Source organism: Oncorhynchus keta, chromosome 36 (assembly GCF_023373465.1).
Source record: "Oncorhynchus keta strain PuntledgeMale-10-30-2019 chromosome 36, Oket_V2, whole genome shotgun sequence".
In the NCBI taxonomy this organism is placed as follows: Eukaryota; Metazoa; Chordata; class Actinopteri; order Salmoniformes; family Salmonidae; genus Oncorhynchus; species Oncorhynchus keta.
The window spans coordinates 9,155,798-9,227,886 of record NC_068456.1 but is presented as its reverse complement, the minus strand read 5'-3'; the positions used below and the strand labels follow the sequence as shown (position 1 = coordinate 9,227,886).

The 72,089-nt window shown below is 42.8% G+C and overlaps 2 protein-coding genes and 1 non-coding gene across 3 annotated transcripts; 2 read left to right on the top strand and 1 right to left on the bottom strand.

The window, feature by feature from the left end:
* Positions 1–18,055: 18,055 nt before the first annotated feature.
* hcar1-3 (hydroxycarboxylic acid receptor 1-3) lies at positions 18,056–20,855 on the bottom strand. Its single transcript, XM_035754062.2, has 2 exons — positions 20,506–20,855; positions 18,056–19,750 (listed from the first exon to the last, which is right to left on the bottom strand). Exon 2 carries the CDS (start codon positions 19,644–19,646, stop codon positions 18,639–18,641), a length of 1,008 nt encoding a protein of 335 aa, XP_035609955.1. The 5' UTR covers positions 19,647–19,750; positions 20,506–20,855; the 3' UTR covers positions 18,056–18,638.
* A 4,333-nt stretch (positions 20,856–25,188) lies between these two features.
* On the top strand, positions 25,189–35,219 carry LOC118369574 (transmembrane protein 229B-like). The gene is made up of 2 exons (XM_035754061.2): positions 25,189–25,431; positions 33,749–35,219. The coding sequence occupies exons 1-2, from the start codon at positions 25,380–25,382 to the stop codon at positions 34,231–34,233; spliced, it is 537 nt and encodes a 178-aa protein (XP_035609954.1). The 5' UTR covers positions 25,189–25,379; the 3' UTR covers positions 34,234–35,219.
* Positions 35,220–45,438: 10,219 nt separating this feature from the next.
* trnai-uau (transfer RNA isoleucine (anticodon UAU)) lies at positions 45,439–45,532 on the top strand. Its single transcript has 2 exons — positions 45,439–45,476; positions 45,497–45,532. It is a non-coding gene; the product is annotated as a tRNA-Ile (tRNA).
* The last annotated feature ends 26,557 nt before the right edge of the window (positions 45,533–72,089 follow it).

Below are 72,089 nucleotides of genomic sequence, written 5' to 3'. Positions count from 1 at the left end.
TCAATGTGCGTTGAGATGAGTGAAGTGGTGTAGATGTAGCTTGAGGATTTCTTGAGATATACAGTATTTGATTGTCATTTCTGGTTACGGTTAAGTTCCTGAGTTCTCTATCGAAAAATCAACCATGTGAGAGGTGATCTCAGAACATGGATAGTTCTAAAGTACAGGGGAAATGTTGTGTGACTGACAAACAGCTGTTCGGGGGGACATAACCTTGAAATGTGCCATAGTGCAGGTAATGAAATCAAAATTGTGTTTTGGATCATTAACACCAGGGCCTACAGTATGTTTCCTTACACTCTTAAAGAAATTCATTTAAACAAAATAGAGCTGTCCCCATAGGATGACCCTTTTTGGTTCCAGGTAGAACCCGTTTGGGTTCCATGTAGCAACCTCTGTATAAACACTCCAGGTAGTCAGTTAGTATCCCTGGTCAGTCCTGTCTTCCTCTCTGTAGCGGAGGTGGTGTAGTGAACTGTGCTCAGTTGATGATGAGTAACTTTGCTGACTTGCAGACTCTTGTTAACTCCCAGAGCTGACATGGAGGCTTAAGCTCAGTGGGCTAGAATGGTCTTTGAGCTCATATTTTACTTGAGTTCAATACCAGGTCAGTTACAAATCCATACTCAAACCTTTACCGAGTGAGACAGCCTCTGATTGTTTTGGTTGTACTCTCAAAGTTATAGTACTCCAACCTTTATATATCATACTACCATAAGAAAAAGTTTGGTTGACAAAACACTCTTTAGATGTGGCACAAATCACAGTCCTGGCATACTTTTCCAAGTCCATGCGGGCACTCTGACATCCAAGTCCCCAGGCAGACAGGCAGTGAGTCAGGCTAAATTTAGCGCTGGGCCCTGATGAACGAGGCTGAAGCTGGGGTGAAAAGGGGGAGACAAACGAGTTATGGTCAGGGGAGTGGAGAGCAGAGCAGGCCTATGTTTGATGAGGCTGTACCTGGTCAAGCATTACTCACTGATTAGACACAGTGTGAGAGCGATCTCGGCCTGTCTGTAGTCTGCTGTAGCTCTGCCTGAAGGAGAGAGAGGCCAAGGCAAAGCTATATGTGAGTGGGTGAGAAGATGGGTAGTTGGCGTGCATGTGTGTGTGTGCGTGAGCGTGTTGGTGTGTCTGTGTACATGTGTGCGTTGATCTGTCTGCCCAGCATGGGAGGCATAAAAAAAAATGGCCTTATTTGCTGGCGTGTCGAGATGAGAATCCTACATGTCTCTGGTTCCAAGATCTTCTTGAGTTCAATCATTTATTCAAGTCTTTGATCTTGTTTTATCTTGTGTAACTATCTATCTGTTAATGTTGACCAGGAGCACATTGCATCAAGTCCTTCCAAGCCCGGGATTTTGAATGTGAAATACATGACGGAATAACCCTCTTTGTGAACTCATATGCATGAAAAATCCACCCAACCACACACACACACACACACACACACACACACACACACACACACACACACACACACACACACACACACACACACACACACACACACACACACACACACACACACACACACACACACACACACACACACACACACACACACACTCGCTCAAACACACATATGCATGTAGTAATCACACGCAGACACTTCTGGGTGTACAGTATGCAGACCTCTAAGCATGTTATTCTTCTTATCTCTTTTTTTGTCTCCCACAAACAATAACCATGTCTGTGCTTAGGTCATGTGACTTACATGAAGGTTGCGACAGCAGGTTTGGAACACTGCTGTTCTAGCGTACGCGCAGTGATGTCAGGGGGGACAACTGTGTTCGTTGCTTTGCAGTAACGTCTTTGTTGTTGTAACATTACAAACAGACGTGGCGGTTTCACCAATTAAGGATTCCAGCTTTGACTTCACTTCCTGTACTAAGAAAGACTTCCGTGAATAACATCCAAGCCTTTTATTAAAGAGGATCAAAGTTACAAGGTCATAACATTATACATTAGAAAATATAGTTTTTTTTAAAACTCTAACTTGACGTTAGAATGATATTACACAGTGGGTCAGGTCCATTGAGCTTTTCACAAACAGCAAATATGGCATCACTCTGAGACAATGGAATGAACTTTCTCTGATTTCAGGTGGCTGAGATCTGGTTTTAAAAGAAACCATACGGACTGAAAACAAAAAGCAGCTTTGTATGTTGCCCCTAAAATGGCACACTAAACACCTATAGACATCTCATGTTTAGCGCCAGTACCCATTTTCTGGTCACTACAAAGGCTAGCTGAAAGATGCTCCCTAGTTATTCGTATGCCATCATATGATTTTCTATATGATTTCTATAGTTGACAATCAACAACAGATGTTAACATGGCACACCATGTTAAGTAATACGTACTATGTGGTACGAGGAATGTATTTAGTGTTATTTGACTCCCTGTCAATCATACATGTATGTTTCCACAAACATGTGGAAACTATCTGATTTGATAAATGGTATCTCACTGTGAGATAGTAGAGAAGGAACATTTTTCACAGAGCATTTGTTATTTTTGACATTGTTATGGAATAGAAATGAAACCACAAAACTATTGAAATATTCCAAATGTAAAAATGTTATGAAATCATAAGTAAGTGACAGTGACATTTTGGTAAGGCAAAGCCACTAACGTAACGCCATTTCTCTGGACCTCCGTAAGGTCAGAGTTATTTTTTTGGGGGGGGGTGGGGGGGATTGCGAGATGCCTATGCGGCTGCTTGCTTATCGATTCGATTATAGGCTTTCTGTGGTGCCAGGGTATGTATAGCGTTGCTTTCGCTAAGGGATAAATGTTTATTTTCTCATGTTAAGTCTTACATTTCATGATGCTATACACAGTGTCACAATGCTGCCATTTTCCCACTGCTTCTCTCCCAGCTTGTATAGAAAGTTGTTCTGCGTAAAACCCAACTATCTCTCACAGTCTCACTTCAGAATTAGATGTTGATCAATGTTTCACATTTCGAAGTGTTTAAGGTTAAGTTTAGCATTTATGTTGAATGGTTAAGATTAGGGTTAAGTTTAGGCATTAAGTCCAAATGGTTAAGGTAGAGGTCAAGGTTAGGGATAGGCTTAAAACAAAAAACGCAAAAACAACTTTCTATTTCTGGATTCAAACTTGCAACCTTTGGAATCAGAGGCAGATGCTTATGCCCATCTGCCAACCCCATCCACAATGCCCTACCAAAACTGAAACCTACTTGAAGGTAACAGCACTCACTGTTGCCCCTAGTGGCCGGTTTCCACGTCATCTCCCGACATCCTCAGATAATGATGGACGTCAAATACTGACTTGTAATCATGGGTGGCCTGGCTGGTAAAACCAGTCTATTAGTGCTAAATAAGTCAACCCTAAAAAAAACTAGCTTACTAGGAATTGTTTCATTATGCAGTGTACTGCTATAGCTATATACCGTATTTAGCTGCTTTTTATAAACTTTTTATAAAAATGATAAATCAAATAGCCTAACAATGAGGAAGAAAGTAGTTCGCTTGAGGATACATTTAGCCACTACTCAGCAGGTTTTGTCTGGCTAATAGCCTATACAAATGGGCTGCAAATACTCATGGCAAATTGTATTAAATCAAATTAAATCCAACTTGAGAGACGCCCCTGGTCTCCTGAAGTCCTCCTTTTTTATGTCCAAATGTTTACACCACGGCCTGTAGGTCTAGGTTGCGGGCCTGACTGTTTTCTGTACTAAGCATTACCAACCCAGACAGTCTTTTCTGAGGCATTGTGTGTTATCTGTCTATTGCGCTGCACACAATTTATACGTAGTCTTGAATGATGCATGCCAAGATATACCAGAGATAAGAGACTTGATATTGCAGCCACACAACTCAAATGCCAGTTCACCAGCAGCCTATGAACGAAAAATGAAAACTATTTTGTTGTTGTTGTTCAAGCCCTCAAGAACTGTTGTCAGCGAAAGATGATAATCTGTTAGCGTCTGCTGTCCAGTATCCAGACAACCTGTCCCCAGAGTTTCCTATACAGTTAATATATTCTTTAATATGTTGAGGCCAGCAATTAAGGAGAATGTGAGGCTCAATTAAAGATGTTGTATAACTGCTTTATTTGATCCCTGATGTTCTTACGCAATCAAGCTGTTTACCATCTTTGTAACTGTCGCTTTTGCGGAGAGATCATTTCCTAAACTCATAAAGAACACCCTAAGAAGCATTAGGCTCTCAGGGCTGATGTGCACTTTTTAACACCTGAGTGTTAGAGCCACACATTACACTGGCTTCGTCGCAGCCTTGATCACAACATTTGTTCACCGATATCCCCTGGTGCTTTCAATCAGTTAAAAAGGCCCGAGGCACTTTTTCAGTCACATTCCTGCATCCCAAAAAGCAAACACTTAGCTTCCTAGTATGTATGGAAATGAAAAAAGTTTAGGAATGACTTTTGGAAAGGTAACTGTCAAAATTATTTATAATTTTTGTTTATTTTAAATTACATCGATATCAGGCGCATGGACCCCCAGAGCTCTTGGGCCCCACCACCTTGTGGGAGCTGCAGGAGAGTCCAGTATACCAGTGGCAAAAGCAAAAGTGGAAAATGTACCATTAACCTCATCACAATCTGTCAGAATAATTGAATTTGAAACTTTTCTACACCAACGTGTGCTATAAAGAGTAAACTATTTATGTATTGCTCAGTTTGCAAAATTCTAGATAAATAATTGCCTCCTTATAAAGCATATTGTTAAAGAAAAGTTTCAAATTAAATCACACTGCCAGGTTCTAATGAGGTTTAAGGTATTTTTTGCACTTTGGACTGCTGAAATATTGCTATGACATATGAATGAATCTCTTCTTGGATACCTACACTACATGACCAAAATGATGTGGACACCTGCTCATCGAACGTCTCATTACAAAATCATGGCCATTATTTTGGAGTTGGTCCTCCCCACTCTACTGGGAAGGCTTTCCCCTATATGTGGGAACATTGCTGAGGGAACTTGCTTCCATTCAGCCACAAGACCATTAATGTGGTTGGGCACTGATGTCAGGCGATTAGGCCTGGCATGCAATCGGCATTCCAATTCATCCCAAGGGTGTTCGATGGGGTTGAGGTCAGGGATCTGTGCAGGCCAGTCAAGTTCTTCCACACCGATCTTGACAAACCATTTCTGTATGGACCTCGCTTTGTGCACAGGTGCATTGTCATGCTGAAACAGGAAAGGGCCTTCCTCAAACTGTTGGCACAAACACAAACGTCTAGAATGTCATTGTATGCTGTAGTATTAAGATTTCCCTTCATTGGAAATAAAAGGCCTGGCCCAAACCATGAAAAACAGCCCCAGACCATTATTGCTCCTTCACCAAACTTTACAGTTGGCACTATGCATTGGGGCAGGTGGGGTTCTCCTGGCATCGGCCAAATCCAGATTGGTCCGTCGGATTGCCAGATGATGAAGTGTGATTCATCACTCCAGTGAACGCATTTCCACTGCTCCAGAGTCCAATGGCGGCGAGCTTTACAACACTCCAGCCGACGCTTGGCATTTCGCATGGTGACCTTAGGCTTTTGTGCGGCTGCTTGGCCACGGAAACCAATTTTATGAAGCTCCTGACGAACAGTTCTTGTGCTGACTTTGCTTCCAGAGGCGGTTTGAACTCGGCAGTGAGTGTTACAACCAAATACAGACTCACGCTGAGCCAATGTCGCTCCTAGACGTTTACACTTCACAATAACAGCCCTTATAGTTGACCAGGGAAGCTGTAGCAGGGCAGACATTTGGCAAATTGTTGGAAAGAAAGCATTCTATGACGGTGCCACATTGATAGTCACTGAGCTCTTCAATAAGGCCATTCTACTGGCAATGTTTGTCTATGGAGATTGCATGGCTGTGTCCTCGATTTTATACACCTGTCAGCAACAGGTGTGGCTGAAATAGCCGAATCCACTCATTTGAAAGGGTGTCCACATACTTCGTATATCTGGTATCTAGATCTTTGGAACAGTCAACCTCAAAATTCCACAAAATTTGTTACCTTCCCAAGTTGTTCATTCATTCCCAAAGCCTGTGCATAGACAGGGGTGAAGAGAATCAACGTAAATTAAATTAAATTACAATGTTTAAATCCCGCTATAGATCATAAGGAAATACGTAGGAGTGAAATGATATCAAAATAACTTGTCTTTCATATGTCACACGTTGTCACGCCCTGACCTTAGTTATCTTTGTTTTCTTTATTATTTGTGTTAGGTCAGGGTGTGACAAGGGTGGTTTGTTTAGTTTTGTATTGTCTAGGGTTTTTTGTATGTCTAGGGTTTTATATGTCTATGGTTGCAAAGATTGGTTCTCAATCAGAGGCAACTGTTTTTCATTGTCTCTCATTGGGGACCATATTTAGGTAGCCATATTCCTTGGTTATTATGTGGATTATTGTCTATGGAGAGTTGCCTGTGTCAGCACTTGTTGTTCATAGCTTCATGTTCGTTTTGTTGTTTTGTATATATTTTTATTTTTTAAAATTTTATCCGTTATTTTACCAGGTAAGTTGACTGAGAACACGTTCTCATTTGCAGCAACGAACGGAAGAGTTACAGGGGAGAGGAGGGGGATGAATGAGCCAATTGTAAACTGGGGATTATTAGGTGACCGTGATGGTTTGAGGGCCAGATTGGGAATTTACCCAGGACACCAAGGTTAACACCCCTACTCTTACGATAAGTGCCATGGGATCTTTAATGACCTCAGAGAGCCAGGACACCCGTTTAAAGTCCCATCCGAAAGACGGCACTGGGATTTTTTTTAGACCAGAGGAAAGAGTGCCTCCTACTGGCCCTCCAACACCACTTCCAGCAGCATCTAGTCCCATCCAGGAACTGACTAGGACCAACCCTGCTTAGCTTCAGAAGCAAGCCAGCAGTGGTATGCAGGGTGGTATGCTGCTGCAAAAGTTTGTTTAGTGTTCTGCGTTTATCAAAAGAAGAATGTATTCTCATCACGCTGCGCCTTGGCCTCCTCCTTACGACGAACGTGACAGAATAACCCACCAAACCAGGACCAAGCAGCGTGAAAAGGAGGAACAGCGATTAATGAGGAAATGGACCTGGGAGGAGGTATTAGATGGAGCAGGACCCTGGACATAGCCGGGAGAGTATCGCCGTCCTAAAGAGGAGTTAGAGGCAGCAAAAGCGGAACGGCGATACTACGAGGAGAAATACAGGAGAATAGAGGAACAGCGACGATATGAAGGTACACGGCGAGCACGGAAGCCCGAGAGGCAGCCCCAGGGGTGCACACGAGGAGATTGGCTGAGTCAGGTAGGAGACCTGAGCCAAATCCTTGTGCTTACCGTGGGGAGCGTGTAACTGGTCAGGCACCATTTTATGCAGAGATGGGCAAGGTGTCTCCAGTGCGCTATTCTAGTCCGGTGCGCTCTATTCCAGCTCCTCGCATTTGCTGGGCTAGAATGGGCATCCAGCCAGGACGCATTGTGCAAGCTCTATGTTCTGGATCTCCAATGCGTCTCCACAGTCCAGTTTATCCTGTGCCTCCACCCCGCACTCTCCCTCAGGTGCGTGTCCCCAGCCCGGTACTACCAGTTCCGGCACCACGCACCAGGCCTCCAGTGCGCCTCCAGGGTCCAGTACGCCCTGTTCCTGCTCCTCGCTCTCTCTGGCCCTGGGGTGCGTGTCCCCAGCCCGGTACCACCAGTGCCGACACAACACACCGGGCCTATTGTGCGCCTTGGCAGTCCAGTACGCCGTGTTCCTGCTCCTCACACTCGCCCTGAGGTGCGTGTCCCCAGCCCGCTACCACCAATGCCGGCACCACACACCGGGCCTCCAGTGCGCCTCCAGGGTCCAGTACGCCCTGTTCCTGCTCCTCGCACTCGCCCGGAACCACCAGTGTTGGCATCACACACCAGGCCTACAGTGCGCCTCGGCAGTCCAGAGCGTCCGGCGACAGTATCCAGTCCAGAGTGTCCGGCGACAGTACCCAGTCCAGAGGGTCCGGCGACAGTACCCAGTCCAGAGGGTCTGGCGACAGTACCGCGTCCAGAGCGTCCGGCGACAGTACCCAGTCCAGAGCGTCCGGCGACAGTACCCAGTCCAGAGCGTCCGGCGACAGTATCCAACGATGGGCCACAGTCCGGAACCTCCCACGACAGGCCACAGTCCGGAACCTCCCTTGACGGTCCCCAGCGACGATCCCCAGCCCGTGCCTCCGGTGATGATCCATGCAGTGATGGTCCCCAGCCCGGGGTCTCCAGCGACGGTCCCCCGCCTGGGGTCTCCAGTGATGGTCACCAGCCCGGGGTCACCAGCCCGGGGTCTCCAGTGATGGTCACCAGCCCGGGGTCTCCAGCGACGGTCCCCGGCCCGGGGTCTCCAGCGACGGTCCCCAGTCCGGGGTCCCCAGTGATGGTCACCAGCCCGGGGTCACCAGCGACGGTCGCCAGCCCGGGATCTCCAGTGACGGTCACCAGCCCGGGGTCTCCAGTGATGGTCACCAGCTCGGGGTCACCAGCTCGGGGTCTCCAGCGACGGTCCCCAGTCCGGGGTCGCAGTAATGAGTCTCCGGAAATGATCCACGGGTCAGTGCTACAAGGGCAGAGGGCTCAATGTAAAGAAGGGGGGCGGCGTCCAGCGCCAGAGCCGCCACCAAAGTTAGATGCCCACCCAGACCCTCCCATATATGTTTAGGTTTTTGGCCAGGAGTCTGCACCTTTGGGGGGGTACTGTCATGCCCTGACCTTAGTTATCTTTGTTTTCTTTATTATTTCGGTTAGGTCAGGGTGTGACAAGGGTGGTTTGGTTAGTTTTTGTATTGTCTAGGTGTTTTGTATGTCTAGGGGTTTATATGTCTATGGTTGCCTAGATCGGTTCTCAATCAGAGGCTGACCAAGCGAGTGAAGCGAGACGGTGGGTGGTGGTTGGAAGAGCTGGAAAAGTGTTGCGGTAGCTTTTGATAAAGAAGAACATCAAGACGAAGCAGCTGCTTTATAAGTGGGATGCACTGTTGAGTGCTACATCCTGATGGGTCCGTGCTGACCGTATGGAGATTGTCACAGCCGGTTAAATGGCATCCCTTGAGAAGGCAAGAACAAGATGTATGTCAGGAGAAGTGCAGTATTATCATAAGGGGACATATATTTGGAGTACAGAGGAGGAATGGAGGGGGAAAAGAGAGGCAGAGGAGGTCTAAGAGAGAGGGAGGAAGAGGGTGAGCTTGAGTCGGTTAAAAATCGCGGGAAAAGGGGAGCTGGTTTGTTAAAGAGGAATGGTAGAAAGTGTAAGCTGAGTGAGATGAAGACAGGAGGAGAAATGGAGGTGTATGAGGGCAAAGTATCGCTATGAAGTGTGATGAAGTTCTCGAGCCAGAGGCTTGCACCGAGGGTCAGGATAAAGATGCGTCTGCCTTTTGGCTGATCCATTTGTGGTTTCAGGGTGGGTGAAAACAGAGTTGGGTGCTGTGGAATCGGGGAGGGTAACCAGAAGTGGTCTTGTAATAATTGTTTGTGTTTCTGCTGGTCAGAGGGAAAAGGCACTCTGCGTTTAACAAATTGGGGCAAGAAATGTGAATTGTCTTGCTCTCAAGAAAACGGCGCCATTGAAAGGAGTGATTACTGGGGTCGTGATAAATGTAGAAGTTGAGCAACTGGAGGGGAAGATTCCTGGGGTGTGTGATGCTCATTGTTCAGTGCGACGCAGATAGGGTTGCGTGAGTGGCTCTTTTGAGTTCTGATGTTTGGGTGTAAAAGAACCAGTGAAGAAACAAACACAGATGAGAAGTAGACTAATGGAAACAGATGGAAAGAAGCAGATTGCACCACGTTTACTCCACAAGTCGCAACACCATACTCACTGAGAGTTTGACAGGGCCCATCGATTCCCTGGGCCTCTGGTGAGCTTGTCCAGATCTCGAGTGTTTTGCTGAAGTGTGGACGAGATACGTAATTAATGAAAAAGCCAAGAATTGCTGTGGTAGCCTACTTGTAGCAGGTGGTAGAATTTGTGTGTGCGTGTTCATTGACTAGCGGAGTGAGTGAGCACTGGATTAAGTGTGGGTTTTAGACATAGTTATTAGTTTATTTGTTGCGCCTTTTGTGGCACCCTTACTGTTTTTGATTTAGTTTAGTCCTTGGGGATATTGTAAAAAATATATTATTTTTTCTGGCGATTTAATAGACTGATTTATTCAGGATTCAGACACTATACTGTTACCAGTTTTCTGTCTTTAATTTCTTATAAGAATGTTGTGAGTGGCCTTGAAGCGAGCCCTGGAACTCTGAACGATCGCCACGCCCATTCCTCAAATGCGCTACTGCTAATCTGTTTTTTGGTTGAAATCTGATTAAATTACTGACCAGTTATCTAAATGCTACTTAATTAATAGAAACATGTGCATAGTGTTTGTGGGCTGTGCACCCATTGCATATAAAACACATGAACCATTACAACTATTAATATTGGAGTAATGTTATTTTTCAGCAGGGTTTGCATGATTGAGTTGAGCACACTTGGCAAACAGCTGGCAGAGCTCACCAAAGCAGGGTCAGGGTCTTGTGGCATTTTGTACCCAGTCAACACACTGGGCTCAGGCCTATTCCGTTTGAGACCCTGGGGATTTGGCCTGGACTGTGACTCAGGGTGGGCTTCATGCAGTCCGAGCTCTTCCCAAATCCGTCAGAATCATAATCCTATGGGCTCCGGCTAATGGTACTCGGGCCGTGTCCACTTCATCTTATCCGGGCCGATTAACTTTTTCAGGAGTAGGGACATTTTGAGGTTTTCATTCGGCAGGTGATAAAATGGCAATTTCTTTTAAACAAAGAAATATGATATATTTCACCTTCAAGTGAATTTGCTAGTTCATTAAAAGCTCACATTTGTGATAGTCTCTGTGGTCCTATAGCTTTCAGATATGGTCCCTAATTTAGAGAATCTTCAATGCTATAAATGCTTGTGTTTTCACTACAGGCTATGGCAGTGTGTTTTTCGTAGTTGCAGTCCACCCATTTGAAAAGTGCACATTCACTTTCATAACGTTCATTCTAGGCTACCAGCATGTGAGATAAACATGCACAATAATACAGGATACCCTTACAAAATGCAGTAAAACTACAGTATAATGGTTTAATTAATGATATCTGGATTGCTTGCACTGTTGGCTTCTAATGGCAATCCTTTGTCTGTTAGCGAATTGCAATGTTAATTGTGCTGCCATTTCCTTCTGTTCCACTAAATACTGTTTTGATGTTCTATTATCACTAAATGTATCAAGTAACATATGCCTGTCATTTATTTCAATATCCGACTACAATCCACCAATTTTATCGCATTTATTTACATAAATAAATAGTACAATTATTGCACCTCAATTTGACCCTGAAAATATGACACTTGTTCCTTAAAGCCTTTAAGCAATTAACATAATGCATGCAGAAATTATATTTACATTTCAGTAGCTAAATAATTAGGTAGAGTTGTTGCTCTCATTTGTGACTTCTGTAACCGTAAAAGCATTGGTTTCATGCATGTTAACATTAGAAGCCTAATCCCTAAGTTTGCTTTATTCACTGCTTTAGCACATTCTGCCAACCCGGATGTCTTAGCTGTGTGTGAATCCTGGCTTAGGAAAACCACTAAAAACCCTGAAATTTCCATCCCTAACTATAACATTTTCCACCTAGATAGAACTGCCAAAGTGGGTGGTTTTGAAATCTACTGCAGAGATAGCCTGCAGAGTTCTGTCTTACTATCCAGCTCTGTACAAAAACAATTCAAACTTCTACTTCTAAAAATGCACCTTTCCAGAAACAAGTCTCTCACCGTTGCTGCTTGCTATAGACCAGCCTCTGCCCCCAACTGTGCTCTGGACACCATATGTGAATTGATAGCCCCCATCTATCTTCTGAGCTCGTGCTGCTAGGTGACCTAAACTGGGACATGCTTAACATCCCGGCCATCCTACAATCAAAGCTTGATGCCCTCAATCTCACACAAATTATCAATGAACCTACCAGGTACAACCCCAAAGCCGTAAACACGGGCACCGCTAAATTGATATCATTCTAACTAACACGCCCTCCAAATACACCTCTGCTGTTTTCAACCAAGATCTCAGCGATCACTGCCTCATTGCCTGCATCTGTAATGGGTCTGTGGTCAAACGACCACCCCTCATCACTGTCAAACGCTCCCTAAAACACTTCAGCGAACAGGCCTTTCTAATTGACCTGGCCGGTGTATCCTGGAATGACATTGACATCATCCCGTTAACAGAGGATGCCTGGTTATTCTTTAAAAGTGCCTTCCTCACCATCTTAAATAAGCATGCTCCATTAAAAAAATGGAACCAGGAATAAATATAGCCCTTGGTTCACTCCAGACCTGTCTGCCCTTGACCAGCACAAAAACATCCTGTGGCATTCTGCATTAGCATCGAATAGCCCCCGTGATATGCAACTTTTCAGGGAAGTTAGGAACCAATATACACAGGCAGTTAGGAAAGCTAAGGCTAGCTTTTTCAAACAGAAATTTGCATTCTGTAGTACAGACTCCAAAATGTTCTGGGACACTGTAAAGTCCATGCAGAATAAGAGCACCTCCTCCCAGCTGCCCACTGCACTGAGGCTAGGAAACACTGTCACCACCGATAAATCCACTATAAATGAGAATTTCAAAAAGCATTTTTCTACAGCTGGCCATGCTTTCCACCTGGCTTCCCTTACCCCGGTCAACAGGCCCCCACAGCAACTCGCCCAAACCTCCCCCACTTCTCCTTCACCCAAATCCAGATAGCTGAAAGAGCTGCAAAATCTGGACCCCTACAAGTCAGCTGGGCTAGACAATCTGGACCCTGTCTTTCTAAAATTATCTGCCGAAATTGTTGCAACCCCTATTACTAGCCTGTTCAACCTCTCTTTCGTATCATCTGAGATTCCCATAGATTGGAAAGCTGCCGCGGTCATCCCCCTCTTCAAAGCGGGAGACACTCTAGACCCTAACTGCTACAGACCAATATCTATTCTACCCTGCCTTTCTAAGGTCTTGAAAGCCAAGTTAACAAACAGATTACCGACCATTTCAAATCTCACCATACCTTCTCCGCTGTGCAATCTGGTTTCAGAGCTGGTCATGGGTGTACCTCAGCCACGCTCAAGGTCCTAAACGATATCATAACCGACATCGATAAGAGACATTACTGTGCAGCCGTTTTTATCGACCTGGCTAAGGCTTTCGACTCTGTCAATCACAACATTCTCAATGGCAGACTCAACAGCCTTGGTTTCTCAAATGATTGCCACGCTTGGTTCACCAACTACTTCTCCGATAGAGTTCAGTATGTCAAATCGTAGGGCCTGTTGTCCGGACCTCTGGCAGTCTCTATGGAGGTGCCACAGGGTTCAATTCACGGGCCGAATCTCTTCTCTGTATACATCAATGATGTCGCTCTCGCTGCTGGTGATTCTTTGATCCACCTCTACGCAGTTCACACCATTCTGTATATCTCTGGCCCTTCCTTGGACACTATGTTAAATAACCTCCAGATGAGTTTCAATGCCATACAACTCTCCTTCCGTGGCCTCCAACTGCTCTTAAATGCAAGTAAAACTAAATGCATGCTCTTCAACCGTTCGCTGCCTGCACCGCTATAGCATCACTACTCTGGACGGTTCTGACTTAGAATATGTGGACAACTACAAATACCTAGGTGTCTGGTTAGACCGTAACCTCTCCTTCCAGACTGACATTAAACATCTCAAATCCAAAATTAAATCTAGAATCGGCTTCTTATTTCGCAACAAAGCATCTTTCACTCATGCTGCCAAACATACCCTCGTAAAACTGACCATCCTACCGATCCTCGACTTTGGCGATGTCATTTATAAACTAGCCTCCAACACTTTACTCAACAAATTGGATGCAGTCTATCACAGTGCCATCCATTTTGTCACCAAAGCCCCATATACTACACACCACTGCGACCTGTATGCTCTCGTTGGCTGGCCCTCGATTCATACTAGTCGCCAAACCCACTGGCTCCAGGTCATCTACAAGTCTCTGCTAGGTAAAACCCCGCCTTTTCTCAGCTCACTGGTCACCATAGCAGCACCCACCCGTAGCACGCGCTCCAGCAAGTATATCTCACTGGTTACCCCCAAAGCTTCCTTTGGCCACCTCTCCTTCCAGTTCTCTGCTGCTAATGACTGGAACTAACTGCAAAAATCTCTGAAACTGGAGACTCTTACCCCCCTCACTAGCTTTAAGCACCAGCTGTCAGAGCAGCTCACAGATCACTGCACCTGTACATAACTCATCTGTAAATAGCCCATCCAACCTACCTCATCCCCATACTGTATGTATTTTTTCAAATCTTTCTCCTTTGCACCCCAGTGTCTCTACTTGCACACTCATCTTCTGCACACCCTACCATTCCAGTGTTTAAATTGCTATATTGCAATTACTTTGCCACCATTGCCTATTTATTGCCTTAACTCTCTTATCCTACCTCATTTGCACATGATGTTTATAGATTTTTCTACTGTATTGTTGATTGTATGTTTGTTTATTTCGTGTGTAACTATGTGTTGTTGTTTGTGGCGAACTGCTTTGCTTTATCTTGGCCAGGTCGCAGTTGCAAATGAAGGTGAAATAAAAAAAAGGTAGGAATATCAGTTCCAGCTATAGCGATTAAATATGTTTTGTTTCACTACCCCGTACAGTAGGTGGCGACAGTAAACCAATAGATGTAGTCTGCCATAAAACCTTACAGAAGCAGAAGTTCCTGCTAAAACTTTCATTGGAATCTGTGCCTCATGCACAGCTATAGATCTATGCACTCAGGCAGCCTGCTCAAGAGCATCTGGCAACATTCCATATGAAAGTTGTATGGGATTATAATGATACCCAGCAGTTTCAATTTAGCTAGCTATTTAGCTAATGTTAATGGCAATCATATAAACTATGAATCAGATTGTTAACTAGCAAATATATTGTCCCCTCCTATCTAAAGCTGGTTGATAAAGCTAGCCAATTGATGGTAAAGCTAGGATCAACGTCAGAGGCCAGATGGCTAACACAACAGCGGCTGTCAATGCAATGGCTGGTCTGGAGTTGATCTGAAATGTACGATTATATTTTACATGATAAGCAAACTACTGTCATGCCTTTTGTATGTGACAAATAACATTTGATTTGAAAAGATTAGGGCCTAATTCATTTAATTCAATTGATTGATTTTGAAATTGTTGCATGTTGCGTTTATATTTTTGTTCAGTATAGAACCCTTTTCACAGAAGGTCCTACCTGGATCCAAAAAGGGTTCTCCTATTGGGACAGCCGCAGAACCTATTTTGCAACCCTTTTTTTTCTAAGAGTGTAATGTAAGTAGATCCAATTGAAGTAGCACCGCTTCTAATAATATAAGATTGTAAAGCAAATCCAATTTTAACTCGCCTTTTTTTAAGTGCAAAAGCTGATTCAACAGACACTTCACTTGGTGAGCCATGTAAAGTTTCTCTCTTGCTCATTGTCTTTGTCGCTCACTCAAACTCAAACGTGTGGAGTTACAGAGAAGAGGAAGAGATTTACCAATTACACCCATTTCTAACACTGTTTGTTGCAGAAATGTGTAAGTAGATTTGTAGAATGGCGCCGGAGAGAATGGCTGATGTTTTATGTGCTCCTAACCAACTGTGTAATTTTGTTCGTTTTTTTTGCATTCTTTCTAACTTGTTTTTTAAAACTTATTTTGTACATAATGTCGCTGCTACTGTCTCTTATGACTGAAAATAACTTCTGGACATCAGAACAGAGATTACTCACCACGAACTGGAAGAAGTTTTTTCCTTTAACGAGTCCAACGAGAAGGACATACTGCTTTCCCTGGAACAGGCCCAAATCCCTGTAATTTGCATTAAGAGAAGATGGAGAAAAAGGGGGGCGGAGTTCGGGCTGCCTTTGAGATTTCGTAGGCGATCAAGAAAAACAAAACACTGCCATCTGTTCTATTGGCCAACGTGCAATCATTGGGAAATAAAATCGATGACCTACGAGTACCAGCATGTTAAATGTGCAACCAGAGGGAAAACAAATCTAGACCACCTTTACTCCACACACAGAGATGCATACAAAGCTCTCCCTCGCCCTCCATTGCCTATGGGCACAAATCCACCGTTGGTGGACCAGACAGGACTGGCAAAAAGTGGTATTCACTGATGAGTCGCGGTTTTGTCTCACCAGGTGTGATGGTCGGATTTGCGTTTATCGTCAAAGGAATGAGCGTTACACCGAGGCCTGTACTCTGGAGCGGGATCGATTTGGAGGTGGAGGGTCCGTCATGGTCTGGGGCGGTGTGTCTCGGCATCATTGGACTGAGCTTGTTGTCATTGCAGGCAATCTCAATGCTGTGCGTTACAGAGAAGACATCCTCCTCCCTCATGTGGTACCCTTCCTGCAGGTTCATCCTGACATGACCCTCCAGCATGACAATACCACCAGCCATACTGCTCGTTCTGTGCGTGATTTCCTGCAAGACAGGAATGTCAGTGTTGTGCTATGGTCAGCGAAGAGCCGGATCTCAATCCCATTGAGCACGTCTGGGACCTGTTCGATCGGAGGGTGAGGGCTAGGGCAATTCCTACCAGAAATGTCCGGGAACTTGCAGGTGCCTTGGTGGAAGAGTGGGGTAACATCTCACAGCAAGAACTGAAAAATCTGGTGAGTCCATGAGGAGGAGATGCACTGCAGTACTTAATGCAGCTGGTGGCCACACCAGATACTGACTGTTGCTTTTGATTTTTATCACCCCCCTCCCCCTTTTGCTCAGGGACACATTATTCAATTTCTGTTAGTGACATGTCTTTGGAAATTCTTCAGTGTATGTCTCAGTTGTTAAATATTATGTTCAAACAAATATTTATATGTTAAGTTTGCTGAAAATAAACGCAGTTGACAGTGAGAGGACATTTCTTTTTTTGCTGAGTTTATATACATAAATATATAGCAATCAAAGAAAATATTTCAAAAATGTCTCAAATGAATACTAAACAACCATTCAAACTGCGTTAGCTCGGATTTACAATATAAAATATAAATATAAAGACTGGTATTTCACTTACCAGTCTAAAGTAGCTTCCCCTCCTTTAGCTGTTGTCTAAACTATATTCACTGAGTCCGTGACACTTTCTCGGTAGATTTCTGTTAGAATATCATCCAAAATCTGTATACCTGGACTTTGATTGAACTTTTCCAGAATTAGTAGCCATTTATGTTCAAAACGGGTTTCACACAACGGGTTCCCACCTACTCACGTAAAGCACAGGTCATTGCCTATCTAGCTAGCTTGGTTTCAAAACAATCGTTTGGACAAAGATACAGTCAATCAAGTGAACACCGCCCATGTCATCGGCGCGCAATGATGCGTCATATCTTCCTGGCTAAAATAGACTTTCCAGTGGATATACTGAATGCAGAATGATAGCAAAGGATATACTGAATGCAGAATGATAGCAACGGCTGGTTACTTTTTAGAGTGTCTGAGGAATAAATACAACATTTGTGCATACTAAATGGACGTTTTTAGGATATGAAAAAGGATTTTTATCAAACCACACTACATTTTTATCTCTGGGTCCCTTAGGATGACAAATCAGAGCAAGATTTCAGAATGTAATGAAATGATTTACCTTCAGACGTGAATGTATCAAACCTGTGTTTTGTTGTGCACTCAAACAATAGCATGTTATTTTTGCGATGTACTAGCTACTGTAAATTGGACAATGCAATTACATTAACCAGAATTGAAGCATTATGCCCATATAAGACACTTCTATGTACCAAGTTGTTGTTTTTGTTTAAAACAATATTTTAGTCACATTATGCATATTGAGCAACAACTGTGCAGTTGACGGGACACCGATCCATAGCAACATTATTATACATCTGAACTTATTTAGGCTTGCCACAACAAAGGGGTTGAATACTTATTGACTCAAGACATTTCAGCTTTGCGTTTTTTATTCATTTGTAAATATATATATATATATATATATATATATATATATATATATATATATATATATATATATATATATATATATATATATTAAATCCCATTGACATAAAAAATGTAAATTGCTTTAACATAAAATGTGGAAAAAGTCAAGTGGTGGGAATACTTTCTGAAGGCATTGTATAGCATAATAAGCAACTAATTCTAAAACACTGATAAATATTAAAATGTAATCAATTACAAATTGCATGTCCCTCCCCTGGACTTGATTTAGAAAATACTAAATCCTCCTCGACTGAAATGGAAAGCATGTCCCTCCCCCATTCTCCTCCTGGTCCCCGTTCTGTACATTTTGAAACATCCCTTAACACTGCATCTGGTAAAAATAGTGTATTTGATAGACATGACTAAATCAAGACAAAAACATGTCACTCTACATCATTCGGTTCTAAAAAATAACCATTCAGTAGAATGAAGGCTTTCTTTTTCCTGTCTTTGTTTCACATACATATACACGCATACACACGTACTCAGTCCTTTCAAGTATGTATCCCACATAGCTACAGAATCGGATCGGATCCTCGAGCTGACAAGGTAAAAATCTGCCGTTCTGCCCCTGAACAAGGGCAGGCCTCGCTATTCACCCATCGCTGGTCATGCTTCCCCGTCGACTCAGCCTCATCTCCACCAGGCCCAGCTTATTGATGGAGCTCTTGAGGGAGTTTCGGAACATGGAACTGGAAAAACAGTAGATGACTGGGTCCAGAGCACTGTTAAGGTAGGTAAATCCAATGGACATGCTGAAGAGCTGTGCAGCCAATTTGTAAGACTCACAGTCCCTGGGTCTGAACTGCTTGATATAGACCGTACTCAGGCCTGTGGCGATTCCGGGAAAGAAACACAGCACAAACACAGCCACGATCAGCCCAACCACCCGGATGGCCCGCCGAACCTTCTGCTCCTTGTCCAGTTGCCGTTGGCGTAAGATGCAGGCAATCCTGGCTGAGCAGAAGAGCAAGAGCAGCAGGGGCAGGAAGAACTCTCCGACGAACACCATGTTGTGAATCTCGATTGCCAGGGGAGTCACAGTGTAGGAGCTGAAGCTGCGACACAGGGACATGTTGCCATCCTGCCTGAGGAGGTTGGTGGTCAGCAGGGGGAGCCGCAGGGAGATCACCACTGCCCAGATGCCCCCCGCCACCCATCCTGCCTGGGTAGATGTCATGTGGTTGACACGGTGGTGTGGGTGGACCACCTTGAAGTAGCGGTCGAAGGCCACGGTAGTCATGAAGGCGATGCTGGCCGAGCGGTTGACAGCGAGCATGAAGAGGTTGATCCGGCACCAGGCTTCGCCAAACACCCAGTGTTCCCCACGGAACAGGTTGTCAATGCGGAAGGGCAGGCAGATGAGCAGTAGGAAGTCAGCCAGGACCAGGTTAAAGAGGAGCAGGGTGTTGGCCCTCCAAGTCTTCAGACGGCAAGTGAAGATCCACAGAGCCATTACGTTGCCTGGCAAGCCCACTAGGAGCTCTATAATCAGGACAGGAGGCAGTATGTCGGCCACCAGATTCTGAGTGGCCAGGCAGTGGAAGGGCTGGTCCAGTCTTCCGGTAGAGTTACTGTGCAATACTGTTGCTTCATCAACCATCGTTAGATTGAGTATGTTTTTGGTTCCAGGAAACCTCAGATGTTGGTGTTTTTCACACAATCTGCCTCTTCTTGTTCCTCTTTTCAGAGCATCTCAGAGGATATCTGCACAAACAAGGCAAATGTGAGAAAATAACATCAAATTTGCCAGGGTAATTTATTCAAGACAGACGAAGAGCTGTTTTCTACAAATAGTCTGTTCATATGCCTACCTCTTTGTAAATAAACAGGAAGCTTATTGGAGGTTCGTCTATTACAGGGCTTGGGAAAGAGCTCAGCAAAACCGCTTTCAGTCAAGCTGTGTGTTCCTTCGTCCTCATTGCTTGGTTTTTGCTCTGACATGCACTGTCAACAGTGAGACCTTATATAGACAGGCGTGTGCCTTTCTAAATAATGTCCAATCAATTTACCACAGGTGGACTACAATCAAGTTGCAAAAATAAAATGAAACTGGATGCACCAGAGGTCAATTTCAAGTCTCATAGCAGTACTTATGAATACTTCTGTAAAATTTGGGAATAAACTGTAATAAAACAATATATTTTCTATGCTCAAAATTGACTCCTCCCTCAGTGCATGTTCAATGAAAATGCTTGCCACCATAATTTGCAAATAAATTCATTAAAAATCCTACAATGTGATTTTCTGGATTTAATTTTTAATTTTGTCTGTCATAGTTGAAGTGTACCTATGCTGAAAATTACAGGCCTCTCTCATATTTTTAAGTGGGAGAACTTGCACAATTGGTGGCTGACTAAATACTTTTTTGCCCCACTGTATATATATATATATATATATATATATATATATATATATATATATATATATATAAGATAACTTTTCGCATATTCACTACTCACCAGTTGAGCGTTTGGGGTCAATGACTGCATTTGGGGTTGAAGAGCAGTTTAGAATCCTGTAGGTGACTTTGAATGTCCTCAACAGATCTCCTCTCTTGTGTGTTTCCACTGTTCAGGATTTTCTGTTGTTTTTTTCGAGAGGCGTCTTGACATACACTTTAAGACTGACTTCCTCCGAGGGCTGGCCAGAGCCAACATGACATCACAAGTGTGATCTCTGAGCTAATTCAGGGAGTTTGCAATCACAACCAAACCCTCATTTGAGTGTCATCTGGTTCCGCCATGTCTGCATATACAGTGCCTTCAGAAAGTATTCACACCCCTTGACTTATTCCACATTTTGTTGTTTTACAGTCTGAATTCAAAATGGATTCAATCAATTTGTTTTCTCACCCATCTACACACAATACCCCATAATGGAAAAGGGAAAACAGCTTTGTCAAAATGTTTGCTAATTTATTCAAATTAAACAGAAATACCTTATTTACATCATTATTAACACCCCTTTGCTATGGCACTCCAAATTGAGCTCAGGTGCATCCATTTCCTTTGATCATCCTTGAGATGTTACTCCACTTGATTGGAGTCCACCTGTGGCCAACTAAATTGTTTGGACATGATTTAAAAAGAAACACACCTGTCTATATAAGTTCCACAGTTGACATCACATGTCAGAGCAGGAGCTATACCATGAAGTCCAAGGAATTGTCCGTAGATCTCAGAGAACGAATTGTGATGAGGCGTATATCTGGGGAAGGGTATAAAACCATTTCTAGAGTGTTGAAAGATTCAAAAAGCACAGAGGTCTCCATCATTGGGAAATTGAAAAGATATGGACCTACCCAGACTCTGCCTAGAGCTTACCATCCTATCAAATTGAACAACCGAGCAAGAAGGACCTTGGTCAAGGAAGTGACCAAGAACCCAATTACCACTCTGACAGAACTACAGAGTTCCTTGGCTGAGATGGGAGAACCTGCCACAAGGACAGCAGTCTCAACAGCACCTCACCAATCTGGGCTTTATGGGAGTGTGGCCAGGCGGAAGCCACTCCTGAGAAAAAGGCACATGACAGCATACCTGGAATTTGCAAAAAGGCACGTGAAAGACTGAGAGCATAAGTTAAATGAGTCTGTGGTCTGAGACAACAATCGAACTCTTTGGCCTGAAAGCAAAGCATTATGTCTGAAGAAAACCAGGCATCACCTGTCTAATACCATCCCTACCGTAAAGCATGGTGTTTGCTTTTCAGCGGCAGGGACTGGGAGACTGGTAAGGATAGTGGGAACAATGAATACAGACAAATAAAGGCAAATCATTGATGAGAACCTGTATCAGCGTGCAAATGACCTCAGACTAGGGTGAAGATTTACGTTCCAACAGGACCATGACCCCAAGCATACAGCCAAATCAATGCTGGAATTTGAACATCTTGGTCATGTTCTGTTATAATCTCTACCCGGCACAGCCAGAAGAGGACTGGCCACCCCACATAGCCTGGTTCCTCTCTAGGTTTCTTCCTAGGTTTTGGCCTTTCTAGGGAGTTTTTCCTAGCCACCGTGCTTTTACACCTGCATTGTTTGCTGTTTGGGGTTTTAGGCTGGGTTTCTGTACAGCACTTTGAGATATCAGCTGATGTACGAAGGGCTATATAAATAAATTTGATTTGATTTGATTTGGAATGGCTTCAGTCCAAGAATGTGAAAGTCCTTGAGTGGCCCAGCCAAAGCCCAGACTTGAATCCCATTGAAAGTCTGTGGAAACACTTGAAGATTGCTGTTCACCACCACTCCCCATCTAACTTAACAGCGCTTGAGAAAATCTGCAAGGACGAATGGGAGAAAATCCCCAAATCCAGATGTGCAAAAGCTGATACTGACACACCCAAGACAACTCAACGCTGTAATCGGCACCAAAGGTGCTTCTACAAAGTATTGCCTCAGCACCTATTTTTCTAAGTGTGTATCTAGAACAATCCTTTATTTAGATGTCACCATAGGAGAACCGTTTTTGGTTCCAAGTAGAACCTTTTAGGTTCTAGGTAGAACCGTTTTGAGTTCCATGTACAACCCTTTACACAGAGGGTTTTACATGAAAGCCAAAATAGTTTACCTGGAACCAAAAAGGGTTCTACATGAAACCAAAAATGTTTCTCCTATGGGTACAGTACAATAACACTTTGGAACCCTTTTTTCTACAAGGGCGGTGGTGTGAATACTTTTTTAAATTAGATTTCTGTATTTACTTTTCAATACATTTGCAAGCATTTCTAAAAACATGTTTTCACTTTGTCATTATTGCGTGTAGATGGGAGAGGAGAAAATATTTAATCAATTTTTGAATTCAGGCTGTAACACAAAATGTGTAATAAGTCAAGGGGTATGAATACTTTCCAAAGGCTCTGTACTGCTGTATGACTGGAGGTCTTTGCTCAATCTGAGGTATCATTGTGGTTATTTTAACATGCAACTGCTTGTCCACAGCGATAGGGGATGTTGGTCAAAATACCAGTGAGTCAAGATATAGACGTATTATGAGGAATAAGAGAAGGTTAATTGTGCTGTCCTCATAAGAACAAAAACCAGGCATACAAATGGGGGAAGACTTTTTCCTGAAGCATACAGTTCCACTATTACCCATGAGTCATGACATATGAGCAACATATACTGGATCAACCCAGAAGCTCCTTTTCGACCTAATTCCCCCTGGATCCCGCTATACTGTAGTCTATGAACCAGTCCATGGATTGCACCTGGCTGAGAACAGTGATTAAGCTCGTAGCAGCGATAGAGGACTACTTCAATTTTTCAAGAATGAGTTTGGGAGTCTTAAAGGAGCATTCTGGGATTGCTACATCCGTTTTAAGACTTTTAAATGAATGATATATAGCCATTGATTCTTGAAGAAAAAAAAATAAAATAAGAAAAATGGTCTGATCTATGAATAATGTTTATAGCATTAATGTCATAATATAACCATATACATCTCAAGGTAAAAAAAATTGCCTAGTATGTGACAACAGACGGTGTTACTCTGAACAAAGTCCAGTACTCTGATCAAAGTCCATAGGAAATGATTTAGAAATGTTCAGATGACAGCACTATCTGTCAGCGATGTCTTAAGTCCTCTGTCGTCAGTCATTTTGAGGTTTCCAGTCTCACTCTATTTCACAGAGCACAGAACAGAAGTAGCACATATTGCAAAAAAATAAATAGGGGCACACAACCGCACCCACTGACTTTCACACTTTCAAAACAACACTTCTCCATGCACAAATACTCTGCAATACATTAGTGTATCTGTGTTGATAGGCAGATGTTAACCCCATGGTGGTGCCACTTTTACAGCCTCTGTTTGTTTTGTGTGCGGTGTAATAAAGTAGGAAAATAAGAGACCAGAGTCCAGCTTGCACACACACACACACACGCACGCACGCGCGCACGCACGCACACACACACACGCACGCACGCGCGCACGCACACACGCACACAAACACACACACACACACACACACACACGCACGCACGCACGCACACACACACACACACACACACACACACACACACACACACACACACACACACACACACACACACACACACACACACACACACACACACACACACACACACACACACACACACACACACACACACACGCAGCAGCAGGCAGCAAACACTGTGGGAGGCCTAGGAGGTGGACCACACTCACAGTGTGGGAGTCAATTACCACTAAGTCATTCCCCTCTGTCTGTGAATGACTGTAAAAGTAGTTGAATCGTAATGTTTTGAGAGCCTTTCGAGGGGAAGATATGTGGTTTGTGAAAAGGACCTGTGCTAGATAACCTATGACATTTCTGGCACAGAACTCAAAGATATTATGCAAACTGTCTCGAAAGTGTACTTCCATTAGCTTTTTAAAACTCACAAATGTAAATGGTTAGACATTGGACAGATCAGCTTTGTATCAATATCTTGGTCACTGTGTAAACAGGGTTCCAAAAGGGTTCTTCAGCTGTCCCCATAGGAGAACCCTTTTGGGTTCCAGGTGGAACCCTCTGTAGAAAAGGGTTCTACATGGAACCCAACAGGGTTCTTCAAAGGCTTATCCTATGGGGACAGCCAACAAACACTTTTAGGTTCTAGAAGATAGCACCTTTTTTTGCAGAGTGTCGGCCCTACTTGCATGTTAGACATCCCACATTAACACATACCCACAATTCTCCCATCCCATGTAAATGTACACATCACACATTAAACCAGCCTGGGAGGCAGACAATGGTGATCCTCTCTGTAATTCCAGAGGACCTACATGTAATGTCAGGGCTAGCCCATCCTTATCAGTGTCCCATAAGGTCATGTCCCTCACTCCCTTCGCCTGTCCTCAACTGATAAGCCTCACGCAGCCTGCTCTGAGACAGTAGAGAAAGGACCCCCAAAGCCTTAGTAAAGTTTACTTTGGCGACAGTGACACGCAGGCACACACACACACACACACACACACACACACACACACACACACACACACACACACACACACACACACACACACACACACACACACACACACACACACACACACACACACACACACACACACACACACACACACACACACACACACACACACACACACACACTGTTTGTCACTGATGGCCCAGGTGAGTGGTAAACCTGGTTGGCTCTCCTCCCCACCGCCTCCGCACTCCACCTTGACCTTAGACTGGAGAAGAGATGTCGCTCTGTACCTCTGATAGCATGGACTGGCTTAATGTTTAGCCTAGGGTCTAAACACACACACACATAGACACAAAGAGGCAGCCCGGGAAGCAGTATAAAAGGCAACGTAACCACAGAGACATACACGGCTCAGGGATGGAATCAGGAACACGACACGTAAGGAGGGTACTAGGCGGTAAAACTTTGGGTGAGTCATTGAGTCACTTTTTGGGGAGTTGGTTTTATAGGATTGCATTTTTATCACAAAGTCATTGTTTCAGATAACAATCATGACTATCAGCTAATCAATTTGTTACAGCCATAAATGTTTCTATGCTGAAATAAAACTTGTTCAGTTCTTTCCTAAGCTGAGTCTTTTACAGTAACAGCCTGATCCATAACAGTCGCAGATAAAGTCAATTGTTTGTCTGTTAAATTGAGAACAATAGACTCTATAGGCCATAACAATGCTGACATAGTATAAGCACATTTCTTAAACTTTGCATGGAATATCATAGAGACTTTTTAATAGGAAAGCATGTAGTGAAATCGTCTGTGTTTCCCCCGTGAGTCAATAGAAGACAAAGGTTATTGACTTGCACCCCCCCTCCCCAACGTCAAAAATATTTTCACATGACACTCCCCTTTGTACGGTAAAAAAGAAAAGAAAAATGCAACCAAGGTAAAAACAGTTTCAAGTTGGATATTCAACGGATATTTGCTCTTTCAAACCTCAATAGCTTTCAAACTATTTGAGCCACAGACTCCAAATAATTGTCATGATGTTGGAAAAATTGCGCACAACATTGCACAGGTCTTATTTTCACAATTTGGACATTCATTTGCTTTCCAAAGCTAATAAACATGTGGAAATGTGAGCAGCATTTTGAATTCCTAATTGAATTAGGAAGTACAAACTTTGTTTACATTTGAATTTCAATAGCTCCTTGGTCATGTGACCTACTGACTTCAAACAAGGTGCAGAATGTACACCGACTACCCTTCTATATTGCACACTTCTTGGTTGTATACTGTAAAATCATGCGGTGTAACGTACATTTTTCATAGTTTTAAATTTGCAATAGCTACTTGGTCATGTCAATTACACACCTAAGAAGCATACAGTGGATATACACCCATATTGCATAACCTCTAGTCATGTATCTTCTATATTGCTGTACATTATTATTAGTTTGACAATTAGGGGGTTCAGTTCAGTGTTGTGTATACCATTTTCTTTCATATTTATCTATAATAATTGGTAGTTCTAAGTACTTATTTTCCCTGTTTTTTTATTTTGCCACAGTATTTAACAGAGGTACACAATAGGAGAGAGACAGATAATATCTCCTTTCGTCGTTAATATCAACCATACAGGAAAAGGTCAAAGTACGAGAGTCATGCTATTAATTGTCCAAAGCAGGGATGGAGAGTGAGCTTGTGAGGTATGCTGCAGTGGGTTTACTGGTCAATACATATACTGAACATGTAACCACAGTAATGGTGGCCAGTAAATCAATGAATAAAAAATGTATATTGACAAATTAAACAGAAATTGTAGACCTTTAATATATTCCAACATGTCAACAGAGACTTTACTTCAATTAAGTACGAAACATGTCACCCTGTTAACTTTCTCTTTATCCCTGGTTGATGTACATTTCAGAGCCTCTTCAGTGTGGATGGGGTATAGCTTACATTTTCAACAACAAAGACAGCACTTCCAGTTTGTGTTCTTCACTCTGTTGAACTCGTTTGTCTTCATTCCAAGGCACAGCACATGGAACCACCGTTGGCAGGCATAACATTCAATCTAAAAACAAAACAAAGCTTAACACGTTATAAATAATATCAAATATCAATGCAGTATGACGAATTAGCCATCCATTGTGTTATATCATGAATTGTCTTACATGTTACTAACCCAGTCAGTCTTTGGGCCACATCCAGGTTCTTTATCAGTGGCACACATGAAGCTGTTGTTGAACTCTGAAATCATCAGGCATTGACCTGAACATATGGCTGTCCCACACAACAACATAAAAATAAACATAACATAAAACAAATATTTACATTTACTTTGAATTAAATGTCATTACATACCAGACATTTTTAGTATAACCTCAAGCCATTTTATTCGCAGTTGCTCCATGTGTTTTTGAAGGTTCTATATCAATTTGGGAAGGGATGTTGGGGAAGTTCTGTGCAACTTCCTTGGTCATCTACACCAAAAATAAAATGGAGTTTTTGACCTAATTGTCGCATAGCAGCTAACCATCCATTATTGAAAATATAACTCTCAACCCTGCATTATAAAGACCCCACAGCTGAAGGTGTCCTGCTGCATGGTGGGAGTTATTTACCCTCCTTTCCACTTTGTCCAACCAGTCGTCTTTTCCATGGCAGGATCTTCTCATTTTGAGGTATTCTCTTTTTTATTTAAACATAACGGGATTCTGATTAATATAGGCATATTAATACACAGGCCAAAAATGTATGCTGTTTTCATTATCTCTGTAATTTAGTAGAGGTATATATTCCTTTATGCCCCATTCTACACACAGCCTAAATTATAGGCACTGAACCATTTACAGGACAATAATAAAAGTAGCATATAGGATCCAACCCTATCACACAGTGAATAAATGTAGAGCGTTTGTAGACTTTAAGGAAAAAAATATTACGTGACAGTTTCATCAGTACGTGCTTAAAGAAAGTCATATCACAAAGACCACAGATGACAGTGCTCACCAAATCTATGACAACGGAGAATGAATTGTAAGCACCAAAGTGTGTTAAAGTGTGTTTGTCAAAATACTATCTGAAAATGTCAGTTTTTGAACATAATACCTCTATTTGCAATAACAATTTATGATATATACAGATGAGGAATATTCCATGTACCAACATGAAATGTAGGCCGGACATAAGACATTCCCACATACAGTATACACATAGAGGTATTTTTCAGCTATGATTTTACCACTCAGAATCCAGAATGGATATGACAATGGGCCAGTACAGGACGTAATACACCCTGACAACAATCTACTTTTTGATCTTCTTGACTTGTTACCTGGTAAACTGCTACTGTGTGTCAAAACAAGAGCCCCAATTAGGGGTTAGTGTCCTCCAGTTAAATAGGTCTGGTTTAGATGAAAAACTATTGCCCTGTGTTCACGTTCATAGGGGCATGAGAGACTAGTCAGTGGTAGAATTGAGTTGGCACTTTATTGGCCCAAACATCCACAGACCTACAAGGTTGAGGTTACTCATTGCCAGTAATTAGTAATATATCTTTTTTTTGCATTAATGCATGGTGTCTTCTAACTGTCCAAGAATAGGATCCAAAGCGATAGAAAATATTTGTTCCCATAAATACAATGGAGGATGTCTCTCCTCATACCTCTGGCACTTGAGTCAGACTGCCAGACTGTAAAAACTTAATGATGGGGCCAGCAACGGAGATCCCATTGACTAAGCACCACGGAGACCAATCAGGAGAGAATACACAGGTCAATGGTGCCAATTGAAAGTCAAGGGGTGTGTCTGTGCCTTTTGATTACTCTCTCTTTACAGAGAACCCCTGTGGTTCAAGTCAAGAGCTTCCCATCCCCTTTCAGTCTGCTCTGCGCATGTCTGAAAGTGACAGAGCTTGCAGCCAAGACAGTTTTTCACAGTATGTCATAAAAAATGAGGGACATAAATATTAAAGTGTACGTCATCAGAAACATTCAGCTCCATTTCCAGTGAACTACATATGATATTACATGTCCTTATACTTGGTTAGGTGCACATCTAATGTTCTTCTATGTTCATCCTTCATACTGTATGAATGATTTTTTACACAATATGTTTAGAATTACTGTGAATATAAAGAGCATATGTTTTTCATGAGGCCTACCTGTGTGCCTTCCTTTAAGCACCTCTGTTCGAACACCTCTCCTGTCCTTGATCCATTCCACATACAGCCATTTGTGGATCTTTTCAGTGGTTAGAGTGTTGGACTAGTAACCGAAAGGTTGCAAGTTCGAATCCCCGAGCTGACAAGGTACAAATCTGTCGTTCTGCCCCTGAACAGGCAGTTAACCCACTGTTCCTAGGCCGTCGTTGAAAATAAGAATTTTTTCTTAACTGACTTGCCAAGTAAAATAAAGGTAAAAAAATGTTTTTTTAAATGAAAAATAAAATGTGAACGATAGTTATTGCGAGGCTGGAACATTTGTTAACTTCCCCCAAAAATGTTGAACACGCATGTAAAATGAAGGCCTGCAAAGCTTACAGATTTAAGTCTAATAGCATGAGATTAAAGTAGACAAACTAAAGGGTGTGCAATGTGTAGGCCCACCGAGTGGACATTCTGAACCTTGTTGGAAGTCAGTAGGTCACATAACCAAGGAGCTATTGAAATTATAATGTTGAAAATTCATGTAAAATCATGTGAGATGAAAATGGGCAAACTAAAGGGTGTGCAATATAGAAGGGTAGTCAGTGGACATTCTGAACCTTGTTTGAAGTCAGTAGGTCACATGACCAAGGAGCTATTGAAATTCCAAAATGTAAATAAATAGTTTAAAATAGTGCGAGATGTAAATACACTTTTTTTTTTTAAAGTGTGTGCAATGTGTGTCTATGCCATCGGGTTAGCTACAACCAGTTTTGAAAGCTTTAGGTGTAATGGTTAAAGAGCAATTGACATTTGAACATTTTTATTTGTTACTATGTTGACGGTCCCTAACTGCTGTTGGTGGTCGTAAGGAAAACTACAAGCAAATATCTGTTGAATATCCAACCTGAAACTGTCTTTACCTCGGTAAAAATGCTCACCCTCCCCCTTATACTTATAGAATTAACCCAAAACAATGTTTACGACCACAAATAACAATAACTGTAGCGACCCTGTGTTTTTAAACGTGGATATCGTCTTCGCCACCTCACCATGCTTTTGTGGCACAGTCGATACCATGCAGGGCTACGGGCCAGAAGGTTGAGGGTTCGCACAAGTTAACGGACAAGTTAACTCTCCCTACCTGTTTCAGTACGATCAGAGCCGGCTGCAGACAATGATCCGCTAGGTAGGAATCCGATTTACAAAATGTTGATGCAATATTTATAATTATATAAAACATATGCAATTAATTTTCCACCAACAGGTTTCTGTGCCAAATGTACCACAGAACCAATAAGCCAAAAGCATATCAACACTTTGGACGCTTCAACATCATGGTTTGCGTTTTCAACACCACAATCAAATAGACTTGTCAATCTCGATAAACAGAATATATAGGTCTACATCCCTCCCTACCTTGTAGGCCTACCCAGTATCGAAGGCTTGGCTTGACAATCTCTGAATGTCATTACACTTTTTGGTGTTTTGTAACAGATGTCTCTTTCCATTGAATTAGCCTAATCAGATTAGAACATTGTGACTGTTTGTGTTTGTGTCACACATGAAAGGTAATACATTTAAAAAGTGAAATACAGACTTTTGCTGGGTCATTGTCCTGTTGAAAAACAAATGACAGTCCCACTGAGCGCAAACCAGATGGGATGGCGTATTGCTGCAGAATGCTGTGGTAGCCATGCTGGTTAAGCGTGCCTTGAATTCTAAATAAATCACAGACAATGTCACCAGCAAAGCACCATAACACCTCCTCCTCCATGCTTCACGTGTGAACCACACGTGTGGAGATCATCCGTTCACCTACTCTCCGTCTCACAATGACATGGTGGTTGGAACCAAAAATTGAACATTTGGACTGATCAGACCAAAGGACAGATTTCCACCGATTTCCACCATTTCTCGTGTTTCTTGGCCCAATCAAGTCTCTTCTTCTTATTGGTGTCCTTTAGTAGTGGTTTCTTTGCAACAATTCGACCATCAAGGCCTGATTCACACATACTCCTCTGAACAGTTGATTTTAAGATGTGTCTGTTACTTGAACTCTGTGAAGCATTTATTTGGGCTGCAATTTCTGGTAACTTTAATGAACTTATCCTCTGCAGCAGAGGTAACTGGGTCTTCCTTTCCAGTGGAGGTCCTCATGAGAGCCAGTTTCATCAAAGCGCATGATGGTTTTTGCGACTGCACTTGAAGAAACTTTCCAAGTTCTTGAAATTTTCCGGATTGAGTGACCTTCATGTCTTAAAGTAATGATGGACTGTCATTTCTCTTTGCTTATTTGAGCTGTTCTTGTTTTTTTTAACCAAATATATACCACCCCTACCTTGTCACAACACAACTGATTGGCTCAAACGCACTTAAGAAGGAAAGAAATTCCACAAATTAACTTTTAACAAGGCACACCTGTTTATTGAAATGCATTCCAGGTGACTACCACATGAAGCTGGTTGAGAGAATGCCAAAAAGTGTTCAAAGCTGTCATCGAGGCAAAGGGTGGCTACATTGAAGAATCTGAGATATAAAATATATTTTAATTTGTTTTACGCTTTTTTTCTACTACATGTTTCCACGTGTTATTTCATAGTTTTTCGCTATTCATAGTCGTCGCTATTATTATACAATGTAGAAAATAGTTCAAATAAAGAATGAGTAGGTGTGTCCAACCTTTTGACTGGTACTGTATGTGGCCACATTATTATAGGACGACTTGGGAGAATGATGATCCACAAAATACAGCAGACTGGCCTGCTACTGTGCCTTTCTAGACCTTATAAACCATTCGAGAACAGACCCACAACTGATCCAAATGGAAGGCAATATTCAAATCACAGGGCTTTTGCGCCGTTGTTCAAATGACATTATCACTGCAGTTTACAGCCTTGGTGCAGCTTTGAATGATTTTACAGCTAAGCCTATTGCAGATGTGGACAAACGGTCCACCAACACTATTGTCACTATGCATGGTGGATAGAGGGCAGGATAGACAGACTTGTAGTCTATATTGACCTGTGGTGAAGTTAGCTCCAGGAAAAGCATAGTGCATAAGGGAAGTAACAAAACATGTTTACATAGGGGAGGAGCATGAAAGCAGGAAAGTTGTGATGAGGAAATGTGTCTAAGATGGACTCAATGATATAGTAAAACCTGCAAACCAGGGAAGAAACATTCTCTTCAACATTTACACTCATCATAGCATCTTCAGCGGTGGTTTTCTTCTTCTTTCGCTGACAGTACCAAGTGAGAAAGTTCAATAAAATAGCTTCCCTTATCTCAGTAGCCCACCACATGGCTGGGTTTGCAGGATCACTCATGGGTGGAGCTACAGTAGTAAGCATATATCTATTATGTATAACTATATCATTTTAGTGGTAGAATATTTGTAGAGTGTATCCTTAAAACCATTTAGTAAAGGGCAAACTTTATTGGGTGTAAAGGTCACACTGGGTGTATGGGTTACACACAAGTTGATGCTGTAACTAGTGGGAATGACTGTCTTGCTCAATCTGACAACTGGGGTTTTGTGTATTTGCCTGGTGAACCTGCTGTCAAAATGACATTTCTAATATTGCATAACTAAATAGTTATCATACTGTAGGTATCACAGAGCTGTAACTGAACATGGTGACATACAGAGTGAACCATCTCAAACCATTCCATTTGGACATGCTAAGACATCATGAAGACAACAGATGATGAAGAAACATAAATGTGACGGAGAATAGTAGAGTTGTCTCCTGATATGCACTGGCATGGGTCTATGACTATGTGCATTTAACCAGAGCATGCAGATATGTGGAGCAAGTATTTTGTGGGACTGTTAAACTGCTCTCTGTTGCATAATACTGTAACTGTATCATGGAACCCAAACCTGCTGCACGCGTGTGACATCCTGCGCTATCGTGCATACATTTATTTTGTCCCTCTACACCAAACGCGATCACGAGACGCAGGTTAAAATAGCAAAACAAACTCTGAACCAATGACATTAATTTGGGGACAAGTCGAAAAGCATTAACATGCATGGCAATTTAGCTAGTTAGCTTGCACTGGCTAGCTTTCTGTTTAGCTAGCTTGCTGTTGCTAGCTAATTTGTCCTGGGATATAAACATTGAGTTGTTATTTTACCTGAAATGCACAAGGTCCTCTACTCCGACAATTAATCCACACATAAAACGTCCAACCGAATCGTTTCTAGTCATCTCTCCTCCTTCCAGGCTTTTTCATCTTTGAACTTATATGGTGATCAGCAAAACAGTTCATCTTTCAATCATCCACATGGGTATAACCAATGAGGAGATGGCACGTGGGTACCTGCTTCTATAAACCATTGAGGAGGTAGAAGAGGTAGGACTTTCAGCGCGATCTTCATCAGAAATAGAAAGGAATTCTATTTTAGCCCGTGGCAACGCAGACACTCGTTGGCGCCCGCGAGCAGTGTGGGTGCAATAATTGAATAACATGGCTTTCAAAATGTATTTTGCGATGCTCGCGCATGCGACGTGTCCAGTCTGGTCAGCATGTAACGCTGTGCACTCATCACTCGTAATCGACTGTACTGTCTGGACAGGTGAGAAATACTTCATAGCGTGCGACAAGTCTTGATATTCTCTTCCTGTGACAGAGGCTGGTGATGACGAGGAGGCCCCACCAGAGCCACCAGAGCGGGTGACCTATCGTCCCCTGTCCCCTCTGGGCCGCCTCTATGTCTACGCCCTGCACGGCTGCCTGTGTGAGGTGGGCTTCACCGCTGTATGGGACTGGTGGGAGACCAAGGACAGGAGGCTGGCAGGACACACCAGCCTTTGGGCCCTCCCCATGTATGCCTTGGCCATCTTCCTCATAGAGGGCCTGCGTGGCAGGCTGTTGGCCCAGCGCTGCCCCCTGCTGCTACGCATGCTGGTCTACACCCTGTTCATCTACCTGTGGGAGTTTAGCTGGGGCGTGGTGCTGAGGTTTTTAGGAGCCTGTCCATGGGACTACTCTGGGTTTAGCTATAACCTGGCAGGGCTGGTGACTCTTGAGTACGCCCTGCCCTGGGCCCTGGCCTCACTAATAGCAGAGCAGCATGTCATCAGAAAAACTCTGAGAGTACGACTGGCTAACTGATGACTCTCTGTAGAGGATTACCAAGTCATACAGTCTCACCTACATCCTATTATATACACAGCATACTTAAGCAATAAGTCCCGAGGGGGTGTGGTATATGGCCGTTCTTAAGCATGCCGCAACGTGGAGTGCCTGGAAACAGCCCTTTTCATAAACCCCCGAGGTGACTTATTGCTATTATAAACTGGTTAACAATGTAATTAGAGCATTCAAAATAAATGTTTTGTCATAGCCGTGGTACAGTCTGAAATACCACAGCTGTCAGCCAATCAGCATTCAGGACCTGAACCACCCAATTTATAAATGGAAAACACCATGTAATTGACAGTGTCCTCACAAACCCTTAAGTCCATCGTTTTCAGTGAGCATGGTAATAAACTGTCAACATGGTAATACCGGAAAGCATTTTTACCGAGAGAGCACTAGTCGGTTGCCATGGCAGCGAATAACAAGTGCACTATCAAGCATCAAATGAGGCAAGCTGGAACATGACAGAATGTATCAGTCATCTGCTCTGTGGGCAGTACACTGTGCTGGGAAGATAATCGACTGTAGGGCCACTGTCACAAACCCACACACCACATTCAGTTGTACAACCTAAGTACTGTTCAAACATCCTAAAGGATCGAAGGCTTCATATTAAAAAAAGGTTTTAATTAGTAGGCCCGTCAAATATCTCGACTAACGTTCAGTGAATTGCTGATTTCTATTTTGTTCTGCTATCTTACATGCATCAGGTTTGGACTACAGAGAAATAAAATGAGTTTTTCTGAACTTTGGGTTTAACTTGGTTAAATGGATGTTGTTGAAATTAATCTAATGCAGCATTGCATCAATGGAAGATAAAAGTTATGCTTCAGTGTGTGGTTTACATGAAGGGAAGTATTACAGGAAGTATGTGTGAACTTCCTCATTCAACCATCCTGACTGCTGGGAAGTGCTAACGAAACCATTTGGTGTGTTAACAAATAAAAGATCACATACCATATTTGTATTTATTTATGAACACTTGTACAAATTGTACAAATGTACAATTCAGTTTGAATACATTTCAACACTGATTCAGGTGTTATGGTTTCATTCCAAAAGCATGAAAATATATTCTTGTTGCTATGTTTATTTGTCAAGATGTTCTATTACAGTTTGTTTGACTTCCTGTTTTACTCAATACCTACTCAAATCTTATCTTTGAGCTCATTAGAGTGTTAATCTTTAATGTAATTTATGACTCAGGGTTACAAACACGCTCTCTGCAGCAAAAGAACATGCAACCTCTTTCGCTGACCCTCCTTTTCCCTTGTGCGTCGCAGCAGAGAGCGTGCTCGTCAGAGGTCATGCACGTCTCCTTCCTGGGTTTTGACTGACAAACAGGCAAATTCTCCCCCCCCACTGGTACCCGGAAGCACCGGAATCATACAAAAACAGAAATTCAAACCGATTCCTCTAGCAAACCACAAAATAATAGCATCTACTGTATGAGTGCGCAACCTCTTTCTTCTTGTGTTACTTGAATCCAGCATTCTTTTTCTAGAGCCATTATTTATTGGGGCAATTCACAAACATGCACATATCCACTCTATCATCCGTTTCCTTTTCTTATTACCACACTCCTCATCCCACTCACTGGCTGTGTCCCGGAATGAGTAGGCTGTCTCCTGTGGGCTGAGGGAACTCTTGGCCATCCAGAGTCACATGGGGAGGGATCCCTCCTGGGAGAGGAAGAGAAGATGAGGACGAAAGTGCAAATAGACAGAAGGAAGCAGAGCGAGTAAAATGAAAAGAGAGAAATACCACACGTTTAAATAAATAGTGAAGGCATTGATGACGTGACAGAAATGCAAATTCTCGAATGGATTAGTGACACTGTACCTGCTGCCATTACCAGACATCAGTTTCTTCTTTAAAAACCTCTGTCTGCCCGGGGCCACACAGCATGGTCTGTCAGAGAGTAGTAGAAGTAACATTAGCACCACCATCATCATCTTTACACTCACTAGTCCGATAAACCAGACCTATAGCTCACTTTCCTCCTACTACACTAGTGAGCAACTTACTGTAACTTTCAATATTAGCAAGTCATGAGTTTGAATCCGTGGGGAGCTCAGTCTGGACTTGTTGTTGGTCGCTTTGAAAGGTTTCAATGAACGTAAAAGGTCAACAAATAGCTAAGTCATCATTCCAGATATTCCAGGGTCACCTCCGTCTCAAACTGGGCCCTGAACATGCAGATGGGGTGTCAGCTGGCCAGGGAGGGATGCTGTTTTTCCACTCAGTCTCTGAAGTGGAAGGGGGTCATCACATGCAGGGTGTTCTGAGGCTGTCTGAAGTCTAGACAGACAGAAAATGATAGCACATTGGCCAACAGGGTTCTCGTGTCGTGGGACACACTTGCACAGCAAAATATCCACAACCCCGATGTAAAACCACACAAAAAATAAAAGTCGCGTGCAACACCTACTGAAGACCACCTTTCCCATTGTCACTTTGTGAGAGGGGGAGTCACCTGGGTTTAACTTGCCTGTTCTGTGCTGCTCCGACGCAAGAAAAACTGAGGACCACAGCATCCGCTGAGTATTCCCTGCCGAGCACTAATGTTCACAAAAAATGTTCTGTTTAATGCCAGACTAAATTCAATGACATGCGTCTCACTTTTGAATCACTAGCACCAACTGGGTCCTCAGGTTTTCACAGTAAAACCCTCTCAAAATGTCTGTAGTGTCATCCACACATTACCTGAAACCACAGAGGCATGATTTCTTCTCTCTCTCTCTCTCTCTCTCTCTCTCTCTCTCTCTCTCTCTCTCTCTCTCTCTCTCTCTCTCTCGTAGGGGGGTCAAGGGGATGTGAGGTGTGACGATGTGTGTAAGAAGGAGGCATGGCGGATGGTGGTACCTTAAACAGTCTGTCTTTGAATGAAGCCTCCTTCTCTCCAACACCAGCCCCACAGTGTTATCCAGTCTATGGGGGGAGTGGGGGATCCGAGCTGGGAGCAGAAATGTCTGAGGACCAGATATGGACACAGGAGGACAGGAGGACATGTGACACAAACACAAACCTAAAAGATCTGCATAGTTGTTTATGGCACTATCACTTATGTTAAACAGTGGACTTGGCGAGAGAAGCTTGGAATAGCTGTTGTTTCTCTCACCGGTGCCTTGTGGATATGCACAAGCTCCTGAGTGGTGCAGGGGTCTAAGGCACTGCATCTCAGTGCAAGGGGTATCACTACAGTCCCTGGTTTGAATCCCGGCTGTATCACATCCGGCTGTGGGAGTCCCATAGGGTGGTGCACAATTGGCCCAGTGCTGTCTGGATTTGGCCGGAGTAGGCCATCATTGTAAATAGAATTTGTTCTTAACTGACTTGCCAAGTTAAATGAATGTTTTCCATTCTCTACCACCTTCAGACATATGTCCCCTTCCACCGAGTAGAGCTGCACAAAACAAGACAGGAAGAGGACATGACAGTGAAAAGCAATACCTTCAGACTAGAAAAAACACAGATACATCATATCTTAGGCTTCACATCACATTCAAGTGCTCACTAAGCTATGAATGTGCTTCTACTGACCTCCAGTGGCTAGATTGTGTTCTTGAAAATGCAAGTGCAATCCTCTGCTTTGTAAATACACTGAGTACACAAAGCATTAGAAACACCTGCTCTTTCCATGACAAAGACTGACCAGGTGAATCCAGGTGAAAGCTATGATCCCTTATTGATGTCACCTGTTAAATCCACTTCAATCAGTGTAGATGAAGGGGAGGAGACAGGTTAAAGAAGGATTTTTAAGCCTTGAGACAATTGAGACATGGATTGTGTATGTGTGCTATTCAGAGGGTGAATGGACAAGACAAAAGATTTAAGTGCCTTTGAACGGGTTATGGTAGTAGGTGCCAGGCGCATCGGTTTGAGTGTGTCAAGAACTGCAACGCTGCTGGGTTTTTCACTCTCAACAGTTTCCCGTGTGTATCAAGAATGGTTCATCACCTAGAGGACATCCAGCCAACTTGACACAACTACGGGAAGCATCCCCGTGGAACACTTTTGATACCTTGTAGTCCATACCCTGACGAATTGAGGCTGTTCTAAGTCAATATTAGGAAGATGTTCCTAATGTTTTGTACACTCATTGTATAAAGTCTTTACATAGCGCAAATAAGTCTTATATCACATACATAATATATCTTATCCGTTTGAATGCCCATTGTTTGCAAGTGCTTGAGATATCATTCCTATGCAATGTCCCTATCTGAAAGTAAGCAACTGATGCAAGGACATTACCATGCTAGTTAGTTAGCAATCAGTCAAGCCACCGTAGTATCTTTCCTAACCCACGTGCCTAACCTTCTCACATAAACTCAGTCAGAAGAACATCACTCAATCCTTTGCCACAGTATTTGGTCAATGTCATAGGTGAATGTTGGCCTTTTCTCCTACCTCCTCCCCTTCCTCTATGTGTTAATCATTGCTGGTGTTGGGACCTCCAACAAACATGATGTTCAGCTGACAAAAATGCCTAGAGGAGAAAGAAAATATGAAAGCATGCACTTTGCTCACATTCATTACCTTTGTCAATCTTTGCCAACATAGCGTGAATGATTCATATTTGACTACTAAAGATAGTCAGGGGGTAAACAGAACTTATTTTACAGCTCAACATGATGGTAGCATGGTTCCATTTTAAAATAACAACAGATGCTTCATATACATCTTATAGATGATTTGTGAAGCATCTATGCTTATGACCACTTCATATGAAGACTTTCTAAGTTATAGTTTGTTTAATCGAGTGACACCGGAGTGGGCAACTAAAACTGAAACTATAACGATGTCTATAAACGAAACTAGCCCAGGCTGCTACTCACATGAGTTTGTTGCACACTGGTGGTAGAAAGGCCCTTTCATTCTCTGCAATCCATTTGTCCACGTTCACAAGAAGTGGTTTCCCACTCATTATTGCAAAGTGATGTGAAAATTGTAACTGAAAAAATAACTCTTTGTGTATCGAATCACTTAGTCCTGTGTGTTTTTTTGGGGGGGGTTTCAGAGAGACTGAGAGTCCAAAATACAGAAGTGGGATAACGAGGTTAGTCTGGTGTGATAGGTGAAAGGTTGCTTACATTCCCACAATAAGAAAACGAGTGACAGTGATGTGGGCGGTCATATAAAACCAAAGCGGAAACACTTGTCAGTAATGTGATGGAGTGAAGTGATGAGGGGACGAGGGCTGCACATGTTAATGAGTAGGAGGGAAGCAGGAATCACATTCAAATTAGCACTGCAGTCTCATAGAATGTACATGGATAAGCAATGTATATTATAAAAGGTACAATTAAATTAGTTGTATTTTTTTTTTTTTATGTTTTAAAAAAACATTTTAAATTGACTGTACTCTATGTTTGAACCTGTTTTATTGGCTGAGTTCATCACCTTAAAATCCCCTTCTTTTACCACTTACCACTTTTCGCAACATCAACAAGACAAAAGGAGCTGATCGCGGACTACAGGAAACAGAGGGCCGAGTACGCCCCCATTCACATCGACGGGGCTTTAGTGGACCGGGTTGAACGTTCCTCTGTGTCTACATCACTAAGGAATTAGCATGGTCCACACACACCAAAACAGTTGTGAAAAAGGCACGACAACGCCTCTTCCCCCTCAGGAGGCAGAAAAGATTTGGCATGGGCCCTGAGATACTCGAAAAGTTCTACAGCTGCACCATTGAGAGCATCTTGACTGGCTGCATCACCGCTTGGTATGGCAAATGCTTGACATCCAACCGCAAGACGCTACAGAGGGTAGTGTGTACGGTCCAGTACATTACTGGAGCCAAGGTCCCTGCCATCCAGGACCTCTATACCAGGCGGTGTCAAAGGAAGGCCCTTATAATTGTCAAACTCCAGCCACCCATAGACTGTTCTCTCTGCTACTGCACGACATGCAGTACTGATGCCCCAAGTCTGGAACCAACAAGACTCTGAACAGCATCTTCCCCCAAGCCATAAGACTGCAAAATAGTTAAGCAAATAGCTACCAGGACTATCTGCATTGACCCCCTTTTGCACTGACTCTTTTGACTCCTCACATACGCTGCTGCTACTTCTCATTATCTATCCTGTTGCCTAGTCGCTTTACCCTTACCTACAGTGGGGCAAAAAAGTATTTAGTCAGCCACCAATTGTGCAAGTTCTCCCACTTAAAAAGATGAGAGAGGCCTTAATTTTCATCATAGGTACACTTCAACTATGACAGACAAAATGAGAAAGAAAATCCAGAAAATCACATGGTAGGATTTTTAATGAATTTATTTGCAAATTATGGTGGAAAATAAGTATTTGGTCACCTACAAACAAGTAAGATTTCTGGCTCTCACAGACCTGTAACTTCTTTAAGAGGCTCCTCTGTCCTCCTCTGTCCTCCACTCGTTACCTGTATTAATGGCACCTGTTTGAACTTGTTATCAGTATAAAAGACACCTGTCCATAACCTCAAACAGTCACACTCCAAACTCCACTAATGGCCAAGACCAAAGAGCTGTCAAAGGACACCAGAAACAAAATTGTAGACCTGCACCAGGCTGGGAAGACTGAATCTGCAATAGGTAAGCAGCTTGGTTTGAAGAAATCAACTGTGGGAGCAATTATTAGGAAATGGAAGACATACAACACCACTGATAATCTCCCTCGATCTGGGGCTCCACGCAAGATCTCACCCCGTGGGGTCAAAATGATCACAAGAACGGTGAGCAAAAATCCCAGAACCACACGGGGGGGACCTAGCATGAGAGCTGGGACTAAAGTAACAAAGCCTACCATCAGTAACACACTATGCCGCCAGGGACTCAAATCCTGCAGACCAGACGTGTCCCCCTGCTTAAGCCAGTACATGTCCAGGCCCGTCTGAAGTTTGCTAGAGAGCAATTGGATGATCTAGAAGAAGATTGGGAGAATGTCATATGGTCAGATGAAACCAAAATATAACTTTTTGGTAAAAACTAAACTTGTCGTGTTTGGAGGACAAAGAATGCTGAGTTGCATCCAAAGAACACCATACCTACTGTGAAGCATGGGGGTGGAAACATCATGCTTTGGGGCTGTTTTTCTGCAAAGGGACCAGGACGACCGATCCGTGTAAAGGAAAGAATGAATGGGGCCATGTATCGTGAGATTTTGAGTGAAAACCTCCTTCCATCAGCAAGGGAATTGAAGATGAAACGTGGCTGGGTCTTTCAGCATGACAATGATCCCAAACACACCACCCGGGCAACGAAGGAGTGGCTTTGTAAGAAGCATTTCAAGGTCCTGGAGTGGCCTAGCCAGTCTCCAGATCTCAACCCCATAGAAAATCTTTGGAGGGAGTTGAAAGTCCGTGTTGCCCAGCAACAGCCCCAAAACATCACTGCTCCAGAGGAGATCTGCATGGAGGAATGGGCCAAAATACCAGCAACAGTGTGTGAAAACCTTGTGAAGACTTACAGAAAACGTTTGACCTCTGTCATTGCCAACAAAGGGTATATAACAAAGTATTGAGAAACTTTTGTTATTGACCAAATACTTATTTTCCACCGTAATTTGCAAATAAATTCATTAAAAATCCTACAATGTGATTTTCTGGATTTGTTTTTCTCATTTTGTCTGTCATAGTTGAAGTGTACCTATGATGATAATTACAGGCCTCTCTCATCTATTTAAGTGGGAGAACTTGCACAATTGGTGGCTGACTAAATACTTTTTTGCCCCACTGTATATGTACATATCTACCTCAATTACCTTGTACCACTGTACATCGACTCTGTACTGGTACCCTGTATATATAGCCAAGTTATCTTTACTCATTGTGTATTTATTTGGGGTATTCTTCTATTTTTCTCTCTGCATTGTTGTGAATGGCCCTTAAGTAAGCATTACACTGTTAGTATAAGCCTGTTGTTTTTGAAGCATGTGACAAATACAAGATCAAATGATTTGATCTAAAAAGGTGCATAGGACTTACTATTCTACTATCAGCTCTTACTGTCTGGGTCCAGATTGATGACACACAACCAGGGTGATGACATCAGAGGTCAGTGCTCTGTAAGATGAATAGGGCAACCCCCTCAGCCCACCCCCACTGTTAACTAAGAAATAAACAATATACCTGATTACTTCTCTTTTACTTTCTCATACACTAGCTAATTCCTGTATTCTAAAGAAAACTGACTCACTGGCTGTGTCCACAAATGATCAGACTCCTGTAGACAGAGGGAATCTTGGCTAGAGTCAAAGAAGACCTCTCCTGAGGGAGGATGAAAGGGTGAGAGGTAGAAAGAGAGAGATAAAAATGTGAGCAATGTAGCATTAACAGCTAAGTAGCTGAAAAATGGTGATCAAATCAAATCAAAGTTTATTTGTCACGTGCGCTGAATACAACAAATCACCTTACAGTGAAAAGCTTACTTACAGGCTCTAAGCAATATTGGTAAAAAGGTAAGGTGAACAATATGTAGGTAAAGAAATAAAATAACAGTAAAAAGACAGGCTATATACAGTAGCTAGGCTATAAAAGTAGCGAGTCTACATAGACACCGGTTCGTCAGTCTGATTGAGGTAGTATGTATATGTAGATATGGTTAAAGTGACTATGCATATATGATGAACAGAGAGTAGCAGTAGCGTAAAAGAGGGGTTGGCGGGTGGTGGGTGGGACACAATGCAGATCGGGTCATTCATGCGTGGGGAAGACACATACCAGTTTCATATCCACAAATCAGTTTCTCTTCTCATCCCCTCAGTCTCTTGTGGCCAATAGAGAAGGGTCTGTCATGGGAAGAGCAGGGCAATATGACATCATCATCATCTTCACACTCTCTAATCAAGCCCCAGGTGGACTAAAGAGCAGTTTCTCACATTTTCCTTTCCCATCAATGTGTTAAGGATCGGCCCCCTTTTTCCAATTTTGGCCTAAAATGACATACCCGAATCTAACAGCCTGTAGCTCAGGCCCTGAAGTAAGGATATGCATTTTCTTGGTACCATTTGAATGGAAACACTTTGAAGTTTGTGGAAATGTGAAAGGAATGTAGGAGGATATGACACATTAGATCTGGTAAGAGATAATACAAAGAAAAAAAAACTGTTTTTGTATTTTTTTGTACCATCATCTTTCAAATGCAAGAGAAGGGCCATAATGTATTATTCCAGCCCGGATGCAATTGAGACATTGGCCACTAGATGGCAACCTTGTGTGCGCAAAGTTTTAGACTGATCCAATGAACCATTGAATTTCTATTCACAATGATGTATCAAGACTGCCCAAATGTGCCTAATATCTTTATTAATAACTTTTCATGTTCAAAACTGTGCACTCCTCAAACAATAGCATGGTATTCTTTCACTGTATTAGCTACTGTAAATTGGACAGTGCAGTTAGAATAACAATAATTTAATATTTCTGACAATATCAGATGTTCCTATGTTCCTATGTTCTGGGAAATGCTCTTGTTACTTACAACCTCATGCTAATCGCATTAGCCTATGTTAGCTCAACTGTCCCACCAATCCTGAAGAAGATAATGAGCTCCATCTCTCCACACTACATCCCCTCTCCGTCGATATCCTGGAGCTTGGCAGGAGCCACAGTCTGCTGGGAGCTCAGTCTAGACATGCATTTGTGAAATCAGATTAGTTCTTGCTAATCTGCCTCCTTGGAGATGAAGGTCATGTGACAGATTTATCTCCCAAGCATATGTTAAAGAAGGCTGCTACATATGCTACATTTCCATCCCTCTCTCCCTCCATCTATCCATCCATCCAGATACAAGACAGATGATTGCTTAAATTAGTGGATAGATGATAATGATCTGAATTCATGTTGTCAAGTATGGTTGTTGACATGTTGAATTGTGATCCTCCAATAAACTATCCCTACCATACATGTCTAGACTAGCAGTGTTTTTCATTCAGTTTACAATGTTAACATAACCATACTACAATAAAACAATGGACTCTTTTTCGAAAATAGATTATTATACACAAGCAAAACTGCATCATGTTATAGAGGGTAGCCTGAAGAGAAAGAACACGTTTAGTCAACATAGCTTCGGGAAGTAGTTTGGGGGTGGGGGTGCTGCAGGACGAACACAGGACTAGTGCACTACTTTTGTGAAAAAAGGTTAACTAAATGTATTTGAGTGTTTACCAGCATGTGTAACTTCAGTGTGATAATTATCTGTGCAAAACAGTTAATACTTGTGGAATATATAAATACTTGCTTGATATTTATTTTCCAGTTTCTTGAAATACTTTGCAAATGCAACTTATTTCTATCAGTCGTTTTACAATTTAGTAGACACCCTTATCCAAAGCAACTTACAGTAGTGAGGGCATGCATTTCCTACTGGTCCCCCATGGGAATTGAACCCACAAGACTAGAGGTAAAAGCATCATTCTCTACTACCAACTGATGCACATCAATCATCACATCACAAACCAGTTGATGTGTCAATGTAGTCAATCAATTACTGTATTGTGCATTGTCTTTATGGTGATCGAAAGAGCACAGGGACAGGGTAACAACTCTTACAATTCCAACGGTTGAATCCTGCAAGATACTATTTTATACACCTACCTTTTTTTTTTGGCCAAACTAGCAATGCTGACATTGTTCCTTAATTTAAGGTTAGGGGTAGAATTAAGGTTAGCCGTGTTGTTAAATTAGGGTTACGGTTAGGAACATAAACTGTAGAACTATGTGGGGTTTAGCCATAACTTTGTGGCTGTGGTAACTAGTTAGGACCCTGCAGCAGCCACGATTTCACAGAAATTAGAAACTTGTTATGAAATGAATATTCAAACTACAAACACAATATTATATCACTTTTCAGATTAGCTGTCAAATACACACGGCCAATATAGGAAAATACAATTTAATCACAATAGACTCGACAACGGATAGCTCTCTATCCATCCAATGAGCAGTTCAGGCGAACTAACGTTAGCAAGCTAGTTAGCTATGTTCAAACAACGCAAACGACTGATTCGGCAAATCAGTAATTTATTAAAGCTTAGTCGGGTTTTGATCGGTTTCTATGAGTGTTGCTGTATGGTGCTGGTTGTGTTGTAACACATAACAGACTATATAATTACCGATAAATAAATCATTCAAAAAAAGAAGATAGCATCCGGTTTAGACTGTTCATAATCTCTATTGCTGAGCCGTAGAAGTGGAGCTCCAGTGGCGCAATCGGTTAGCGCGCGGTACTTATATGACAGTACATTGTAGAGCTATGCCGAGGTTGTGAGTTCGAGCCTCACCTGGAGCAGTATTTTTACCGTTGAACTTGAGATAACATTGAATACGTGAACCAGCCGCTCAGTAAACTGTCAGTGAGTGTCAATTAAGCAGTGTAGACCAAGACAATATCAGGTAGGGACTTTCTTCTCTAACATATTTTTTTGCCTAAACCTAGTACAAATATAAAACTGTAGGTAGAGTAGCTTAGATATTACTTGTTAGATATTGCTGCACTGTGGGAACTAGAAGCACATGCATTTCGCTACCCTCGCAGTAACATCTGCAAACCACGTGTATGTGACCCATACAATTTGATTGGATTCGATTTAATCACGATTTGTCATGTCTTAGCTACATGCTATTTCTTAGCTACATGTTATCATTAACATATATTCCTGCTGTTTTATGAAGACATACAACAAAATAGCTATCATCCACACTCCCTGCCCGGGGTCAAGTCGTGTATAGCTATAACGGACATTTTGGTGACCTTATTTGACTTTTCTGCTGCCTTTGAGACACGGTTCGATCCCACCTTGGGACACTACTTGATTGAGTATATAAAACACAAAACAATCATACTATTGATCTCTCTGTTATTATTCTAATATGTATTCATGATATAATTGTCAGTATTTATGATAAACCTTTAAACTGCACTCTTCCTCCCTGGCTCTCTATTTTTCAGCTCCAGATGACAAACCTACACTGTCCAAGGGTTGCAGGTCTGCCAACTTCCTTATCACACATTGTATTCAGAGAAATATCCAATAAACCAAAGACATTGCTTTAAGAACAATCCAACATTTATTTTTGGCAACTGTCTCAAAGCTAAACTAAAAAGCAGCATTCCCCAAGTGAGGATGGCTTTCACTTCAGCAGTAATAAATTCATGAACTTCTTTGAGGAAAATATCATGATTATTAGAAAGCAAATTACTGTCTCCTCTTTAAATCTGCATATTCCTTCAAAGCTCAGTTGTCCTGAGTCTGCACAACTCTGCCAGGACCTAGGATCAAGAGAGACACTCAAGTGTTTTAGTACTATATCTCTTGACACAATGATGAAAATAATCATGGCCTCTAAACCTTCAAGCTGCATACTGGACCCTATTCCAATTAAACTACTGAAAGAGCTGCTTCCTGTGCTTGGCCCTCCTATGTTGAACATAATAAACGTCTCTCTATCCACCGGATGTGTACCAAACTCACTAAAAGTGGCAGTAATAAAGCCTCTCTTGAAAAAGCCAAACCTTGACACAAAATATAAAAAAACTATCGGCCTATATCGAATCTTCCATTCCTCTCAAAAATGTTAGAAAAAGCTGTTGCGCAGCAACTCACTGCTTTCCTGACGACAAACAATGTATTCGAAATGCTTCAGTCTGGTTTCAGACCCCATCATAGCACTGAGATTGCACTTGTGAAGGTGGTAAATGGCTCTGCATCTGTCCTCGTGCTCCGAGACCTTAGTGCTGCTTTTGATACCATTGATCACCACATTCTTTTGGAGAGATTGGAAACCCAAATTGGTCTACACGGACAAGTTCTGGCCTGGTTTAGATCTTATTTGTTGGAAAGATTTCAGTTTGTCTCTGTGAATGGTTTGTCTTCTGTTTTAGGACCACTATTGTTTTCACTATATATTTTACCTATTGGGGATGTCATTCGAAAACACAATGTCAACGTTCACTGCTATGTGAATGACACACAGCTGTACATTTCAATGAAACAAAGTGAAGCCCCCAAATTGCCCTCGCTAGAAGCCTGTGTTACAGACATAAGGAAGTGGTGGCTGCAAACCTTCTACTTCTAAACTCGGACAAAACAGAGATGCTTGTTCTAGGTCCCAAGAAACAAAGAGATCTTCTGTTGAATCTGACAATTAATCTTGATGGTTGTACAGTCGTCTCAAATAAAACTGTTAAGGACCTCGGCGTTACTCTGGACCCTGATCTCTCTTTTGACTAACATATCAAGACTGTTTCAAGCACAGCTTTTTTCCATCTACGTAACATTGCAAAAATCAGAAACTTTCTGTCCAAAAATTATGCAGAAAAATTATTCAATTCTTTTGTTACTTCTAGGTTAGACTACTGCAATGCTCTACTTTCCGGCTACCCGGATAAAGCACTAAATAAACTTCAGTTAGTGCTAAATACGGCTGCTAGAATCCTGACTAGAACCAAAAAATGTGATCATACACTGGCTTCCTGTTAAGGCAAGGGTTGATTTCAAGGTTTTACTGCTAACCTACAAAGCATTACATGGGCTTGCTCCTACCTATCTTTCTGATTTGGTCCTGCCATACATACCTACACGTACGCTACGGTAACAAGACGCAGGCTTCCTAATTGTCCCTAGAATTTCTAAGCAAACAGCTGGAGGCAGGGCTTTCTCCTATATAGCTCCATTTTTATGGAATGGTCTGCCCACCCATGTGAGAGACGCAGACTCGGTCTCAACCTTTAAGTCTTTACTGAAGACTCATCTCTTCAGTGGGTCATATGATTGAGTATAGTCTGGCCCAGGAGTGTGAAGGTGAACGGAAAGGCTCTGGAGCAACGAACCACCCTTGCTGTCTGCCTGGCCGGTTCCCCTCTTTCCCCTGGGATTCTCTGCCTCTAACCCTATTACAGGGGCTGAGTCACTGGCTTACTGGTGCTCTTTCATGCCGTCACTAGGAGGGGTGCGTCACTTGAGTGGGTTGAGTCACTGACGTGATCTTCCTGTCTGGGTTGGCGCCACCCCCTTGGGTTGTGCCGTGGTGGAGATCTTTGTGGGCTGTACTCGGCCTTGTCTCAGGATGGTAAGTTGGTGGTTGAAGATATCCATCTAGTGGTGTGGGGGCTGTGCTTTGGCAAAGTGGGTGGGGTTATATCCTTCCTGTCTAAGCCTCCAGTATTTATGCTGCAGTAGTTTGTGTCGGGGGGCTAGGGTCAGTTTCTTATATCTGGAGTACTTCTCCTGTCTCATCCGGTGTCCTGTGTGAATTTAAGTATGCTCTCTCTAATTCTCTTTCGGAGGACCTGAGCCCTAGGACCATGTCTCAGGACTACCTGGCATGATGACTTCTTGCTGTCCCCAGTCCACCTGGCCGTGCTGCTGCTCCAGTTTCAACTGTTCTGCCTGCGGCTATGGAATCCTGACCTGTTCACCGGACGTGCTACCTGTCCCAGACCTGCTGTTTTCAACTCTCTAGAGACAGCAGGAGTGGTAGAGATACTCTTAATGATTGGCTATGAAAAGACAACTCCTGAGGTGCTGACTTGCTGCACCCTCGACAACTACTGTGATTATTATTATTTGACCATGCTGGTCATTTATGAACATTTGAACATCTTGGCCATGTTCTGTTATAATCTCTACCCGGCACAGCCAGAAGAGGACTGGCCACCCCTCATAGCCTGGTTCCTCTAGGTTTCTTCTTGGGTTTTGGCCTTTCTAGGGAGATTTTCCTAGCCACCGTGTTTCTACGCCTGCATTGCTTGCTGTTTGGGGTTTTAGGCTGAGTTTCTGTACAGCACTTTGAGATATCAGCTGATATATAAATACATTTGATTTAACTGAATGTAGTTTATTGCAGATATTCTCCTCAAATAAAATGTAGCATACAAAAAATAAACAAGTTATTAGAATTGATTAACATTGGGTCTAATGTGTGTGTGAGAGGGAGACATGTTTTTCAACTCAGAAAAAAGCACACAGAATTTCCCCAAACTGTAAACATTAAGCCATAGCCTTTTACAAAATGATCAATCACACTTTGATTTGATAGATATTTAGAGTAATTATGTAGATATTGACAATGGATATGAAGGAGTAGATCTATCCAATCCTAAAATAAAATTGACCAAACATTACATGAACAAGTAATTACAACTTATTTACATTGTGTATAATGTATTTGAGTGCATGTTGTTTTATTTTTCCTTGTCAGCCACCCATCTCTGCTTTGTCAGTCTTGCTAGGCCCTGTCCTGTGTATTGCACTTCTGGGTGAGGCTGTCAGGCAGTGGAGGAGTACATGGCAGATCTGAAAGAGAGATGCACAAAGTGACAGTAAGTATACAGCTCAACAACATGTCTGTGACAGACAAAATTAGAAAAAAACAGGGAAATTCTTGGGGGAAACCTGTTTCAGTCTTCCAGAGATTTGAGACTGGGACGGAGGTTCACCTTCCAGCAGGACTATGACCCTAAGCATGCTGCTAAAGCAACACTCAAGTGGTTTAAGGGGAAACATTTAAATGTCCTGGAATGTCCTATTCAAAGCCCAGACCTCAATCCAATTGAGAATCTGTGGTATGACTTAAAGATTGCTGTACACCAGCGGAACCCATCCAACTTGATGGAGCAGTTTTGCCTTGAAGAATAGGCAACAATCCTAGTGGTTAGATGTGGCAAGCTTATAGAGACATACCTCAAGAGAATTGCAGTTGTCATTGCTACAAAAGGTGGCTCTACAAAGTGTTCACTTTGCGGGGGTGAATAGCTATGCACGCTCAAGTTCTGTATTTGTGTTATTTGTTACACAATAATTTTTTTTTTTGCATGTTGTGTAAATCAAATGATCAACCCTCCCCCCCAAAAAGAAATATTTTAACTCCAGTTTGTAAGGCAACAAAAGAGGAAAAATGCCAAGGGGGGTGAATACTTTCGTAAGCCACTGTAATCATGCACTCATTAAATCTATTTAGTTGTAAGGCCTAGATTCAATCAGATCAAGTGTTAACCGGCGATAGCCGACACCCGCATAGCTGATGTTTTGGCCGTGTCTGAGGTGTAACTGCGTTGGATCTATCAAATCAGTAAGCAGCAGCTCTTGATCATTGTCACAAAACTACACCCGTCCTACTCTCTTTAAAAGTTCAGAACCAGAAAGTGTAGGTTATATAGAAATAACGACGCTCAAATTCTAAATCATTAAACTAAATAATGAGGATTTCTGTCAGCCTAGTCGAGATGTAGATTACATCTCAAATTGCAATGTTCTAACTTGTAAACAGGGCTGCATGAGATTTCTGTTAATGCGACTCAGTGAAGCCAATGGCAATGTCCGTTTTAGGTATAATGCCAGGAGCCGCTTGTGAATTTGACCGTTCTAACACAGTTCCGCATCAGACACCTCCAAAACAACCGCTATGTGGATGTCGGCTAATTCGGATCTGATTGAATAGAGCCCCAAGTGAGGGACAGTGTGCATGGGTGTATACATGTACCTGATAATTACCTGTATCACCTGTCGTGGCCGGTGTAGCAGATGCAGGGGCAGACGACTGCAGCTGTGAAGACTGTGGTTGAGCTAATAGGGGTGTCAGATCTCAAAGAGGAACCATTTTTTCAGTTAAAATTATACAACAAAACAGAGTGAGTTAATGTATATATGTGTATTTGATAATTACCTGCACCACATCACACTTCTTCAGGTCTACAAGCCTCTGGAAGTTCCAGCGTGCCACTCCAGGCCTGGCCCAGCTTGGTGGAAAGACGGGTTACCTGTCACCCACTCCAGGCCTGGCCCAGCTTGGTGGAAAGATGGGTTACCTGTCACCCACTCCAGGCCTGGCCCAGCTTGGTGGAAAGACGGGTTACCTGTCACCCACTCCAGGCCTGGCCCAGCTTGGTGGAAAGATGGGTTACCTGTCACCCACTCCAGGCCTGGCCCAGCTTGGTGGAAAGATGGGTTACCTGTCACCCACTCCAGGCCTGGCCCAGCTTGGTGGAAAGACGGGTTACCTGTCACCCACTCCAGGCCTGGCCCAGCTTGGTGGAAAGATGGGTTACCTGTCACCCACTCCAGGCCTGGCCCAGCTTGGTGGAAAGACGGGTTACCTGTCACCCACTCCAGGCCTGGCCCAGCTTGGTGGAAAGACGGGTTACCTGTCACCCACTCCAGGCCTGGCCCAGCTTGGTGGAAAGATGGGTTACCTGTCACCCACTCCAGGCCTGGCCCAGCTTGGTGGAAAGACGGGTTACCTGTCACCCACTCCAGGCCTGGCCCAGCTTGGTGGAAAGACGGGTTACCTGTCACCCACCGAGCAGGTCTGAAAAATGGGAACAATATAATTTTAATGACAACACACTAACCTAAACAGAACAGACTATGGGAGGTGCACAATAGTACACAGAGCCATGACTACATGGAACTCTATTCCACATCAAGTAACTCATGCAAGCAGCAAAATTAGATTTAAAAAATAGGTGGAACAAAAAAACACCTTATGGAACAGCGGGGACTGTGAAGAGACCCATGCATACACACGATAACATACGCACTGTACACACATGTACACAAGGATTTTGTGTTGTAGATATCTGGTAGTATAGTAGTGGCCTGAGGGCACACACTTAATGTATTGTAATGTTTTTCAAATTGTATAACTGCCTTAATTTTGCTGGACCCGAAGAAGAGTAACCGCTGTCTTGGCAGCAGCTAATGGGGATCCATAATAAATACAATACAACAAATTAAGTTTGTGTGTGTGTGTGTGTGTGTGTGTCTGGCAATCCACCCACAGACTTCATTTTCCCTACTGCTCATTGTAATTGCCCATGCAATCTGATGTGTGTGTGTGTATGTTCTGTGTTATTATGACTTAGAAGTATCAACCTGACTACATCCTTGTTGCAGGCCAATCAGTGATTAGCTTGGGGGAAATGACTATCAACCGTGTACAGTAAAAAGGATCTGGATTGACAAGTAGGCTAAATCATGTGAAGTTACACACCTCTAGGGCTTAGTCGACACTCAATTTAAATAAAGGATGCAGGACATGAGCTCTAGGACCATGGCCTCAGGACTACCTGGCCTGACGACTCCTGGTTGTCCCTGTCTCCAGTCCACCTAGTCGTGCTGCTCATCCAGTCTCTGCTGTTTCTGTCTGCAGCTATGGAACCCTGACCTGCTTAAGGCTCATTGGAGGTACTAACTTGTCCCAGACCCGCTGTTTGATCCTGTCTCTCTCTACTGGGCCTACTGTCTCAACATCTAAATGCTCAGCTATGAAGAGCCAACTGGCATTTACTCCTGAGGTGCTGAACTATTGCACCCTCTATAACCCTCTATTATTTGACACTGCTGGTCATCTATGAACATTTAAACGTCTTGAAGAATAATCTGGCTAAATAGCTGGACTCTTTTGTAATCTCCAACAGCACAGCCAGAAGAGGACTGGCAACCCTTCAGAGCCTGGTTTCTTCCTAGGTTCCTGCCTTTCTGGGGAGTTTTTCCTAGCCACTGTGCTTCTACGTCTGCATTGCTTGCTCTTTGGGGTTTAGGCTGGGTATCTGTATAAGCACGTTGTGACTACTGCTGATGTAAAATGTGGTTTAATAAAATACATTTGATAGATTGCTTGTATATGCTTCTATTCATGTCAGTAACTCTAAATGTGACATTGAGTTGTCTTATATTTCCTCAAAATGGAAGTTGTACCTTAAGCTAGCACTTTTCCCTGGTCTTTCTTGCTGGGGACAGGGGGCTTCAGGTTTGGGAATGGAGGGCCTGGAGAATTGGAATATGAACAATAATTAGTGTCCGCATGTATGAATGAACTTCAACATGGGTTCAATGTATCTGAACTGATTGAGAATTGCTGATCATATACTGTATATGTCTCTTTTCTTTACAAAATCTGCCACCAAACCACACAATTCTATCCAGCTAGAGTGTACACAACCATTATGTTTTTATTTTTGACCTGGTAAAATAGGCTAACAACGACGCTAGCACACTACACCCCATATCAACCAACAAGGCTATATTATACTGTAACGTTGCTGTAGCCAACTACATTACATTATTATCCACCTAGCTAGCTAGTGATAGCTTAGCTAGCTCCAAGGAAACAACCAACGAATGACACCAGGCTTTTTAACAATATATCCATCTATCTAGCTTGTATGATTGCATGTAAAACAACTTTACAGATGATTACAAAGCTTGAAAGCAAAGTTGACTTACCAGTAGGCTGCTCTCTCGGGAACTAGAGTGAGTCATCCAGATATGAGGTTAGCTAGCGCCGTTAGCATTAGCTAGCTAGCAGCGCCAGCATATTAGGTATGAAAGTATCTATCCAGCAACAATGTCGAGGTCAAAAACGAAATAAACTATGTTAAGCCATGCTGACTTCGTAAGATAAATAATCATTATGCTGAACGTACATGTATGTGACTAACTAGCTAACTTTAGCTTGTCAGCTCAGTGACCGGTGACCCACCAACTCCTGTTTACAGTTACCAGTTTTATCTTGTAGCACACCTCAATGTGTAGGACTAGCAATTTTCTAGTTATTCTGTTTTTGTGACACTATTTGGTGGAAGGACATTGCTGAGGCCTAATATAAAGTGCAAATATATTATTCGTTTTTAGCTGTAAATGTCAGAAGTGTGTTTCTGACCCGCACAGTATTTCATCAACTGAGCTGAAGTTGTTCCCTCTCATTATCTATATATAGGAGGCAGCATGAAGGAATTTCTACACAAATCTATTGGACTTGCTGTTTAACTTCACTAAAGGGGATGGTATTTGATAATTAACTGCATTTGAACTGGAACAAGGTGAGAGTGACTGTAGTTGAGGTAATTTACCAGTATTACATTAGAATGGTGTATTAAGTATACTTCTCTGGCCAGCCTGCAATGTACTGTATCAAGTTCCACTCGGGGGCGCTGTTGTCCATGCTATGAGTTGGGTTGCTAGTTAAATACATCAATGAGGCTTGGTGGCTGGTCGTGACTGGCCACGCCTCTCTTTCGTTGAATGATTTAGACACATTTTATTGATGCATCATTCGCAACCTTTCTGTTGACATGAATACAGTTTATTTTAAATGTCAGAATGTTGATTTATACTGATTTGTCTGTGTGCGCATGTTTGAGAATGCTCCCTGAACTTGATCAAAATGTTTTCCTATACTGATCCAATGTTGAATACATCCTACTGTATACATTACACTATAGAAAACATGGTCAAATGTAAATGTTGCTGGGAAGAAGGTGTAAAACAAATGGATGTTAGGGGAATGTGAAAAGCTGATAAGAAAACTCTTTAGGAATAGGCTATAAGCTGTTATTTAGGTAGCACCTAATTAATTTAGACAACCGTGTGTGAGTGGATGGATCCATTATGAAGAAAAGTAACACATGATAGAGGAGAGAGATTTTACAGTCGAGAAAACTGAGCAGAGAGAGCTTTGGCAGCTGGCCTCCCCCTCCACTCCGCTCAACTCCCCTCCCCTCTCCCCTCCTCCTCTTCCCGACCCCAATACAAACACTCAGGATTTGACATCATCTCAAATTAAATGACTCCAAGTTTCATATAATTGACTCTTACACAGAAAGAACACAGCTGATTTAAAAAACATTTGGTGTCGAGGGATTTAACCTTTTGTCCATTTAGTGCCCTCCCAGGAACACTTGCACGCTAAATGCAATCAGCATGAGATCAGTGGAAACAAGGTCACAGCAGCTGATGAACTTGTCCCTCTTGTACTGCAAAAATGAAAAGTCTTCTCCCCACCAGTACCCTCAAGACTCTCACAAGCTCTGTAGCTGTATGGAGGAGTTTTTCAATTTAACATCAGGCCCGAGGACCCCAGCAAAAATCTGCATTTTTATCACTGCTTTATATTTAGCATCCCATCGAAGTATTTTACTTTCAGGAAAACCAGGCCAACAAATACAAAACAAAACAATTTGACAAACTCTTGCATTCATGAGTTTTATTGACAAATGTCAACAACAACAAAAATAAGGTCCACCAAGCAAAAACCTGATAAGAATTCATTTAGGAGAATAGAAATGGTTTGCTAGGTAGGAAATTAATATCCAACTAGTCAGTGACAACTGTTTGGAGTTTGTGACAGCAACTATGTGAGTTTATTACAGTATTATAGGCACTATGTCCTGGGATTACCAATGACCTTCTATGTAGAAGAATCTCTTACCTTCTAACTACTCTGAGCATCGTAGAGCAAGACAGATCACATGTACGTGTTTGTGAGAGTCTCAGCTTTTCATAGCTGGGTCATAATACAGCACAAACCATTTGGGACTCTACAGATGTTTTTTTGTGAGAAGACACACACTCATCCCAAATTGAATGGCTAAGAACTACAGTGCCTTGCGAAAGTATTCGGCCCCCTTGAACTTTGCGACCTTTTGCCACATTTCAGGCTTCAAACATAAAGATATAAAACTGTATTTTTTTGTGAAGAATCAACAACAAGTGGGAAACAATCATGAAGTGGAACGACATTTATTGGATATTTCAAACTTTTTTAACAAATCAAAAACGGAAAAATTGGGCGTACAAAATTATTCAGCCCCTTTACTTTCAGTGCAGCAAACTCTCTCCAGAAGTTCAGTGAGGATCTCTGAATGATCCAATGTTGACCTAAATGACTAATGATGATAAATACAATCCACCTGTGTGTAATCAAGTCTCCGTATAAATGCACCTGCACTGTGATAGTCTCAGAGGTCCGTTAAAAGCGCAGAGAGCATCATGAAGAACAAGGAACACACCAGGCAGGTCCGAGATACTGTTGTGAAGAAGTTTAAAGCCAGATTTGGATACAAAAAGATTTCCCAAGCATTAAACATCCCAAGGAGCACTGTGCAAGCGATAATATTGAAATGGAAGGAGTATCAGACCACTGCAAATCTACCAAGACCTGGCCGTCCCTCTAAACTTTCAGCTCATACAAGGAGAAGACTGATCAGAGATGCAGCCAAGAGGCCCATGATCACTCTGGATGAACTGCAGAGATCTACAGCTGAGGTGGGAGACTCTGTCCATAGGACAACAATCAGTCGTATATTGCACAAATCTGGCCTTTATGGAAGAGTGGCAAGAAGAAAGCCATTTCTTAAAGATATCCATAAAAAGTGTTGTTTAAAGTTTGCCACAAGCCACCTGGGAGACACACCAAACATGTGGAAGAAGGTGCTCTGGTCAGATGAAACCAAAATTGAACTTTTTGGCAACAATGCAAAACGTTATGTTTGGTGTAAAAGCAACACAGCTCATCACCCTGAACACAACATCCCCACTGTCAAACATGGTGGTGGCAGCATCATGGTTTGGGCCTGCTTTTCTTCAGCAGGGACAGGGAAGATGGTTAAAATTGATGGGAAGATGGATGGAGCCAAATACAGGACCATTCTGGAAGAAAACCTGATGGAGTCTGCAAAAGACCTGAGACTGGGATGGAGATTTGTCTTCCAACAAGACAATGATCTAAAACATAAAGCAAAATCTACAATGGAATGGTTCAAAAATAAACATATCCAGGTGTTAGAATGGCCAAGTCAAAGTCCAGACCTGAATCCAATCGAGAATCTGTGGAAAGAACTGAAAACTGCTGTTCACAAATGCTCTCCATCCAACCTCACTGAGCTCGAGCTGTTTTGCAAGGAGGAATGGGAAAAAAATGCAGTCTCTCGATGTGCAAAACTGATAGAGACATACCCCAAGCGACTTACAGCTGTAATCACAGCAAAAGGTGGCGCTACAAAGTATTAACTTAAGGGGGCTGAATAATTTTGCACGCCCAATTTTTCAGTTTTTGATTTGTTAAAAAAGTTTGAAATATCCAATAAATGTCGTTCCACTTCATGATTGTGTCCCACTTGTTGTTGATTCTTCACAAAAAATACAGTATAAAATACAGCACTGTATATAATTGACTGCCCTTGTCTCACCAAAACCCCTCTAGCTCAGCCCCCGTTTATCACACAGACTAATGGCTGGTATCTATGGATGCAAAATAAATAGACACATTCAATGGTACAGCGCAAATGTTTAAAAGGGGCCGGCAAAATGGTGGGACTCAAGGAGTTTAAAATATTAGCCTAAACAACATATGCTGTCAAAAGCACATATCACAGCATACAGATGGCTCTACAATTTTTTTGTGGGACATATGACTGTGAGATGGTCTAAAATATCATTTCCCCCTTCAGAATTGAGCCCAATAACATTTTGATCCATGTTACCAGGGAGGTGTGCTATTCAACAATAAACATTATCACCTGCTGTAGCCCAACTGATGAGGAATATTGGCTATAAATAAATAGGCTGTGGGTTGCCCATCTGCATTTAGCTAGATCAAACTCTAAGCATTGTCTTGTTGCTCATCAGAAACATATTGAAGGCTTGAATGTCCCCCCCCCCAAAAAAAAGTTCCTCTGGCACTCAGCCAAGGATCATGTACTGTGAATATACTGTAGGCCTCCATGTTATTCCTGACCCAAGTTACATTTAGTAACATGCTAGGTGCGCATAAACCATGCCGCTGCTAAAAACTCAGGTTCTAAAACGGTTCCCAAATTTGGGGGATTTGAGAAATAAGTGTACACTAGAACGCTCTGTGATCCTCCTCTTTTACTAACAGTGGCCATCAAAACTGCTTTCAAATGTGTTTTCCCGCGACTGCATTAAGAATGTTGTAGGCTACAATGCTTGCATGTTTCTCTTCCCGTGCGGCGCTCAAAATGAATATCATTTTCTTGCATACAGTAGAGTGCGAAAAGCTGACCAATTGAATAGTTAAACGATTCTACTATGGGGTTGTCTAATTTCGCTGTTGCTTACTTGTGTTGTTGGGTGAGGAAAATGAGCAACAATATTTCATGAGAAAATTCAAATGTTGTATTACCAAAGGAAATGGGTCTCAGCTCCGTCTGGCTCTCATTTGGATCATAGGTGCCAGGTCCCGGACCCAGCGGGACCCGGCCCAATTTAATACCTGGTTATCGAGGTAATTTCCTTAGTAGGTGACATTATTGGTCAGCATGTGGGAGAAGTTGGAGCTCAGGGATGATAGACAAGTTTCCTACTAGTAGGCTAAGTACCAGTTGGAGGGTGTTGAAGTGGATATTTCCCAGTCATATGTAGTAAATACAACCTTCCCACTTGATTATGAATGCAGGGTAACCCTATTAAGACACATGTTCTTGTACTGTACTCTGAGAGTCGTAGGCCGATCTGCTGCTCTCTGCCCATATAGGCCTTCTCCTAAGGCACACACACACCACCATATCTCCATTTGTGGAGACAGTGTATTGTATGAAAGCTTGTCGGTTCAGCATAGACAGGTTTTGATGGAGACATGCCAAACACACCATCATAACCACAACACACTTGTTTGTCTATCCAAACATTTCCAGGAGTGTTTTATCTTCTTTTTTTTCTCCCATTGTTCTTTTTTTCTCTCATCAGTCCACGCTCAACTCAAATGTGCCCTTGGGTAAATGAATCCCGAGGTTCTTCTCTGACATATTTTGTGTGGATTGGTGTTGGCTATATGACGAACAGGACTGTAGTGAAACACTGAATGTGTGTTTGTGTTGTTCATGTAGTTGCTTGTGTGCACATCTTTTGTGACACAGGTATGTGTTCCAGTGAAATGGCACGCATAGTTTTCCCTTTCCAGTTTTATCATGTTGGAACAGTACTTGTTGGATGGTGTTCTGTCACATTGATTTCACAAGGTCTCCATATATCAAAGCTACATTCTTCTCAAAATCTCCTTCCTCAGTCTGACGACTAAATGAGGCAAGGTGTAGGCCTAGCAGCATATGTACAGGGTTTGGTTCGTCATCATATCGGTATAGAATTTTATTTTACGAAGTTAATCTCATTGAGATTAAAAATCTGTTTTAAGAGCGACCTGGCTAAAATAGCAGCATATAACGTTTTATACAAAGACACATTTACAACAAACAGAAAGCACAGTTGGAAAACAGACATTTACCACTTGATCAGGCATGATGCTTTGGAGAGGTGTGGTGCATCTAGGGGGACAAACAGAAGCTCTATCTTTTTTCGGTGAAAAAAGACCTGTGAAAGGGTGAGATAGTGGTGAGACTTGGGAATGAACAGCAGGTGAAGGGTTTTTGAGCGTGGTGGTGGGGCCTGTTCCTTTATCTCCTCCTTCATCTGCCCTGGGGTGACCGAACTGTCATTCATTGGAAAATAAATCACTTTCTCCGCTCGGACTCATCTTTCACTCCAACAACACCGAGAATACTATCGTGAAGTAACATATTCATGGGCAGGGCTCTAAAATGCGACCATTTTTTTATCACATATGCTAATAATTATTTTGCTGTGCGACTTGGAATTTGGGAGCACCTGTGCGCCAGGTAAAATAATCTGCCAGAATAATTAGGCTTCGCTGTAGGGGAGGGTGGGGTAAGTTGAGACATTTGTTTACATTCAGAAATACAGTATTCTTTCTAACAAAGTTATCTACATACAGTACCTTCAGAAAGTATTCATACCCCTTGACTTACTCCACATTTTGTGTTATAGCTTAAATTCAGAATGGATGAAATAGATTTTTTTCTCTCACTCATCTACACACAATACCCCATAATGACAGCGTTTCTAGAAATTCTTGCAAACCTATTGAAAATGAAAAACAGAAATATCAAATTTACATGAGTATTCAATCATTTGTAGAACTACCTTTGACGGCGGTTACAGCTTTGAGTCGTATGTCTGTATCAGCTTTGCACATCTGGATTCGGGGATTTTCTCCTATTCTTCCTTGGAGATTTTCTCAAGCTCGGTTACGTTAGATGGTAGCGGCGGTGAACAACAATCTTCAAGTTTTTCCACAGATGTTCAATGGGACTCAAGTTTGGGCTTTGGCTGGGCCACTCAAGGACTTTCACATTCTTGTTATAAAGCCATTAAAGCATTGCTTTGGATGTATGCTTGGGTTCATTGTCCTGTTGGAACGTAAAAGCCCCACGCTTCCGGGTTGGAGGGCGCTGTGTTAAGAAGCAGTGCGGCTTGGTTGGGTTGTGTATCGGAGGACGCATGACTTTCAACCTTTGTCTCTCCCGAGCCCGTACGGGAGTTGTAGCGATGAGACAAGATAGTAGCTACTAAACAATTGGATACCACGAAATTGGAGAGAGAGAAAAAAATAATAATCTTTGCCCCAGTCTAAGGTCGTTTGCACTCTGAAGCAGGTTCTCATCAAGGATTTTCCTGTATTTGGCTCCATGTCTCCATTCATTGTTCCCTCTATTCTTACCAGTCTCCCAGTCACTGCCACTCCCCATAGCATGATGCTGCCACCACAATTCTTCACAGTAGGGATGGTGTTAGACGGATGGTGAGCTGTGCCTGATTTTCTGCAGACATAACGCTATTCAGGCCAAATAGTAAAATATTTGTCTCATCAGACCATAGAATCTTTTGCCTTATGATATCAGAGTCTTCCACGTGCCTTTTTGAAAACTCCAGGCATGCTGTCATGTGCTTTTTTTCTTCTTCTCAGAAATGGCTTCTGTCTTGCCACTCTCCTATAAAGCCCAGATTTGGAGTGTCATAACAAAAGGGTGTTAATACTTATGTACATTATGTAAATGAGATATTTATGCATTTAATTTTCAATACATCTGCAAAAATCTGTAAAAACACATTTTCACTTTGTCATTATAGTGTATTGTGTGTAGATGGGTGAGAAAAAGGCTACATTTGTGTAGCAATTGTGCACGGGTGTTCGCCCTGTGCACGCCTAAATACAAGCTTTGAAAAACTGCTTTTTGGGGGTTACAGGTCAAAAAGTTTGAGAACCACTGAGCTAGCAAACAGATTTCTGATGTGCTGTACATCTATAGGATCAGTCATGTTACCTCATTAACTAGTTAAAGAGCTTCTCCAGTACCTTTATAAGCTTTTTAGACAGTAGTTCTGAAAGGAGGGCTCATGAGCCAAAAGTGGTCCCTGAAAATTGCACACTACGTCACATATGTGCAGATATGTGCCCCACATCATTGCTTTCTCTCTCGCTCGGCTAAGTGTGAATCTTGCTAGCTGTCACTCAAATGGCGAGGGGCTGAAGCTCATTGTGTTGTTTTGATTCTCGATGGCCAGATAGCTAGCAACAATGTCAAGAAGCTGCCATGTTGGAATTGTAGATGGATCATTTCAACCATACTGAACAAAAATAGAAACTCAGCATGCAACAATTTCAACAATTTTACGGAGTTACAGTTCATATAAGGAAATCAGTGAATTGAAATAAATTAATTAGGCCCTAATCTATGGATTTCACATGACTGGGCAGGGGCGCAGCCATGGGTGGGCCTGGGAGGACATAGGCCCACCCATTGAGGGGGGGCCATTCAGAATGAGTTGTTCCCCACAAAGGGCTTTATTACAGACAGAAACACTCCTCAATTTCATCAGCTGTCCGGGTGGCTGGTTTCCGACAATCCCACAGGTGAAGAAGCCGAATGTGGAGGTGATGGGCTGGCATGGTTACACGTGGTCTGCGGTTCATTGCCCCCAGCACAAGGTGCACCTATGTAATGTTCATGCTGTTTAATCAGCTTCTTGATATGCCACACCTGTCAGGTGGTGGATTATCTTGGCAAATGAGAAATGCTCACTAAAAGGGATGTAAACAAATTTCTGCACAACATTTGAGAGCATTTGTGCGTATGGAAAAGTTTGTGGTCATACGCACATCCTTAAAAACATAGGTGCTGGGCTAATAAAGAATACTAGTCTAGACAAGAAGGCCCGCACACTGTTTAAAGCTCCCAATTCACTGCTTTATTGACAACGTTTCAATATTTTATATCAGCTCATGAAACATGGGACCAACACCTTGCATGTTGCGTTTATGTTTTTGTTCAGTATAGTTTTATCCTGTTTTTGATGCCATGTCTTGTTTTGAGGTGTTTTGACTAATGTCACGTCTATGCTAATATGGCAAAATGTTGCTAGCTAGCTTACCAACAACTATAACAATTCTATTTGAGAGACAAAATGTGCTCATTGTGCAAATGTATTTACGTTTTAAATAAACACCGGAAACAAACTATAATTTACATTTTGTCAACAATCTAAGTCCACCCTGTCTGTTTTGCCCCATAGCAACATGTTGTTGCTAAACAACCAACCTGTCTATTGGAAACCTAATATTCCACAAATGACTTTGTAATTTCAATGACAGGTGTCTGTATCAACAGTTGAGCTTTTATAGTAAACAAATGTCTTTACAGGGTTACATATTAGCTTCTAGGGCACAACAAGTAGGCCCAATAAAGGCTGTATCTTAATCAAGAAAAACATATTTCCTGGTGCTCCTAACGTTTATGTGGTGCTCCTAACTTTTTTTTTAGGAACATTTTAACTTAGAGCCCTGGTCATGGGGAAGTCTGTATGCTGTATGACAGAACGGCCAATGTGAGTAGCAATGTAGTGAAGCTTTGCACAAAGAGGAAATCCTAGAAGGATTTAGTTGTAGATAAAGTTACTGGAAAACCTTTAGTTGTGGCTGTTTAGTTGTCACGATCACTCCTTTATTCAAAGAACAGATGATTCAGATATTAATTTCCCAATTTGATCTGAGCCCTCACTGGATTCAAAACAGCTATTTTCACCATGCATAGTATTTTTTTTCTAAGAGCAGTGAACGAGCTGTATAAAATGGATGTGGGAAATGCATCCACTCTAGAAAACAGAACCATTATCGCATCTTTTACAGTCAAATGAAACAAACACCTTCACCATACAATGTCTGTCAGTTCCCCTAATTGTCGAGAGAAGATGTTCCACAACTCCATGGGACATAATCCAGGTGTTTCAATGTTTTTAGAAGGCCTCTTGCAACTATACGCCAAATATCGTTAGATTTCTGTCCCTTCGTGATTAATGACAGAACTATGTGTCATGAGCTATAATTCACGTGTCTTTGGTTAGCGCTGAGTGCGAGCCGTCTGGGAGCAGTGACAGCTCATATAGCCCTGCTGTTATGTATAGCGGCCCGTGGGGCTGTACTCATTATGTGTCAAGGTATAATTATTGTGATTTCTTTCCCACAGAGCCCTGTCAGGTTGGCGATGAGGCTTCTGTCAGAGCACCAAGGGGAAGTTCTCACACCCTTGTTTCACCTGTCTTTATGATTGTCTCCACCTCCTTCCAGGTGTCGCCCATCTTCATCATTATCCCCTGTGTATTTATACCTGTTTTCTCTTGTCTGTTTTTGTTCTCAGCGCCTGCTTTTCCCAGTCTCACTTTTCTCGCCCTCATGGTTTTGACCCTTGCCTGTCTTGACTCTGAGCCCACCTTCCTGACCACTCTGCCTGCCCCCGAGCCTGCCTGCCAACCTGTACCTTTGCCCCACCTTTGGATTGTTGACCTCTGCCTACCCTGAGCCTGCCTGCCGTCTGGTACCTTTGCCCCACCTCTGGTTTACTGACCCCTACCTACCTATTGCCTGCCCCTGTTGGAATATTAAACCATTGTCAATTTGACGTGTCTGCATCTGGATCTTACCTTGATTCCTGACAGAAATAATACATTTGGAATCAAGTTGCAACCAAAAAAGTGTTACTCAAATCAAAATATTTTTTATATTTGAGATTCTAGCCACCCTTTGCCTTGATGACAGCTTTGCACACTCTTGGCATTCTCTCAACCAGCTTCATGAGGTAGTCACCTGGAATGCATTTCTATTAACAGGTGTGCCTTGTTAAAAGTTAATTTGTGGAATTTCTTTCCTTCTTAATACAATTGAACCAATCAGTTGTGTTGTGACAAGGTAGGGGTGGTATACAGAAGATAGCCCTATTTGGTAAAAGACCAAGTGCATATTATGTCAAAAACAGCTCAAATAAGCAAAGAGAAATGACAGTCCATCATTACTTCAAGACATGAAGGTCAATCAATACGGAACATTTCAAGAACTTTAAAAGTTTCTTCAAGCACACTAGCAAAAACCATCAAGCGCTTTGATGAAACTGTCGCTCATGAGGACCGCCACAGGAAGACCCAGAGTTACCTCTGCTACAGAGGATAAGTTCATTAAAGTTAACTGCTCCTCAGATTAAAGCCCAAATAAATGCTTCACAGAGTTCAAGCAACAGACACATCTCAACATCAACTGTTCAGAGGAGACTGCATGAATCAGGCCTTCATGGTTGAATTGCTGCAAAGAAACCACTACTAAAGGACACCAATAATAAGAAGAAACTTGCTTGGTCCTAGAAACATGAGCAATGGACATGTGACTGGTGGAAATCTGTCCTGTGGTCTGATGAGTCCAACCGCAGAGTGAAGGTAAAGCAGCCAACAAGTGCTCAGCATATGTGGGAACTCCTTCAAGACTGTTAGAAAAGCATTCCTCATGAAGCTCGTTGAGAGAATGCAAAGAGTGTGCACAGCTGTCATCAAGGCAAAGGGTGGCTACTTTGAAGAATCTCAAAAAGCCATTTTTTGGTTACTATATGATTCCATATGTGTTTTTTCATAGTTTTGATGTCTTCACAATTATTCTACAATGTAGAAAATATATATTTTTTTAAATAAAGAAAAACGCTTGAATGAGATGGTATGTCCAAACGTTTGACTGGTACTATATATGTTTATTTTCTTTTGAAAATCTGCCACGAAACCACACAATAAAAATCAAAAAATCAAGGGAGACCTGTCGAACAGGGCAGAGCACTGAAGTAAAAGGCAAATCCATAACATCAGCTATGGCATGGATAAAGACAATGTGACACCACCACAGCTGCATTAATGTGTTGTCTCTCTATAATGTTGGCTAATTCAACAATTTCCAGACCCAACGAATATATCAAATCAAATCAAGTTTTATTTGTCACATACACATGGTTAGCAGATGTTAATGCAAGTGTAGCGAAATGCTTGTGCTTCTAGTTCCGACAATGCAGTAATAACCAACGAGTAATCTAGCTAACAATTCCAACCTACTACCTTACACACATAAGTGTAAAGGGATAAAGAATATATACATACAGATATATGAATTAGTGATGGTACAGAGCGGCATAGGCAAGATGCAGTAGATGGTATCGAGTACAGTATATACATATGAGATGAGTATGTAAACAAAGTGACATAGTTTAAAGTGGCTAGTGATACATGCATTACATAAAGATGCAGTAGATGATATAGAGTACAGTATATACGTTTACATATGAGATAAATAATGTAGGGTATGTAAACATGATATTAAGTAGCATTGTTTAAAGTGGCTAGTGATATATTTTACATCAATTCCCATTATTAAAGTGGCTGGAGTTGAGTCAGTGTGTTGGCAGCAGCCACTCAATGTTAGTGGTGGCTGTTTAACAGTCTGATGGCCTTGAGATAGAAGCTGTTTTTCAGTCTCTCGGTCCCAGCTTTGATGCACCTGTACTGACCTCACCTTCTGGACGATAGCGGGGTGAACAGGCAGTGGCTCGGGTGGTTGTTGTCCTTGATGATCTTTATGGCCTTCCTGGGACATCGGGTGGTGTAGGTGTCCTGGAGGGCAGGTAGTTTGCCCCCGGTGATGCGTTGTGCAGACCTCACTACCCGCTGGAGAGCCTTACGGTTGTGGGCGGAGCAGTTGCCGTACCATTTCTTCAGCCTCCTGAGGTTAAAGAGGCGCTGCTGCGACTTCTTCACGATGCTGTCTGTGTGGGTGGACCAATTCAGTTTGTCTGTGATGTGTACGCCGAGGAACTTAAAACTTACTACCCTCTCCACTACTGTTCCATCGATGTGGATAGGGGGGTGTTCCCTCTGCTGTTTCCTGAAGTCCACAATCATCTCCTTAGTTTTGTTGACGTTGAGTGTGAGGTTATTTTCCTGACACCACACTCCGAGGGCCCTAACCTCCTCCCTGTAGGCCGTCTCATCGTTGTTGGTAATCAAGCCTACCACTGTTGTGTCGTCCGCAAACTTGATGATTGAGTTGGAGGCGTGCGTGGCCACGCAGTGGTGGGTGAACAGGGAGGACAGGAGAGGGCTCAGAACGCACCCTTGTGGGGCCCCAGTGTTGAGGATCAGCGGGGTGGAGATGTTGTTACCTACCCTCACCACCTGGGGGGCGGCCCGTCAGGAAGTCCAGTAGCCAGTTGCACAGGGCGGGATTGAGACCCAGGGTCTCGAGCTTGATGACGAGTTTGGAGGGTACTATGGTGTTAAATGCTGAGCTGTAGTCGATGAACAGCATTCTCACATAGGTATTCCTCGTGTCCAGATGGGTTAGGGCAGTGTGCAGTGTGGTTGAGATTGCATCGTCTGTGGACCTATTTGGGCGGTAAGCAAATTGGAGTGGGTCTAGGGTGTCAGGTAGGGTGGAGGTGATATGGTCCTTGACTGGTCTCTCAAAGCACTTTATGATGACGGAAGTGAGTGCTACGGGGCGGTTGTCGTTTAGCTCAGTTACCTTAGCTTTCTTGGGAACAGGAACAATGGTGGCCCTCTTGAAGCATATGGGAACAGCAGACTGGGATAGAAATGGATTGAATATGTCCGTAAACACACCAGCCAGCTGGTCTGCGCATGCTCTGAGGGCGCGGCTGGGGATGCCGTCTGGGCCTGCAGCCTTGCGAGGGTTAACACGTTTAAATGTTTTACTCACCTCGGCTGCAGTGAAGGAGAGTCCGCATGTTTTGGTTGCGGGCCGTGTCAGTGGCACTGTATTGTCCTCAAAGCGGGCAAAAAAGTTATTTAGTCTTCCTGGGAGCAAGGCATCCTGGTCCGTGACTGGGCTGGTTTTCATTTTGTAATCCGTGATTGACTGTAGACCCTGCCACATACCTCTTGTGTCTGAGCCATTGAATTGTGATTCTACTTTGTCTCTGTACTGACGCTTAGCTTGTTTGATTGCCTTGCGGAGGGAATAGCTACACTGTTTGTATTCGGTCATGTTTCCGGTCACCTTGCCCTGATTAAAAGCAGTGGTTCGCGCTTTCAGTTTCTGCCATCAATCCACGGTTTCTGGTTTGGGAATGTTTTAATCGTTGCTGTGGGAACGACATCTTCAACGCACGTTCTAATGAACTCGCTCACCGAATCAGCGTATTCATCAATGTTGTTGTTTGACGCAATACGAAACATATCCCAGTCCACGTGATGGAAGCAGTCTTGGAGCGTGGAATCAGATTGGTCGGACCAGCGTTGAACAGACCTCAGCGTGGGAGCTTCTTGTTTTAGCTTTTGTCTGTAGGCAGGGAGCAACAAAATGGAGTCGTTGTCAGCTTTTCCGAAAGGAGGGCGGGGCAGGGCCTTATATCCATCGCGGAAGTTAGAATAACAATGATCCAGGGTTTTACCAGCCCTGGTTGCGCAATCGATATGCTGATACAATTTAGGGAGTCTTGTTTTCAGATTAGCCTTGTTAAAATCCCCAGCTACAATGAATGCAGCCTCAGGATATGTGGATTCCAGTTTGCAAAGAGTCAAATAAAGTTTGTTCAGAGCCATCGATGTGTCTGCTTGGGGGAGGAATATATACGGCTGTGATTATAATCGAAGAGAATTCCCTTGGTAGATAATGCGGTCGACATTTGATTGTGACGAATTCTAAATCAGGTGAACAGAAGGACTTGAGTTCCTGTATGTTGTTGTGACCACACCACGTCTCGTTAACCATAAAGCATACGCCCCCGCCCCTCTTCTTACCAGAAAGATGTTTGTTTCTGTCGGCGCGATGCGTGGAGAAACCAGCTGGCTGCATAGCGTCTCTCCAGTGAGCCATGTTTCCGTGAAGCAAAGAACGTTACAGTCCCTGATGTCCCAGTATGACTGTTGCTGTATTGTAGCCTACTCTACTGTATTGTAGCCTACTCTACATTTAGTAATGTTGTACTGTACCAACCAACTTGCCGACTAGTAGTGACCAGGCTGTATTGTTGTCATTCACTAATGCTGTAATGGCCCTGTAGCCTACTGTACACCACTGGAACGAACTGCAAAAATCTCTGAAGCTGGTGACTCTTACCTCCCTCACCTCCCCAATGAAGCTGCCAGTTGAGGACTTGTGAGGCATCTGTTTCTCAAACTAGACACTCTAATGTACTTGTCCTCTTGCTCAGTTGTGCACCGGGGCCTCCCACTGTTCTTTCTATTCTGGTTAGAGACAGTTTGCGCTGTTCTGTGAATGGGAGTAGTACACAGCGTTGTACGAGATCTTCAGTTTCTTTGCAATTTCTCCTCTTGAATAGCCTTCATTTCTCAGAACAAGAATAGACTGATGAGTTTCAGAAGAAAGTGTTTTGTTTCTGGCCATTTTGAGCTTGTAATCGAAGTCACGAATGCTGATGCTCCAGATACTCAACTCGTCTAAAGAAGGCCAGTTGTATTGCTTCTTTAATCAGAGCAACAGTTTTCAGCTGTCCTTTTAAAATGGTAAACTTGGATTATCTATCACAAACTTGGATTTTGCCATTGGAACACAAAAAAAAAGTGTTTTGATGGTTGCTGATAATTGTCCTCTGTACGCCTATGTATATATTCCATAAAATATAATCCGTTTCCAGCTGCAATAGTAATTTACAACATTAATAATGTCTACACTGTATTTCTGATCAATTTGATGCTATTTTAATGGACAAAAAATGGGTTTATCTTTCAAAACCATTTACAAGTGACTCAAACTTGTGAACGGTAGTGTATATATATATTTTTATGAATTATTAAATTATGAAAAATATTAACATTCCACCTGTGAGGTCACAGGGCGACTGATGGCGATTTGGCCATTTGACCGCAGGAAAGGGCTACAACAATATAATAATATTACCATCAAGTATCATCATCAAGAATTCTCACAGCTGGACCTCCCGGGTGGCGCAGTGGTTAAGGGCGCTGTGCTGCAGTACAGCGCCCTTAACCACTGCGCCACCAGAGACTCTGGGTTCGCGCCCAGACTCTGTCGTAACCGGCCGCGACCGGGAGGTCCGTGGGGCGATGCACAATTGGCCTAGTGTCGTCTGGGAACAGTGCATGCTAACCACGGTTGCCAGGTGCACGGTGTTTCCTCCGACACATTGGTGCGGCTGGCTTCCGGGTTGGATGGCGCTGTGTTAAGAAGCAGTGCGGCTTGGTTGGGTTGTGTATCGGAGGATGCATGACTTTCAACCTTCGTCTCTCCCAAGTCCGTATGGGAGTTGTAGTGATGAGACAAGATAGTAGCTACTAAAAAAAAATTGGATATCACAAAATTGGGGAGAAAAAGAAAAAAAGATTTCTCACAGTTTGCAGCATTGTGCATTGTGAACTGAGCTGGCAAAGAGTTCTGAGTAGTGCTGGGCAATTGTTTCTTCTGTTTTTTTTGTGAGCTACAATGAATTGATGTTTTCCGGACCTTTTCAAAGGTCCACAATCAAAGTCTATTTCTGGTGATTAGTCTGAGCTTGATACCTACAATTTTGCTGCGAAACTTTCGCTCCCCCGTAACCCGTCAATTGCAGCTCTATACATAACTCTCTGCGGCAATGCTGTTGCTATGCTTACTACTGGCTTTTAGTGGCCCAAATTTCCAGGCCATTTATCAATAAAAGATTGTTTTGGAATGCTGTCTGGCCAGTGAGTTTGAACTGGACTGCAGACCACATCCTCTGGCAGAGGCTGCCCATCCAGATACATGCCATGAATAATGGGTTGCTCATTGGAAGTAGCTGCTTGTGATTTATGTGCGTGCGGGGTCTCTGGCAGAGGATGTGTGTGTCCTGATGCAAGTCCAGGATCCCCCAGAGCATTTTTCTCCTGCTTTCCCGGAGTGTGTTGCTGTCAGCGCCCCTAAACGGACCCGAGCTCATCCGAGCGAGGCCCCTGCTAAATCGTGTTAATACCTGGATGGCAGAGTGACAGTCGGAGCTACCTCACACACAAACACACACACACACACACACACACACACACACACACACACACACACACACACACACACACACACACACACACACACACACACACACACACACACACACACACACACACACACACACACACACACACACACACACACACACACACACACACATACAAAGGCACACATACACAAACACACACTCATAGACATAAAGTATACTCATACCACACACACGCACACAGATGAGCTTGTATAAACACACACACTCACAGACACACACACACACACACATAAACAACACACACATACACACACTTGAGTTTGATTTTGAACATCTGTTTTGGCTACAAACAGACTCCCTCTGGTCAGTATGAGTTGTGGGCTTGTGGCTTTAGTCTTTTTGTCTGGTGTTTGTAACTTTGTTACTATGACAAACTTCATTAACATCACTATGACTTGTGCAGGTGTATTTCGTAAATGTATCAAATGGTTAAAGGGATAGTGCGATATTTTGGCAATTAAGCCATGCATACCATTTTTATGCCTCTGCGTGCAGTTTGAAAGAAGTTGAAGGTAGCGATATTGGAAGTTACCAGCACAGCTTGCACTATCCCTTTAATATGGTATCAATTTATTATAATGTATCCACTGTGTGTCCACAATGAAGTGAACCAGATTGGGATGGCCTCATAGAATAGGCTACAGTGGTTGATGGCCTTGGCGATGATTCGGAGAATATACAGTATCCAGTGTCTGTGTGTGTTGGGGGGTGGGGGGCGTAGAAAGCAAACAGACTGGTACGGGTAGAAGGTAGGCAGATCTTTCGGCACCCAGGCTGTCGCTCCCCATGGGCACATCAAGGCCGGTATGGCGGCTGGGCCAGGAGCTGCTGACACCGCCGCCAGATTCAAAGAGATCATCCAGTAAGATCCTGGCAGAGCAGGGCCGGCCTAGCACAGGGAACAACGCTTCCCATTCAGAGCTGGGCCTGGGAAAACACAGGGTTAAAGCCCTGCATGGATTCCCCCTGCTCTCTGGGCTCTCAGGCAAGTGGACTTACAGGTGCTGCACACCCATCTCCTCCTCTCCTCTCCCTCCTCCTCTCCTCCTCAAGGATTCATTCAGAGTTGGCAGGGCTGGTGGCTTAGTGCTGTTGCTTTTTCAATCGACTGTGTCTTGTAATAGCCAGTGCATTGCTGTAACATTGTTATTCCATTGGCTGGTATAGTGGAACTCTGCTGCGCCCGACTAGACCTGCCCCCCTTGTCAGAAAAGTCCGTAGGCCTATAACCTTCTGCTAGAATGAACAATATGCATCTTCTAGTGATCGGGCCCTCTGGGCCCACCCTCTGCCCCCAGCTGTGCTCTGGACACCATATGTGAACTGATTGCCCCCCATCTATCTTCAGAGCTCGTGCTGCTAGGCAACCTAAACTGGAACAAGCTTAACACCCCAGCCATCCTACAATCTAAGCTTGATGCCCACAATCTCACACAGATGATCAATGATCTTACCAGGTACCACCCCAAAGCTGTAAACACGGGAACCCTCATAGATATCATCCTAACCAACTTGCCCTCTAAATACACTTCTGCTGTTTGGCCGGGGTATCCTGGAAGAATATTGATCTCATCCCATCAGTAGAGGATGCCTGGTTATTTAAAAAAATGCCTTCCTCACCATCTTAAATAAGCATGCCCCATTCAAGAAATGTAGAACCAAGAACAGATATAGCCCTAGGTTCTCTCCAGACCTGACTGCCCCTAACCAACACAAAAACATCCTATGGCATTCTGCATTAGCATCGAACAGCCCCCGTGATATGCAACTTCTCAGGGAAGCTAGAACAATATACACAGGCAGTTTGTAACGGCTGTTGGAAGGAGAGGACCAAGATGCAGCGTGGTAAGTGTCCATGTTAGATTTATTTGATAAGCTG

Bases quoted from the DNA above. Each gene is read 5' to 3' on its own strand.
- hcar1-3 (XM_035754062.2), bottom strand. From the start codon at position 19,646: ATGGTTGATGAAGCAACAGTATTGCACAGTAACTCTACCGGAAGACTG.
- LOC118369574 (XM_035754061.2), top strand. From the start codon at position 25,380: ATGGAATCAGGAACACGACACGTAAGGAGGGTACTAGGCGGTAAAACT. The intron at 25,432-33,748 runs GTGAGTCATTGA...TTCCTGTGACAG, and splicing joins ACTAGGCGGTAAAACTTTGG to AGGCTGGTGATGACGAGGAG.